Source organism: Nicotiana sylvestris, chromosome 5 (assembly GCF_000393655.2).
Source record: "Nicotiana sylvestris chromosome 5, ASM39365v2, whole genome shotgun sequence".
Taxonomy (NCBI): Eukaryota; Viridiplantae; Streptophyta; class Magnoliopsida; order Solanales; family Solanaceae; genus Nicotiana; species Nicotiana sylvestris.
The window spans coordinates 153,687,677-153,759,765 of record NC_091061.1 but is presented as its reverse complement, the minus strand read 5'-3'; the positions used below and the strand labels follow the sequence as shown (position 1 = coordinate 153,759,765).

Sequence of the window (72,089 nt, the reverse complement as noted above, 5' to 3'; positions counted from 1 at the left end):
TTGGAAAAGGATATCATCGAGCCGGATCGATATCACGCCGGTCATGTGTACTTCTACCTATCATAGTTAGAAGATAACATAGCAGGAATATTTGAGCCAAGGGTTGGTCAAGGAAATAGATTCATAGATGAAGCTGCTGAAGCACAAGTGAAATATAACAAACTGCGCAAAAGAGTTCACGAGTCCGAGGCCGAGCATCTGGAGCGACACAAGATTGATATGGAACTAATTAATGAATGGAGGGAGATGGCTGTTAGATCAAGCGAAAGGTTGGAACATCTGGAGTACAATCTGATGGAATTGGAGGGGAAAATGAGGTAGAGAGTCACCGATTACCAAAACGCCAAAGGAAGCGAAGGAGGACATTTATCAAGGGCATACTTATTGCTAAACCTGCGCGAACTGGGAAATTTGATCGACGAAGCCAAAAACATCAAGCTTGGAGAAGGTCCTTCTGGGACCAAGTAGATTAGGTTTATTTACTTTTTCAAATGTAATAAGGCCAAGTGCCATCAGTGACTTATCTTATTTAGTGTCGTTTTAGAATCATCTATTTTTACATTAATAAAATGAGGCAATTATTGACACTGAAATTCTCCAAATCAACGTGTTACTAGGCCTACCTCGGGCACAACGAGGCTCCCAAATTAGGACGTGAATTTACATTCCCGCAATATGTACTTAAATGCTGCAAACATTTTTAGAATCCTTACTGACCTATTTACCTTTTGTTTTTCTTTATTTTTATTACTCTCATCCCTTAAGGTTGGTTCGCACATACTGGCATCGTCAGTATATCACACCAAATCTAAAGGCCCTCCACCTCCTCCTCTTCCGAGTAATCCGAAAAGCAGAGGAAAATCTAAGATGGATGATTTGAGAAGTATCTGAAAAGAAAATGTTGAGAATATTGAAACTTCAGACGGTCGGAGTACTCCGGCCCAGAATGATTTGGTCCTACGATTGGAGCAGAAAATACTGGAGTTACAAGGAGAAATTGAGCAGGTCCGCAACTTGGCAAACCTCTCCCTCACCCTAACGTCCCAGACGTTAACCAACAAAATGCTCAAAACCCAGCACCTCCTCAAAATATGCCAAACCAACGTCCACAAAATCCTCCCGCACCTCATCAATATGCAACTCCTCCCCAAAATCCTAATCCTCCACCAGTACCCACTCCTCCTCAGCACCAACATATTCCTACCCAGACCCACAAACCACTACCTATCACGCTCCTCAGAACATACCACAACCTATTCCTGATCCTCAAAACTCGACCAACGACCACCATTATACCCAAATCCCTGGCACCCACCAAAACAACCCCATATACGTGGAAACCCTACCTCACTCCACTCAACTAATCTCCTATATACCAGAATTCACTGAGAAAGACCTACTCATCAAGAACATGGCCAAGGAGCTCAAGAAGTTGACAAGTCGAGTTCAGGGTGTTGAAGGAGGTAAAGGAATAGAAGGTCTGAACAATGAGGATTTATTTGACGAAATAAAGTGATCCCAAGGTTCATGGGGGTTTATTTGACGAATAGAAGGCCAGATGTTGAATTGCCGGAGGGTTACAAACCTCCCAAGTTCGAAATATTTGACGAAACAAGTGATCCCAAGGTTCATTTAAGAACTTATTGTGACAAACTCATGGGGGTCGGAAAAGATTAAAGGATTCGAATGAAGCTCTTCATAAGAAGTCTTATCGGAGATGCCTTGTCCTGGTATATAAGCCAGAATCCTAAGAAGTGGGCCAGTTGGGTGAGAATAGCATCGGATTTTATGGATCGGTTTAGCTTTAATATGGAGAATGCACCGGATGTCTCCTATATCCAGAACCTAAACAAGAAACCAACTCAGACTTTCCGCGAGTATGCTACTCAATAGAGGTCGGAAGCAGCCAAGGTCAAACCAGCATTAGATGAGGAACAGATGAACAAGTTCTTTGTCAGGGCACAGGACCCATAGTATTATGAAAGGCTAATGGTTATTGAGAATCATAAGTTTTCTGATATCATCAAACTTGGAGAAAGGATTGAAGAGGGTATTAAAAACGGGATGGTGACAAATTTTGAGGCATTGTAGGCAACGAAGAAAGCATTGTAATCATGCGGCATATCGAAGAAGAAAGAAGTAAGGGCAGTAATAGTGGACCAAGGCCCAAAATCTCCACTCATATACCAAACACCTCCACCTACATACCAACCCTCACCTTCCAGATATTCTCAACCCGCCACTACCTATCACGCTTATAACACCCAACCAGCCTATTACCATTCGCCACCAACCCGTTAAAACTATCAAAAACCCAAACCTAATTTTGATCGCAAACCACCCAAATAATACACCGCTTGCTAAACCCATCGACCAGCTGTACGAAAGATTGAAGGTTGTTGGTTATGTCACCCTTATTCCCGCTGTGGCAATGGAGAATTCATCTTAATGGGTCAACCCGAATAAAACATGTGCATATTATTCTGGTATGAAAGGGCACACTATTGACGAGTAACGGACATTGAAAGATAAGATCTAGACATTGATTGATAATAAGGTCATACAGGCGAAGGAATCTGCACCCAACGTCCGCAACAATCCTCTTCCAGATCATAGGGGTGAAGGGATCAATGTGATAGAAACTGATAAGGAGTGGGATCCTGAGGGATCAATTGGACTTATCAAAGAGGGTGACAATCCTAAGAAGCCCGCAGTCACGCTCAATCCTATTGTGGTCCAAGTACAGCCGCTAGTTAAGGTTGAGGTAACCGCATCGGTTCCATTTGAAGTAGAAGTAACACCACCTGCAGCCACACCTGTTCCATTTGAGGTAGAAATGGCTACACCTTTCACAGTGACAGTGGCAACCACGCCTCCTTTCAACTCCAACGCCATACCTTGGGATTACGTTGCCGAAGCTAGGAGAAAGGGAAAAACAAAGATGGAAGAATCTGGCGCCACACAAGGAATGACCAGAACTGGAAGGATCTATACACCCAAATATTTAGGAGGATCAAGCAAGGAGGCTGCTATCAAAAAACCTGGCATTGAAACTGGACCAGATGATCTTTAGAGGAAAGTACAGGTGAGAGAATACTCTATCGTCGATCATTTAAACAAGACTCCCGCCCAGATATCCAGCCTGTCGCTATTGCAAAATTCGAAGGCGCATAGGAGTGATCTAATAAAGATGTTGAATGAAGCTTATGTGTCCAACAATATAACCAGTGGAGAGATGGCCAATATGGTAGGGCAAGTACTAGAAAGTCACAAGATCACCTTCCACGAAGATGAACTACCACCTGAAGGATTAAGTCACAACAGGGCATTGCATATCACAGTACAGTTCGAGGACAAATTCATCACCATGGTCTTAATAGATGGGAGTTCAAGCCTCAACATTTGTCCATTGATTACTCTAAAAAGGTTGGGCAAAGATTTCCATGAGATACGAGCAGGGAGTATGAATGTGAAAGCATTTGATGGATCTCAAAGGGCTACGATTGGAGAGATTAACCTTTGTCTGCAGATAGGACCAACTTGGTTCGATGTTGAGTTCCAAGTACTAGGCATATCAGCTACATACAATCTTCTATTGGGACGACCTTGGATACATGCCGATGGGGTTATGGCTTCCACACTACACCAGACCATGAAATTCGAATGGAACCATCAGGAGTTAATCATTCATGGGGATGAAAGTAACCCCATTTACACCAGTCAAACTATTTCGGTTGTCGAGAATAGAAGAAGGCTGGGTGGAGATACTTATCACCACATTGAGCATGTCAATGCAATTGAGAATGACAAGTGGTGGAGTAACAAAATAGAAAGCATACTGGTATGGTCTGGGTATGAACCCGGCAAAGGGCTTGGGAAGAAACTCCAGGGCATTACCAAACTGATACAGTTGAAACGTCAGGGCACAACTTTCGAGATGGGATATCCATACACCTGGAAAGAATATAATGATTGGTCGCCACCATGGCGTGGTCCTTATTACCCTCTCGAGCAGCCAGTGCCACATCTGAGTTAGACTTTTCACCAGGCCGGTACAATATGAGGATCTGCAGAGGAAAAAGCTTCAGTTGGGTTGAGAAACTTGTTCCTAGAAGACGAGAATATGGATTGCAATGTGATAGTTGAGGAGGAGGAGGAAGAAGGCCTCATCATTCAGACTGTGGAGAAGGGAGCTGTTCTCAAGAATTAGATTACCACACCACCCCGGGCCCGCCGAGTTCCTGGGTAGCTTTGCAATTAGCCTGACTTGTTTTAATATCCATGCTAGGCATTTAAGATATTTTCAGTAATTTTGTTTTAAAGACGCATTTTGTTTCGAAATAATTGCTCGAGTCATCGAGCCGTACCTGTTTTGGATACTTTCAAATTTAATTAATGCATTGCTATTTAGTATTTATTATTATCTTTCACATTTTTTTCTACAGTGTTATTATTACTTTTCCTGATGAACCGATGACTGTGACACGTAATGAGACAACGCAATATAAGGATAGTGACTTAGAAGAAGAGGATGAAATACCTGAGGAAGTTGTCAGAGAAGTTGAGAACTTTGAGAACAAACCTAAGTCCAATCTGGATGAAACCGAAGCAATCAATTTGGGAGATTTCGAAACTGTCAAAGAAACTCGCAGAAGCATTCACCTATCACCGTTAGAGAAGGAAGAATACACTCATTTTCTGAAAGAATATGAGGATATTTTTGCATGGTCATATGATGACATGAACAGTCTGAGCACATCCATAGTGGCTCATAAGTTGCCCACCAATCCAATGTGTCCGCCGATGAAGCAGAAACTCAGAAAATTCAAACCAGATATGATCCTAAAAATCAAAGAGGAAGTTACTAAGAAGATCAAAGCTAAAGTCCTAAGGGTACTTGAGTACCCAACCTGGTTAGCCAATATTGTACCGGTTTCGAAGAAAGATGGGAAAGTTAGGGTGTGTGTTGACTATCGGGATTTAAACAGAGCAAGTCCCAAGGATGATTTCCCACTGCCAAATATACACATCCTAGATAATTATGCCAAGCATGAACTCCAATCCTTTGTAGATTGCTTCACGGGTTATCACTAGATCTGGATGGATGAAGAAGACGCAGAGAAAATAGCATTCATTACACCGTGGGGAGTATACTGCTACAAAATGGTTCCATTTGGTCTAAAGAATGCTCGGGCTACCTACATGAGAGCCATGACGACCATCTTCCATGATATGATATACAAGGAAATAGAGGTGTATGTTGACGATGTCATCATCAAATCCAAGAGGGCCGCAGATCACATAGCCGACTTGAGAAAGTTCTTTGACAGGCTAAGAAGGTACAATCTAAAATTGAACCCCGCAAAATGTGCATTTGGGGTTCCTACAGGAAAGCTATTGGGATTCATTGTCAGTCGCTGAGGAATCGAGTTGGACCTGTCCAAAGTTAAGGCTATCCAAGAGTTACCACCACCAAAGAGCAAAAAGGACGTGATGAGCTTCCAGGGATGCCTCAACTACATCAACCGCTTCATAGCACAGTCCACGGTAATATGTGAACCCATCTTTAAAATGTTGAGGAAAGATGTTGAAACCAGTTGGACCGAGGATTATCAGAAGGCTTTTGACAAAATCAAAGAATACATGTCTACACTGCCAGTCCTAGTCCCGCCAAAACTTGGGAAACCTTTACTATTTTATCTATCCATATTAGATGGGGCTTTCGGATGTGTTTTGGGACAACATGACGAGATGGGAAGAAAGAAGCAAGCCATATATTACTTGAGTAAGAAGTCCACACCTTACAAAGCACGGTATTCGTTGTTGGAATGCACCTGCTATGCTTTGACATGGACAGCTCAGAAATTGAGGCATTGCTTCTGTGCCTATACCACATACCTCATATACGAGATGGACCCTCTGAAGTACATCTTTCAAAAGCCCATGCCAGCCGGGAAGTTAGCCAAGTGGCAGATATTGTTAAGTGAGTTCGATATCATCTATGTAACTCAGAAGGCGGTCAAAGGACTAGCGTTGACAGACCATCTTGTTGAAAATACTGTAGGAGGAGAATACGAACCATTAAAAATGTATTTTCCTGATGAAGAAGTATCATTCATGGGAGGGGACATTGCTGAAGCCTAGGACGGTTGGAGAATGTTCTTCGATGGGGCTGCAAACTTTAAAGGAGTGGGCATTAGAGCAGTTTTGGTATCAGAAATAGGTCAACATTACCCGGTATCCACAAAGCTTAGGTTTTCGTGGACCAACAATATGGCAGAGTATGAGGCTTGCATCATGGGGCTCAATTTGGCCATCGATATGAATATACAAGAGTTGTTGGTAATTGGCAATTCAGATCTTCTGGTATATCAGGTTCAAGGAGAATGGGCTACGAAAAACACCAAGATACTACCATACTTGTATCATGTGCAAGAATTAATGAAGAGGTTCACAAAGATAGAATTCAAACATGTTCCAAGAGTCCAGAACGAGTTTGCAGATGCACGGGACACCTTGTCATCAATGATGCAATATTCAGACAAGAATTTCATCGATCCCATCCCGGTGAAAATCCATAACTAGCCGGCTTACTGTGCTTATGTTGAAGAAGAAACGGATGGAAAACATTGGTTTCACGACATCAAAGAATATTTGGAAAAAGAAGAATACCCGAACACGCAAACCATACTCAGAAACACACACTGCGGAGGCTGTCCAATCACTTCTTCCAAAGCGGAGGGACCCTATATAGAAGAACTCCTGATCTAGGATTGTTAAGGTGTGTTGACGCAAATGTGGCTTCCAGATTACTTGAGAAGATACATGCCGAAACATGAGGACCATATATGAACGGTTTTGTTCTAGCCAAAAAGATACTCAGAGCTGGATATTTTTGGATGACCATGGAAATGGAATGCATCAGGTACGTCTAGAAATGCCACCAATGCCAGGTACATGCGGACATAGTAAAGGTACCACCAAACAAGCTCAATGCAACAAGTGCACCTTGGCCTTTTGCTGCCTAGGGAATGGATGTCCTCGGTCCAATCGAGCCCACGGCTTCTAACGGGCATCGGTTTATTTTAGTAGTTATCGACTATTTCATAAAATTGATAGAGGCTACATCTTACAAAGATGTAACCAAGAAAGTCATCACAGATTTTGTCAAGGATCGTATTGTTTGTCGATTCGGGGTTCCTGAGTCCATTATCACTGATAATGCTACCAATCTCAATAGTGATCTGATGAAATCTATGTGTAAAACCTTTAAAATCAAGCACAAAAACTCTACAACATACATGCCTCAAATCAATAAAGTCATGGAAGCTGCCAACAAGAACATCAAGAAGATACTGAGGAAGATGGTAGAAAATCACAAACAATGCCATGAGAAGTTACCCTTTGCCCTATTGAGGTACCGCACTACGGTCCGCACATCAACTATGCAACTCCCTATTTACTGGTTAATGGTACCGAAGTTGTCATTCCAGCCGAGGTAGAAATTCCTTCTTTAAGGATCATACAAGAAGTAGAACTCAGTGATGCAGAATGGATAAGGAGTCACTATGAGCAACTAGCCATCACAGATAGAAAAAGAATGAATGCAGTATGTCACGGTCAGCTTTATCAGAATAGAATGTCCAGAGCTTTCAACAAAAGGGTCAGACCAAGACAATTCACACCAAGGCAGCTAGTGCTGAAGCGGATCTTCCCACATCAGGATGAAGTCAAAGGGAAATTTTCACCCAACTGGCAAGGTCCTTACATGGTTCACTGGGTGCTAACAAGAGGAGAACTCATACTTGCAGAAATGAACGGAGAAGTTTGGCCAAAACCTATCAATTCAGATGCAGTCAAAAGATACTATGTTTAGATTGTTTACATTCATTCATCTGATGTAACTGAACTACGCTTGACCTAATTCCTGTTTAAGAGGGGATACGTAGGCAGCCCTATGGGTTCGGTCACATCTTAATAAAATCTTCATTTTCCCAGAACCAGAAACTGAGGCAGAATTTTGAGAAGGACCATCAAAATTCTGGAACAAGTCCAACCGATGCCATCATATGCCAGACAGTCAGAAATTGGTTAAGTAACTGGGGCAGAATTTTGAGAAGGATTCTCAAAATTCCAAAGTAGATCTAACAAATTTCGTTGCATGCAGAACGGTCGAAGGATCACTTACCAAACTGGGGTAGAATTTTGAGGACCCTCAAAATTTTAACGCGAAGAAATTTCGCAATGTCTCTAAAGTGTCACAATCATTAGTTCATCTAATTTACTTAATATTATATACCACTATGTTTTCTAAAATAACCCTCTTTCATCAAATAAGTGCATATTTTTCAAAAAATTTATTTCTATGGCAGCCAGATTTTACCCAGGGCAACTTGAACGGGATCTCCAGAGCAAAGCAAAGCAAAAACAAGCAGACAAGGGCACGAACCAACCTTCTACTACAAAACTCATGATTTTTCTTTGGATGCAGGCACAGTGAACATAAAAGGAGTATTCACAAATGTACACATATCAAAATCACTATCGTCATAACAATCAGGCCACCACACGCAAATATATCTCCAACTAAGAAATATTCTACTCATATTTGCTACTTGTTCACTGCATAAGGCTAAACATTGCCTTCTTTTTGCATGAGACTAAGCCTTGTCTCAAATCTTGCATAAGGCTAAGCCTTGCCTCCACATTTGCATAAGGCTAAGTATTGCCTTCTCTTTGCATGAGACTAAACCCTGTCTCAAATCTTGCATGAGGCTAAGCTCTGCCTCCCTATTTACATAAGGCTAAGCATTGCCTTCTCTTTGCATGAGACTAAGATCTATCTCGATACTTGCATGAGACTAAGCCCTGTCTCAAATCTTGCATGAGGCTAAGCTCTGCCTCCATATTTGCATGAGGATAAGCATTGCCTTCTCTTTGCATGAGGCTAAGCCCTGCCTCTATATTTGCATAAGGCTAAGCATTGCCTTCTCTTTGCATGAGACTAAGCCCCATCTCAAATCTTGCATGAGGCTAAGTCATGCCTCCATATTTGCATAAGGCTAAGCTTTGCCTTCTCTTTGCATGAGGCTAAGCCATGCCTCCATATTTGCATAAGGTTAAGCATTGCCTTTTCTTTGCATGAGACCAAGCTCCGTCTCAACTCTTGCATGAGGCTAAGCCCTGCTCCCTATTTGCATAAGGCAAAGCACTGCCTTCTCGTGACTAAGCATTGTCTCCCTCTGTATAAGTGTTTCTCCATCTTCAATTTGCATTATCTTCTTTTCTCGGGGCTAAGATCTTCCCCAAACTCTGTACGAGGCTAACCGTTGCCTTGTTATTACCTTTGGTATCATGTCTCTACACTTCATGGGCTGAAGTATAGCCAACTTGTCCAAAGGAGTCATAGTCCGAAGACATCATCCTCATATCCTGAAGATACCATGTCATGGCCTGAGGTTCAGAGACATCCTTTTCATGGCCCGAGAACATCATTTCATGGCCTACGAATCTCTTATCTCATGATTCATTGCTCGGGACGTCATGGTCTAAGGACGTCATCTTCACTGTCTAAAGACAACCTTCATGGTCCAAAGGGAATTTGCATCATGTTTAAATTCTCGCAATAATCTATATACTTGCAAGCATCATGTTTTAGGTTTTGCAGGTAATCCAGGAAGTAACTGTTCTTCAAACAGGAGCAACCTTCGCTCCGATTTCCGCTCGTACCACTTATACTCTACCATTTAACCGATTCCCATCAATTACCCGCCTTTACTCTGTGACCGTTCAGATATCTGCCCTATGATACGTCCGTTACAATTCAGATTCGCCTTCATAACTACGCACAAACCCATTCGATACCACCCTTCACAAAAGAACCTTTTCCGAAACATACTACCATTTCTATAACAATTCCATCGGTTTCATTCACCGATGGGTCCAGAACTATACATGGCCTGATTCCTATAAAATCAGGGATATGTAGGCAGCTCAGAGACCAGGGTGCGGCCTATATTTTTCAAAATACCCATATTCGGTCAAAATCGGTCTCATATGTTTACCCGACAACTCTTTCATCCTTCCCAGGTAAAGAGGGGCAACTGTTGATACCAAATTTTTCCCTCATATATTTTTAATATGCATATATATTTTCAAAAATAGTTCACATGCATTTACCAACATGCACAAGTATTTCTATAATTTTAAAGGCTTTCAACCAATTTATTTTTGCATTTTTACTATACAAATATCCAATAATTATCCCTCATATTATTTGTTTATGATAATTTAATCATCTAAATTCATCATTTACTCCCAAATAGTGCTTAAATATTTTATTGTATTTTTTATAATTATATTTGCATTTTTCAAGCTAGAATTGCACATTTTGCAACAATAGACCATGCATATGTATAATTATATTATCTATACAGAAAATGACCTTTTATATTTTTATAATTTTAAGTAATTATTTTAAATCATTTTCATGCATAAATGGCATTTTTATCATTTATTAATTACTTTTGTAAATTATTTTAGTAATTTAAATAGGTATTTAAAAACTAGCCTAAATTTCTACCCAAGTTCGGACCTAAACTACCCAATACACCAGCCCAATAATCATCCCAATACCCATTCAACCCAGACCCATTTTTAAACACACTACCCAATCCCCTTGTAAAATCTCAGTCGTTGATCTCAAATATCAACGGCTCCCAATCACCCATGCCTTTTAATATATCAAACGCCCCTAACCCTAATTCATTATCCCATCTCCGCCGCCCTAGAACTCTCTCAACCTCTCCTCTTTCACTCTCAAACCCTAAGCGTCGTCACCCCAGATCCCCACCAAATCCCCTTTGATTCCAACCATATATGGAATCATCTAGTGATTTCTTACCTTATCTGGCTCTCCTTCTCTACTGGCTAACCAATTATGGTGTTACATAATCACTTACCTAACATGGCAAGTGGATCTCTCTTGTTTTGAATCAAATCTAGTTTGAATCTTTATCTCTTTCCATATATGTTCTTTCTCCGTCTCCTTATAGTTTGAATCTCTGAGATTTTTGCTTATTCCTTATTTTACCCTAAAAGCTAGGGTTCATATCCTTTGAAATCTGTTAAGGTTTAGTACTTATTTTCGTTAAAAAACATATCTATGTTTCTGCATGACTACCTGTATTTCTTTTCATGATTTCATTAAAATGTTTTTCGCCTCATTTTACTTACCCTAAAATTAGGGCCCAGATCTTTTCAAATCTGTCAAGGTTACTTAATTTTGTGTATTTTTCCTTTAATATTTTGTGTATCTGTGTGTATCTATGTTATTCTTATAGTTGTTTCTTTAAAATAGTTTATTCTTCCTAAAATTAGGGTTTTAGATTTTCTCTAGTTCGATTCCTTGTGCTTTTCAAATAAACCTCTTGTCTATGTTCAGTATGCACAGTGTGATTATTTTGCCCTTATTTCTCTGCTGGCTTTATGGTTTACCCAAAATTACGATTTTGAAATCCTTTACTGAGATTTTAATCTTTCCTTTTCTGTACGATACTAATACTTTCTTATTTTGTTCGATTTACTTGTTCTTACCTTATTTGGACCAATGTCTGATTAATAAGTTATGCTACTTCCCTTTGACTTAACCTTAATTTTCTGATTATTAAAGTCGACTTCTAATTAATTCTGAAATTATTCCTTACCTTATTTGACTACTGATTGATATAATTAATTGATGCTAGCTTGATTTATGCCTGTTAATTGATCTATGACAACCTTAACTGATTGTTAATTGATTGTCATACCTTATTTGCGTGCTATTGATTCTCCTACCTTATTTGGTTTTACTTTACTATATGCTATAAAACCCTTCATTGTTCTGATTTTCAAACACACACTGGGACACACAAGCTCACACATACACTTACACACTTACACTCACACAACTTGAGTTCTTTCTATCACTCTGATTTGTTGCATTGTCTAGCCGGCTGAAAGCCAAGGCTAGACTCTTGGAGTCCACTTGCCTTTACCTTCCTATTAGATATCTCCTTAACTGGTATCCCTCAATTTCTGTTATCATGTTCTATTCTACATGCTATGTGGTCAGTATACTATAGATATCAACATGCTTCTGTCTTAATATTTGTTTCCTGATCATCTCTTTCTCAACTACTATGCTGTAATTCTTATTCCTTGTGACTTGTATGACTAGCTTATTTTGAACCTCGATATGTTTTGTTCACTATATATTTCCAGTTTACTATCCACTAGTATGCTTTAGCCTTTGTTATCTCTTTGTTCTATATTTCTGTGTGGTTAAGTGTTTCAAATTCCAACATGCTTCTGCTGGACATACAGTTCATGTTCTGTTCTTGTTATCTTGCTCTGTTCATAGTAATTTTAGCATGTTTCTATGCATGATACATGTCTCTATGATTCCACCTAGTAATAATTAGTAAGCTAAGTAATCTTCAATAATGTGAGACTTTGTTTGATTCAGTTTGGGTACTGCAAATATGTGTAGGCAGTTCTGTCTTTAATTCAAGTGTCCTTGCTCTTGTTGTGATTGTTTAATTACTGGTATCTATGCCTAAACCAATCTGCTAAATGAGGTTTCTATTCTATTTGCAGTCTTTGAATCTGTTTGCCCCCAAAAATCAAACTACTTTTCTAAAACTATCCCCTGACCCCCTTATACACTATTTTTAAACAGAGGCGGATGTAGTTAACAATGAACGGGTTCAACTGAACCCATAACTTTCGATGCGGTGTAAACATTTATATGTAAATTTCATTAAAATTACAAAAATAGTGGATATGAACACATAACTTTAAAAGTATAATGGGTTCAATGCAAAAAACCTTAAGAGTTGAACCCATATGATTTAAATCCTGAATCCGTTTCTGTTTTTAAATTTCTACTCTTAGTTATCTAGGGTCCTACCACCTCCAGTGTGAGCACTGCCTAGGGTCCATGAGACTTCTCTGAACTCTGACACATTGGGGCTCTTCTTCCAACTTGTGATCAAACTATTTTCTTTAAAAGATTCTGGTGTGAGCATTGCCCGGGGTACCTGAGGCCCTTGGGAACTTTGACACATCAGAAGCCCATCTGTGTATTATGGATGGACTACCTGTATACATCAGACTTGCTTGCTTGAAGGCCTGGTTTTCAGGTTGATGTTGGGCCTGCTAAAGCTCCCTATTGTGTAATAAATAGATTTGTGTAATTCATTCATATTGGTCTGTAATAATGTAATAATCCTTATAAAACAGATATGGGGTTATTAGTAAAAACTGGGGAGGGATTTTTATATATCCTTGTCAGGTTCGGGTAGAAACCATGTTTGTAGGTTGTTATTCTTTATGTGCATACCATTAGAAATCATGCCTATAGGATATTATCCCACTGTTTGAAATCTGGAGTTTCTTACTTGGCATCCTAGAAATCCTGTTTACATGGTGTTTTATCAATTCTGCATCAAGAATCCATGTTCTACGCATATTATCAATCTCAATGTGCATTAGATATCATGTATATAGGATTTTCTTTATGTGAATTACTGAACTTGTCTGGCAAATTTGTTAACGTCTCTACCCACATAGATTTCATGCCTATAGGAGATATATAAAGAAAATCAGTTTCTGCAATTTAGATATCATGCCTATAGGGGATATAAAAATCAGTTTCTGCAATTTAGATATCATGCCTATAGGGAATTTAAAATCGATTTCTGCAATTTAGGTATCATGACTATAGCAAATAAGTAAATCAGTCCTAACACCTAGAAATCATGTTTATAAGAGCTAACTGATTATGTAAATTAGAAAGCATGTCTATAGGATCTAAAAAGATAAAAACTTGTTTGTTAAAATCAGTAACTGGTTTATAAACTATAGTCATTAATTAACAGTTTTAGATACGATGCATATAGGATTATGCTCTAGTCCTCACTTAGGCAAGCCTGTAGGGTAATTAAGAATTCTGGGTCTAAAAGAACTGTAATTTTTTGCTACTTGAAACACGCTTAGATTCTGAATATTAACAAAAATCAGTAGGCAAACTGATAGGTACTGCTGCTCACTTTAATAAAGTTGTATATTCTATTCATGCTCATCTAGATATCTTGTTTATAGGATCCTAAACTATAAAACTTTGTTTGTTCAAATTGCGTGCATTGGTTGGCTATTTGTGGAGGTTAACATGAGCCCATTTATTTGCTCCTTACATGATAGTTCTATCTGAATTTTGTTTGTTGCTCAATTTTCTCATTTTTAGTAACATAGGTGAGTCTAGATCCATCCTAAATAGAAATCCTAAACACCTCCAGGACTATAGGTAAGGGACGGGCAGTGCACGCATAAGGTACGTATTAGAAGCTACTATAACGCTTAGGTAACAACTGAAAGATAGTAATTGGGTAGTAAAGGAGATGATGACTTGTGCGCTAATGCTATGTGTAACACCCCTATTTGGGGAAAGTTACCAAGTATTGCATGGAAATGATCCTATAGGCTAAAAAATTTAGTACCCTTTTAATTCTTGTTTTAAAGTAATTATCGATTTGTTTAACTTTCCTTTAAGACTAATTCGCTTGATTGAGTTTGGCTGGGACCTACCGTTGTGGACCTCGAGGGGTGCCTAACACCTTCCCCTCAAGGTAATTTCGAGCCCTTACTCGATCGTTGGTGATGTAAACTAGTTTCATGAGTTATTTGTTCTAAGTGCCCTAACGCACCTTAATCCGTTAGGTGGCGATAAGAGTTGTCCCAAATGTCGAAACCCGGACTCCGCGAGGAAAAAGGTAGTGCGACACCTGGTCTATTCCATGGAACTGTATAATGGATTTATCTTGTCGATATCCGTGTTTTTATCATGTAATAAAGTAATTGAGCTGCCAATCATGCTAGAAATCATATTTAGGCTATATGCCGCTACTATTGGGACCCATAGTGATCGTTTCTTGTTGTTGACTTATTGATTACATTGAAATTTCGTACTCAATCATATTTATTCATTGCATATCATATCTCAGTCTCTGTTGCTATTTATTGATATATCATATCATCATTTTTTGGCTATTTTCACGATATTGTGAGCCCGAGAGAGAGAAACTAGAGATATTGATGACTAAGTGAGGTCGATGGCCTGATTAAGAGTGATAATTATGGGATCGGGATGCACGTTACAGCATGTTTTATTATGTCTGGATATGGCTTATGTAGCGCTTGGGCTGAAGGAGTCTCTCCGGAGTCTGTACACACCCCCAATGAGCGCAGTTGAGTATATTGAGGGATGTATCTTCCCTGGACATGGATCTTGTCCGGATCACTTATATTTGGGGATGGCTCTTCCCTTGGGATGGATTGGCCTTATACAGTATTGAGTGACTAACCAGAGGCGGATCCAGGATTTAAACCTTATGGGTTCAACTTTTAAGGTTTTTAGCATTGAACCCATTATAATTTTTAAAGGTATGGGTTCATATCTATTATTTTTGTAATTTTAATGAATTTTTACATACAAAAGAATGCAAAAACAGTTGAAGTACAAAAGATTTATTTGATCAACTTCAGGGTGCCCAGTGTTATTCCAAGATTGACCTCAGATCGAGATACCATCAGTTGAAGGTTAAGGAAGTTGATATTCCAAAAACAGCTTTTAGGACTCGATATGGGCATTTCGAATTTTTGGTAATGTCATTCGGTTTAACGAATTCACCAGCAGCTTTCATGGACCTTATGAATAGGGTATTGATTTGTTTGTTATCGTGTTTATTGATGACATCTTGGTTTAGATTGGCCATATACAGTACTGAGTGATTGAGTATTCTGAGAGTGTGAGTACACGAGGCTTTCAGCATGGTGCATCACATACGGCATGTGCATTGGCATGTAGATGTAGAGAGGTCATACTCCTTATATCACTCAGAATTGATCTATTCTACTTGAATTGAGTTTAACTGTTGAACTTGAAAGCATGCCTACATTTATGCACTGTTATTTCTATATTGAACTGTACCTGCTAGGTTCGTAACTATCTTTCAGTCCAAAGATAAGATTTGTTACTTATTGAGTTGGTTGTACTCACGCTCGTATGCATATCCAGGTGCTTCCGTCCATGGCGGTTGTTGAGTTGTGGAGACCGAATTTTTGGAGACTATCGAGGTAGCTGCTTGGCGTTCACAGACCTTGACTCTCTCTCCCCATCTTTCATTTTATGTTTTAATTTTAATTACCTAGACGGTGTATGAGACTATGTCATTATATAGATGCTCATGTACTCGGTGACGCCCTGATTTTAGGAGAGATTTTGTATTGAGTTATGATTTCTTACTCTATTTTTAAAAGGTTTTTCCTTAATTTTAACTACCTCCGTATCTTTCAAAGATTTAAAGTGTTGGAAACATCTGTATAGTCGGCTTGCCTAGTACCATGATAGGCGTCATCACGACATGTTGGTTTTGGGTTGTGACATTTTTAAACTCCAGTACATTATGTTGGAGCTTCCTTTGAAGAATGTTTGAAATCCAGCACCGATTGTTGTAGTTCTTCCGTATTTTAGACATGAGTATTTTTGAGTGGCTACTTTACCAATATAATTAAAAAAAAGGTGGCCAACTCTAATACCCGACTCAAAATATAACTATTTATCAATTTTACTCCCGAAAAAAAAGTAACATTTGTCATGGACAACCACCAATCTATTATTTGATATCGTGACATAATTTTTGGTGGCTCAATTTATTAACAGTTTAAGGGGTGGCTCGAGGGGAAGACTAGTAAAGCCTTTGGTTTGAGCCCCAAAATTTTAAGACCTCGAGAATTGTTAATAATAAATTTCATAATTCTTTTCGCTTAGATAATATTAAAATTTGTAGAAAAAAATATGAAATCGTTATTGAAGAAAAGCAAAAAAAGAAAGATTGTCTTCTTGTTAATAGTAAAATATTTTATAATTTTAAATTAGACTACTCAAATTTTTATATTAGTAAATAATATCTTTTACGATAATATCTAAGGTAATATTGTAAATACATGGCTAGTATCTTATTAACATAAATTAACCTTTACTAATATAATAATAATATTACTATGTGAAGTTAAAGGCTTAATATCTTTTGATTAAGACAGCTATCCTATACACAAAAAATGAAAAGGGCGTCATTAATCTTTTTGTATATTTGTATTTAATTAAAAAGTTTAAGCCCTCTTAGTAAATTTAGTTTTAGGTCTTCAAGCAAACTGATTCTGACACACACATATATGCCCGTTGTCGCTGAACACTCATCTTTCTTATACTTTGCCTAGTGTTCCGAATACAATCTACTCCAGAATGGATGAATTTGATAACCTTACAGTACATGAAGCAAATGTACTTTGCACTTTCACAATCACAGAGAAAGTGAATCACTATACCTTTGACGGCAAACTCACCTATAACAGTAAGAATACAGATGTGTCTATACATTAATTTAATACCTTCGAAATAGTTTTAGAATTCATAAGGGATTTAAAAAATTTGGAAAAGAAAAGATGTCCAGGATACACAGCCTTACCATGTAATGTTGGTAAAATAGAAGTAGGTCTGACACTATTAGAGGGTATGGCTGATTTTAAAATACCTCACGGTAACTTGCTGACTGATGGAGTTATGCTTGGGAGGGATGGAAGTATTTGGTTTTTTAATTTCTCTTATAAAGCCATAGTTAGGACGTCGATGGGAGCTCTCGTCGACGACTTCTATGCGTTCAGATCTCATGCAAGAAGCCATTAATCTCCATGAACGGATATATAATTTCACTCCTGGAGTGCCTACCGACTGGGATAATTTTATATCTTGTTACCAACATATTCCAAATCGGTATAAGAGGGCTTTCTACCGGTTTGGATCTACATGTCATTTCTTGTCTGGAACCCCATGAAAGTTGGGGTTTTCGCAAAAATTCTGAATGAGCTTCTATTCAATGAAGAATCCTTGTTTTCTGAATGGTTCTCGGAGAATTTGAATATTGGAGAGCTACGATTCAGACATATGGGGTTCCTCAAATGATTTCTTGTTTAGCCTATGGTTACAGGGGTATTAAGGAGTATGATCCTAATCAGAGCTTGACAATTTAAGACTTTTGGTATGGAGTTGTTCGTTTTCTGAAAAATTTCATGTATCACCATGAATCTGAGAAGACTTGTTAAAAGATACTTAAGATGTACTAATAATTTTTCCTTACCTTGTTGGGATATCATATGTTATACTATGCTCTGATAGGGATCGTCCGTTCCACTTACAAGCACAAGAAGTCAACTGTCATGACCCTATTTCTCATGTGTCGTGATGGAGCCTATCACGATACTAGGCAAGATGGCAAATCACAAAATAATAGGAATCTTTAATTTAAACATACTACAATAGGCTTAAGTAAATAAAATCTCAAAATAACTAGAAGAAAACACCATAACTCATTACAGAATTTTCCAAAATTCGAGTATCACTGAGTACATGAGCATTTATACAATAACATGGTCTGACTGTTGAAACACTATATAGGAAGGTGGAACAGTATAAATAAAACTAAAAGAAAAGAAGGAGAATCAAGGTCTGCGGACGCCAAGGAAGCTACCTCGATAGTCTCCAAACTAAATAAGCTCCACCACTAGCAGCCTCTATGCCCGGAAGTACCTGGATCTGCAAACAAAGTGTAGAGTTTAGTATGAGTACAACCAACCCAATGTACTCAATAAGTAACAAGACTAACCTTGAGTTGAAAGCAATGACGAGCCCAACCAATACAGTCCAAATGCAGAATTTAACAGTACAGAGACAGAAAATATGACAAGAATATCTCAGAGAAACTCATAATCTGTTGGTACACAACACACGGATGTAGACATGCTTTAGGGTTTAACAATTAAGCTCAATACAGATAAAATATGCCAAGTATGACTGATTTGAAGAATATTACATCTCTATATCTGCATGTCAATATGTATATCATATGTGATGCAACACAATGAAAACCTCTTGTACTCACACTCTCAGAGTATTCAATCTGGTTGCCTCAATTCTCGCTCATCACACTCAGTCACTCAGCATTGTACGGTACCTGCGGCCACTGCTGGCATGTCAGACTTCAGAGGGGCGGATCCTGCCCAAGCATTAATAATAAGCCAATCTGGCCTGCTGCGGCGTGCAGCCTGATCCTATAATAATAAAGCCTAAAAGGCATGCTGCGACGTGCAGTCTGATCTATATAATAATAATAATATATAAAGACATAAGACGTGCTGCGACATACAACCTGATCTACAAATCTCCCTCACAACACGACTCCCAGGCCCCAAACTTAGTCATCAATCTCTTCAGTCTCTCGGGCTCACCAATCTTATGTTAATTAGCCCAAACAATGATAAATAACACAACAATAAATAATAACAGAGACTGAGATATGATATGTAATGATGGATGTGACTAAGTACAAAATTGCCATCTAAAAAATAATTTAACAGCAGAAATGACCCCAGTGGGTCTCCATAGGATAAGCATACAGCCTAAACATGATTTCTAACATGGATTGCAGCTCAAATACTCTAACACATAGAGATCCCATGAATAGTAACAAGGTTTGATGACTACACAGTACCACATAATCGACCGGATCACAGTTGCTATGGTTCACGCCCACATGCCCGTCACCTAGCATGTTCGTCACCTCAATACTAACCCCATAACACGTAATTCATGGGTTCATACCCTTAGAACCAAGTTTAGAAGTGTTACTTATCTTAAATCGTACAAATCTTTACTCCAAAAAGTCCTTGCCTCGCGAATCGGTCTCTGAATGCCTCAAATCTAGCCACAAACAACTCGATACAATCAACGCGAGTTATAGGAATCAATTCCATATAAAAAAGCTAAGTCCCTTAACAAAAGTCAAAAAGTTAACTCAAAAAGTCAACCACCTGCCCACGTATCCGAATACCACAAAATTAATAAAATCCGAACACCATTCAACCACGAGTGCAACCATACCAAAATTACTCAAATCTGATCACAACTTGACCTTCAAATCCTCAAATTTAAGCCGATGAAGTTTCTACAATTTTCCCCAAAATTTTCAACCCAAAACACTAATTAAATGATGAAAAAATGATATATTCATGTATATTATCCAAATTCGAGTTAGAATCATATACCCCAATCAATTCCTTAAAAATCCCTCCAAGAATCGCCTCAATCCGATTACCCAAAGTCCAATTATGAAATTTTACTCTAACCCTCGTTTTTGAATCTTATATTCTGCCCAAACGTCCTCATTCATGGACGTGGAAAAGGCCTCGCATTCGTGAAGCACAAAACTCAGCTACCCAAAAGTCCTCTTACGCGAACGCAGAGGCTCCCTCGCGAACGCGATGTTTCACAGAACTTTGCTTATGAAAACGCAAAGGATTAAGGCCTAGTGCCCAAGCTACCTCTACCTTCTACGCGAACACGAGCTCCCCATAATGATCGCAATGCACAATTTCCCCAGACCTTCACAAACGCAAAGAACAAATCCTCACCTGCCTCCTAGATACTCTTTGTGAACACAAGACCTCTCTCGCGAACGCGTATAAGTAAACCAGCACCAGCAAAAGTCGGCAGTCTTCAAGTTCATAAATGCACCGAATATGGTCTGAATCATACCCGAATCCCCCAGGACCTCAACCAAACATACCAACCAGTCATGAAACATCATACGAACTCGCTCAAAGCGTCAAATCATATCAAACATCACTAAAATCACAAACCCACATCGATTCAAGCCTAATGAACTTATGAATTTCTAACTTCTACATTTAATGCCGAACTTTTCGTGTCTCCAAACTTCCATTTTTCCAACTTTTGCCAATTCAAGCTAAAATTATCTGCAGACCTCCAAATCAATATCCGGATAGATTCCTAAGTCCAAAATTACCCAAGGGAGCTATCGGAATCGTTAAAACTCTATTCCGGAGCCATTTACTCAATAGTCAATATCTGGTCAACTCTTTCAACCTAGGCTCCCAACCTTGGGGCTAAGTGTCCCAATTTATTCTGAAATATTTCGGAACGGGGCTATAACACTCAAAACGACCGGCCGGGTCATTACATCCTCCCCCTCTTAAACAAGTTTTCATCTTCAAACAAGTCTAGAATCATACCTAGAGTTCCAAATAAGCGTGGATATCTGCTCTGCATCTCCCACTCGGTGTCCCAAGTAGCCTCATCAACTGGCTGACGTCTCCACTACACCTTCACTAAATCTATGTACTTTGACCTCAACTTTTGAACCTGCCAATCCAAAATGGCCACCGGTTCCACATCATAAGTCAAATCACCATCCAACTGAACCGTGCTAAAGTCTAAAACATGAGACGGATTGCTGACATACTTCCTGAGCATAGAAACATGAAACACTGGATGAACACTAGACAGACTAGGCGGCAATGCAAGCTTGAAAGCCACCTCTCAATCCTCTTAAGCACCTCAAAAGGACCAATATACCGAGGGCTCAACTTGCCCTTTTTTCCGAACCTCATAACACCCTTTATGGGTGAAAATCTGAGTAGTACTTTCTCCCCCACCATGTAAGCAACATCATGAACCTTCCGATCAGTGTAACTCTTCTGTTTAGACTGCACTGTGTGAAGCCCATCCTGAATCAACTTAACCTTGTCAAAAGCATCCTGAACCAAGTCAATACCCAATAGCCTAGCCTCACCCGGCTCAAACCAACCCACCAAAAATCGACACCATCTCCCATACAAAGCCTCATACAGATCCATCTGAATGCTCGATTGGTAGCTGTTGTTGTAGGAAAACTCTACAAGTGGGAGAAACTGATCCCAAGAACACCCAAAATCTATGACACAAACGCGCAACATATCCTCCAATATTTGAATAGTGCGCTCGGACTGTCCATCCGTTTGAGGGTGGAATGTTGTACTCAACTCAACCCGTGTGCGTAACTCTCGCTGCACTTTTCTCCAAAGCTACAATGTAAACTGTGTGCCCTGATCTGAATGATTGACATCGACACACCATGAAGCCGAATAATCTCGTGGATATAGATCTTAGCAAACCGCTCCGAAGAATAGGTAGTCCCGATTGGGATGAAATGCGCAAATTTGGTCAACCGATCCACAATCATCCAAATAGCATCAAACTTTCTCGAAGTCCATGGGAGCCCAACTACAAAATCCATGGTGATACGCTCCCATTTCCACTATGGAATCTCAAGCCTCTGAATCAATCCGTCCAATCTATGATGTTCATACTTCACCTGCTAACAATTTAGGCACCGAGCTACAAACCCCACTATAGCTTTCTTCATCCTCCTCCATTAATAGTGTTGCCTCAAGTCCTGATACATCTTTGTGGCACCTAGATGAATGAAATACCACAAATTGTGGACCTCCTCAAGAATCAACTCACGTAGCCCATCCACATTGGGCACACAAATCTGACCCTGCATCCTCAACACCCCAGCATCCCCAATAGTAACTTCCTAGGCATCACCGTGCTGAACCGTGTCCTTAAAGACAAGCAAATGGGGATCATCATACTGACGCTCTTTGATGCGATCATATAAAGAATACCAAGAAACCACACAAGCTAGAATCTGACTAGGCTACAAAACTTCTAATCTCACGAACTGATTAGCCAAGGCCTGAACATCTGATGCAAGCGGTCTCTCACCAACAGGAATAAATGCAAGGCTACCTATACTCACTGCCTTTCTACTCAAGGCATCAACCACCACATTGGCCTTCCCAGGATAATACAAAATGGTAATATCATAGTCCTTTAGCAACTCCAACCATTTAGTCCTTTAGCAGCTCCAACCATCTCTTCTGCCTCAAATTTAGATCCTTTTGTTTGAACAAGTGCTGGAGACTTAGATGATCCGTAAATACCTCACAAGACATACTGTAGAGATAATGCCTCCAAATATTCAATGCATGAACGATGGTTGCCAGCTCCAAATCATGAACATGTTAGTTCTTCTCATGGGGCTTTAATTGGCGCGAAGCATAAGCAATCACTCTATACTTATGCATAAAGATACACCAAATACCAATCTGATAAGCATCACAATACACAGTATAAGAACCCGATGCTGAAGACAAAACTAAAACTGGAGATGTGGTCAAGGCAGTCTTGAACTTCTAAAAGTTCTCCCCACACTCGTCTAACTACCTGAATGGAGCACCCTTCTGGGTCAACTTGGTTAAAGGCGCTGCAATGGACAAGAAACCCTCCATGAAGCAACGATAATATCCGGCCAAGCCGAGGAAGCTCCGAATCTCAATAGCTGAAGACGATCTGGGCTAACTCTGAACCGCCACTATCTTCTTCAGATCCATCTTAATCTCCTCATTGGACACCACGTGCCCCAAGAACGCCACCAAACTAAGCCAAAACTCACACTTAGAAAACTTGGAATAATGTTTCTCCTCCCTCAACCTCTGTAGTACAATTTTCAAATGTTGGGCAGGCTCCTCCTGGCTATGTGAGTATACCAAGATATCATCAATAAATACTATGACAAACGAATCAAGATATGGCTGGAATACATTGTTCATCAGATACAAAAATGTTGTTGGGGCGTTGCTCAGCCCAAAAGACATCACGAGGAACTCATAGTAACCACAGTGGGTCCTGAATGTCGTCTTCAGAATATTCGAGTCCCGAATCTTCAACTGGTAATACCCAGACCTCAAATCAATCTTAGAAAACACCCCCGCTCCCTGAAGCTGGTCAAATAGATCATCAATGCACGATTAAGGACACTTGTTCTTGATTGTAACTTTGTTCAACTGCCTATAGTCGATGCACATCCGCATAGTACCATCCTTCTTTTTTACAAACAGAACCGGTGCACCCCAAGGAGACACACTAGACCTAATGAACCCCTTATCAAGAAGCTCCTGAAGTTGCTCTTTCAATTCTTTCAACTCCGTTGGTGCTATACGATATAGAGAAATAGAAATGGGCTGAGTACCCAGTACCAAGCCAATACCAAAATCAATATCCCTGTCGGGTGGCATGCCCGGCAGGTCTGTAGGAAACACATCTGGAAATTCTCACACTACTGGAATAGAATCAATAGAAGGTGTGTCAATACCAACGTCCCTCACAAAAGCCAAATATGAACGACACCCCTTCCCAACCATCCGTTAGGCCTTCAGATATTAAATCACCCTACTGGAAACATAATCTAAAGACCTCTCCACTTGATCATTGGCAACTCTAACATCGCCAATGTCACGATCTTAATGTGACAATCTAGAATAGCATGACATAGAGACAACTAATCCATACCCAAAATCACGTTGAAATCAACCATACTAAGTAATAAGAGATCAACTCTAGTCTCCAATCCCCTAATAGTCACCACACTCGACCAGTATACACAGTTCACAATAATAGTATCACCTACCGACGTAGATACATGAACAGGTGAAACTAAGGGCTCACGGGCATATCCAAATAATGAGCAAAATATGATGATACATATGAATAAGTGGAACCAGGGTCAAATAATATAGAAGCATCCATATGGCATACTGAGAAAATACCTATGATCACTGTGTTTGAAGCAACAGCCTCTGGCCTAGTAGGAATAGCATAGAATCGAGGCTGACCACCGCCTGATCAGCCTCCTCCTCTAGGATGACCTCTAGCTTCCAGAGCTCCACCCTAGCTAGCTAAGTGGGTTGTGAAGTAATTGGTGCAGAAGTCATGACCTGACCCCTCTGCTGAACTGGACCTCCCAAAAGACGGGGACAATACCTCCTCACATGTTCGAACTCCCCATACTCATAGTAACTCCGATCTATTAATGGTGGTGGGGACTTAATCGGACCCCGAGAACCAAAATAGCTGCTAGAAGAACCCGGTACAGATGGAGCATGAGATAAGCTCTAAGCTGGGATGGCATTGAGAGATAACTGACCCGAACGGGAACTATATGAACCATGGCTAGCTGATACACCATGATGAACCGGATGATCCATCTAAGCGGGCCTATAAGGATGGCCCTTACTATGGTGGGACTGGCCCCCAGAAGAAACACTGCTGAAACCACCCGAACCAAGAGGCCTCTTGGCTTCCCTCTCCTCACGCTCCTGACTACGGATCAGCTCTAGCCATCGATCAATATCAACCACCTCGTCTAACATAGCACCTGATACATTCTGTCGAGTCATAACAAAGCACAGTCCATAGTTGAGGCCATCAATGAACCTCATAATCCTCTCCCTCTCTGTGGGGACCAACCAGACCGCATGACGAGCAAACTCCAAAAATCTCATCTCTTACTAGGTCACAGACATACCCTCCTGGCGTAGCTGCTCAAACTGCCTACGCAACTCTTCCTTGCGGATCAGTGGCACAAACTTCTCCAAAAAAAGAATGGAGAACTCGTTTTATGAAAGTGGTGCAGCGCCGGATGGCCTGCTCCGCTCATAGGTCTCTTACCATCTAAAAGCTGCCCCCATCAGCTAAAAAGTAGTAAATGAGACCCCACTAGTCTCCAGAATACCCGTCGTGCGAAGAATCTACTGGCACATATCCAAGAAGTCCTGGGCATCCTCTAACTTAGCCCCACTGAATGATGGAGGCTTGATCCTCCCGAACCTCTCTAGTCTTTTCTGCTCCTCATCACTCATAATGGGCCTACCTAGGCCTGAGCAACTACAACCGACTGGGATAGTAGTACCCCTATGTCTGAAGTTCCAGTACCGCCTGCTCTGGAGTACGGACGGCGGGAGTCTGAGCACCTTCCCCGGCCTTAGAAGTGGCTGGTGTGACCTGAATTGAAATCGCCTGAGGAGGGCTAGTGAAAACAATCAATATCTGGGCAAAGGCCTCCTAAAGGCATAGGATCATAATGGACAGAACTGGTGCTTGAGCTGGTCCCATCGGCTCAACCACATCTGGAATTTGCTCCTAAGAAGGAGCAACTGGTAGGTCTATAGGTGCGGCTCTAGCAACTATACTAGCTGCACTTTGTCCTCTACCGCGACCCCGGCCTCTCGTGGCCCTAACAAGCGGTACTGGTAGCCGTCCACTCGGTCCAGTGGTACGTGTCCTCACATCTGTAAGAGAATAGAGTAACAGAAGTTTAGTCTCCAGAATCAACAAATTCGCACGACAAGAATACAAGAAAATGAAGTTTTCGCAAGGGTTCGATAGCCTCTCGAAGATAAGTACAGATGTCTCTATATCGATTCACAAGACTCTACTAAACCTGCTCATGACTCGTGAGACCTATATAACCTAGGCTTTGATACCAACTTTTCATGACTCTAAATCTCATGTGTCGTGATGGCACCTATCGTGATACTAGGCAAGCCAACAACTCACAAAATAACATGCATCTTTAATTTAAACATACTGAAAAAGGCTTAAGTAAATAAAATCTCAAAATAAATAGAAGAAAACACACAACTCATTATAGAATTTCCTAAAATCCGGGTGTCACTGAGTACATGAGCATCTATACAATAACATGGTCTGACTGTTGAAACACTGTCTAGGAAGGTAGAACAATATTAATAAAACTAAAAGAAAAAGGAGGAGAGTCAAGGTCTGCGGACGCCAAGGCAGCTACCTCGATAGTCTCCAAATTGAATAAGCTCCATTACTAGTAACCTCCGTGCCCAGAAGTACCTGGATCTGCACACAAAGTACAGAGTATAGTATGAATACAATCGAACCAATGGACTCAATAAGCAACAAAATTAACCTTGAGCCAAAAGTAATGACGAGCCCAACTAATACAATCCAAATGCCGAATTTAACAATACAGAAATTGACAAGAAATATGACAAGAATATCTCAGAGAAACTCATAATCTGTACATAGTACATGAATGTAGACATGCTTCAAGGTTAACAATTAAGCTTAATAGAGATAAAATATACCAAGTATGACTGATATGAGGAATATTACATCGCTATATCTACATGCCAATGTGCATATCATATTTGATGCAACACAATAAAAATCTCGCGTACTCACACTCTCAGATTACTCAATCTGATTGTATCAATTCTCGCTCAACACACTCAGTCACTCAGCATTGTATGGTACATGTGCTCACTACTGGTTTGTTAGACTCCGGAATCCTGCCCAAGCATTAATAATAAGCCAATCTGGCCTGCCGCGGCGTGCAGCCCGATCCATATAATAATAATATATATAAAGTCATAAGGCATGATGCGGCATGCAACCCAATCTACAAATCTCACTCACAACACGAAGGCCTACTGTGGTGTGCAACCCGATCCATAACACAATAATAATATATGTAAATCCATAAGGCCTGCTGCGGCGTGCAGCCCGATCCAAAAATCTCACTCACAACACGGCTCTTAGGCCTTAAACTCAGTCACCAATCTCTCCAGTCTCTCAGGATCACAAATCTCATGCTAATCAGCCCAAATAATGATATATAACACAACAATAAATAGTAACAAAGACTGAGATATGATATGCAATGATAGATGTGACTGAGTACAAAATTGCTATCTAAGAAAATAACTCAACAACAGAAATGACCCTAATGGGTCTCCACGGGATAAACATATGGACACATGATTTCTAACATGGATTGCAGCTCAAATACTCTAACACATAGAGATCCCATGAATAGTAACAAGGTTTGATGACTACACAATACCACCGAATCGATCGGATCACAGTTACTGCGGTGCACGCCCATTCGCCTGTCACCTAGCATGTGCATCACCTCAACACTAACCACATAACACATAATTAGGGGTTCATACCCTCAGAACCAAGTTTAAAAGTGTTACTTACCTCAAACCGTGTAACTCTCTACTCCAACAAGCCCTAGCCTCGCGAATTGGTCTCCGAAAACCTCGAATATAGCCACAAACAACTCGATACAATAAACACGAGGTATAGGAATCAGTTCCATATAACAAAGCTAAGTTCTTTAACAAAAGTCAAAAAGTCAACTCAAAAAAGTCACCCCCCGGCCCACATCTCGAAATCTAACAAAATTAACAAAATCCAAACATCAATTCAACCACGAGTCCAACCATACCAAAATTACTCAAATCCGATCACAACTCGACCTCCAAATCCTCAAATTTAAGCCTTTGAAGTTTCTACAATTTTCCCCAAAATTTTCATCCCAAAATACTAATTAAATGATTAAAACAATAATATATTCATGTATATTATCCAAATTCGAGTTGGAATTACTTACCAATCAATTCCTTGAAAATCTCTCCAAGAATTGCCTCAATACGAGCTCCCAAAGTCCAACTATGAAATTTTACTCTAACCCTCATTTTGGAAATCTTATATTCTGCCCAAAGGCGGAAAAGGCCTCGCGTTCGCGAAACACAAAACTCAGCTTCCCAGAAGTCCTCTTACGCGAACGTGAAGTATCCCTCGCAAACTCGATGCTTTACATATCTTTGCCTACGCGAATGCGTCCCCCTGACCGCGAACGCGAAGGCTTAAGGCCTGGTGCCCAAGCCTACCTCTACATTCTACGCGAACGCCAGCTCCTCATCGCGATCGCGATGCACAATTTCCCCAGACCTTTACAAACGTGTTGCTCTCTTTGCGAGTGCAAAAAACACATCCTCACCCACCTCCCAGATTCTCTTTGCGAACGCGAGACCTCTCTCGGCATATAAGGAAACCAGCACCAGCAAAAATCAGCAGTCTTAAAATTTCGAAATGCATCGAACATGGTCCAAATCACACTCGAGGCCCCCGAGACCTCAAACAAACATACCAACCAGTCCTAAAACATCATACAAACTCGTTCGAAGCATAAAATCACATCAAACGTCACTAAAACCACAAATCGCGTATCGATTCAAGCCTAATGAACTTATGAACTTCTAACTTCTACATTCGATGCTGAAACCTATCAAATCAACTTCGATTGACCTCAAATTTTGCACACAGGTCATAAATGACACAACGGACCTATTTTAACTTTCGGAACCAAAATCCAAGCCCGGTAACTACAAAGTCAACTCTCGGTCAAACTTCTCAACTCTCCAAACTTCTTTTTTTCCCCAACTTTCGCCAATTCAAGTCAAAATCATCTATGGACCTCCAAATTAATATTCGAACACACTCCTATGTCCAAAATCACTCTACGAAGCTATTGGAACCATTAAAACTCTATTCCAGAGCCATTTACTCAATAGTTAACATCTGATCAACTTTTTCAACTTAGGCTTCCAACCTTGGGACTAAGTGTCCAAATTCATTCCAAAACATCCCCGGAACCAAACCAACTACCTCGAAAAGTCACATAACAATAATTGAGAACAAAATAAGTAGTAAATAGAGGAATGGGGCTACAACACTCAAAACGACCGGCCGGGTCGTTACATCTACGGATGTGAGACAACCGGGGACTACTTTTGGACACACCCCAACCTATAAAAGTTGGATGCACCTGGCTGATGGGAGGGCTATCAAGAATTTCTTTTAAGGTAAGGATATGGTAACCGATGATGGAGACCGCTAGGGTTAGGAAATGTCAGCATTTATTCAAAGCATTATGTATTATGTTCTTTCTCTTTTCTGTTGTCATGTAAGACACTAGCAATAATATTTTAGACATATCAACATTTGGAGACCAGTGGGGTCGAGAAATGCAAGCAATACTATTAACATTTATTCTATTATTTTCTCATTTTTATTGTCATGTAAGACAGTAAGTGTAGAATTTTAGACTGTGAAAGGACAACATCTTGTGTATTTGATGTCTTGGAGTATTTTATACGTGTTAAAACCCGCTATGTTTTGAATTGCTATTTGGAAGTTCCTTAGTATAATGCTTCAAAAAAGAAAATTTAGTTTTAGGTCACTAATATTATTGAACCGCCCTTAATCGATTTAAAATAAATGTTTGAACTTAATGTGTCATACTTAACATGTCATTAGGTACCTAATTACTCAAAATCCTTAAAAGAAAATTTATCTTAAATCAATTAGAAATTTAAAATGTCATACTAAAAAAAAATCACTTTGTAGAAAAAAATAATAGAATAAAGGAATTCACTTTTGAGTAATTATGACTCTTCAAATCCCTTTCATGTTGTTTTATTTTATTTTATTTTTGCAAAAAATAAAAATAAAAATAAAAAAACTTTCTCTAAAGAGTAAAAGAAAATTACATGAAGGTGGAATAAATTCTCAGAAGTTGTATTTGGTTGATTGTGATGCTTTGAATAGTGAATTTGAAGTTGCTAAGACGTATGTTGATACCTTAAGGGTTATATTGACTGAATAAAAAAAGAGTATGGATGCCCACAAGAAGTCGATGGAGAGTTTGATGCAATAATCAAAGGGGAAATTCAGGTTGCAATGACAAAGCTCGGTACAACGGAGGAACAGGTTGAGGCAATAGAGGCAAATCTTGCCTATGCAGTAGAACTTGCCAATTTTGCTAAAAATGGCTATATTGTTAAGCTTTTGGATGAAAAGACTTCTTTTATTTGCAGTTTTTAGTGGATTAGTTAATTTATGTTCCTTGAGTTGAGATGCTTATTAGTCATTTCTTATTAGCCAATATTTTCATAAGGATTATATATAAAAAAAACTAGACGAAAGAGTGGGGATGATATGCATTAACTCTTGTGAGAAAGGAGCCTTAACTCTTGCTTGTCATTTTCTCGATTTTTTTTTAGTTTCAATATAATTGTCAATTGACGTGGAAAAAAATAGTATGGGCACACTCGAGAAACCCTAGCCCACTCTCTAACAACACCTCCTTCTAATGACTTCAACTGCTTGAAAAATACTAGACTATCTTTAAAAAAAAGACTTTTGTTTCAAACTGTTATGAAACAACAAAAAATATCTTTAGGTCAAAGTTATGATAACAAAAAACGACAGTGAAGGAGGGGTTTATTGCAAGGAAAGAGCTTCTAAGTGCAGGCTATGACGAAATTGAGCAATGAACTGAAAATAGTATTAAGGATGCCTTCAAGAAAGTTGCTTACATTTTTGCCTTGGTCTTTGCTTTGGTGCATTTTTTGATTCCTCAAACTTTCAAGCGAAAATAGTTGGAAATTTGAGTTTCATTTACAAAGTTATTGTTCTGGAGGAGAGCCCACCTGATGTAGCTGAGTCAGACCGAAAAAAGAAGCAGGCAGCCATGGCCTTTACTGTGGCAACGGTAGCAGTAGCTAAAGTTGCCGCTAACCAGTATTTCTAGTAGGGGGTAGGAGATGCGGGTGGGTAGTCACTTTTTGGATGTTAATACGCAGATAATTTTTTTTAGTTGGGATGTATTAATGATATTTTTTTAATGAGAATATGTTCTGTTATTAACAAAAATGGCATGAGCTGGTTAGCATTTAGACCATTAATTAATGTTTACCTATTGTTCAAAATGTAGTTAAAAAGTAACTAGTTTTTCACTAAAATTTCTTTGTCATATTCTCCTCAACTCCTTCATAAGATCTTAAATATATTTGCGAAAGAGGTGGTTGGTTTCAAACGCTTATATGTTATAAAGTTTAAATATAACATTTTTTACTTAATTATTTTTATTGGCCGAAGAAGTATAGGAAATACCATATTATTTCAAGAGCCACATGAAATTACCTATAATTATACAAAAAATAATACATTTCGAACTATGGTATTGTACATACCGCTCATGAATTGGTGGAAAATATCATATACAATGATACTTCTTTCAGTAACTCATCTTAATGGGGTATATTCTCAGTAAAAAGACACCCCAACGAACTTGAAAAATAACAACAAATCAATATTAGAATATTCCCAACATCATTATGACTCCAAAATACTGCCCTGGAGTTTTGAGTTGCAAAAACTAAACTCCAAACAAGTATTTAGAGTTTTACTTGTAAAAATTAAAATCGAACTTCTACAAGTGAACTCTAGGACAATGTTTTGGAGTTCGAAAAGAGAAGGAGAAAGATATTGGTTAATAAAGACAACATGAAAGGGGGAAGCTGATCATCTACCTCCAAGACACCGAACTATACTGTTACAAGAAAAACTTCATTATTGGATTGAATTTTTGTTTTAAGAATTAGGTTGAAATTCCAGCATAATAAGCTGGAGTTTACACTAATAAAGTTATGAACTTCAACATACGGTGTTGTAATTTCACATGTAGTTGATTTTTCAACTCTAGCATAATATATTTGGTTTTGACGTATCAAAGCTTCGAACTCCAGCATCGATTGCTGGAGTTGTTCTGTGTTTTAGTATTGAAGTTATTTTGTCCAAATATTTTGTTGTGTGAAATTTTTTCTAAATGCTAATAGCTTCTTAAATACTGGCTAAACTCTAATAGCTTAGTCTAAAAGTGGCCATTTTCCCCACACAAAAAATAATAATTTTTACGACTAAAACCTTCTTTGGCCCAATACATATTTTTGAGGGCGATGTGCACAAATAGCCACTAACAGCACCTGTCTTTATTTTAAAGTTAGTGTTTTAAATGTCTTTAGTCTTTAGCCACTGGTTTAATAAACTTATACCCGACTGGACGAAAATACCCTTCTGCTATAACTTATACCTACGCGATTAGCGGCAGCAGCAGTAGCAGCGCTAAACTATAGAAGATTTCTACGCGATCGTCAGAATTATAGAAGATTCTCTTCCGATTTCAAACTATAGAATTCAACATTCTCATCTAAAAATCGACATAGATTTACAGTAAGTTATACTTTTATGTGTTTCTATTGATTTTTATTTCGACATAGTTATACTTTTTCGATTTCTATTGATTTTTATACAGTAAGTAGAAATTTGATTTTTTTTTTTGAATTTCTGGATTGATAAAGTTAAGGACATCGCGTCCTGTGATAATTCTATAAAAATTGAGCATATAATATTAAGGACATAGCGTCCTGATTTTGCAAATTGAATTGAAAAAGTTAAGGACACAATGTCCTTAACTTTGTTGTTGTTCTTCTGTATATTAAGGACATATTGTCATAGTTTTGCAAATTGTTTTGAAAAAGTTAAGGACACTAGGTCCTGAAGTTTGAGTTTCAAGTTGAAAAGTACAGGACACTAGGTCCTGAAGTTTGAGTTTCAAGTTGAAAAGTACAGGACACTTGGTCCTGAACTTTCAATATTTAAGGAGAGTCGGTCCTTAACTTATAGTTATAAGTTAAAAAGTTAAGGACATGTAGTCCTTAACTTTGGATTTCAAGTTCAAAAGTTAAGTACAGGAGTCCTTAAGTTTGACTTGTAGGTTCAAAAGCTAAGGACAGGCAGTCCTTAACTTTGAATTCCAAGTTCAAATGTTAAGGACACTTGGTCCTTAACTTGGTCTTGAACTTACATTACCTGCTCTTAATTATACAAGGATTGCATTATAAAAGATGTCCTGAGTTTCCCATTCTCTTGACTTGCATGATGGAAACAATATGCATTATAGTTGCTTTTAATGGTAGATGGACTGAAGACTATAAATATCTTGATCATCAAATAAAGTTTGTTCTAGTACCTGAGGCAATTCGGTTTGAAGATTTCATTAAACAGATCTTTAAAGTTATTGAATTGGATAGACACAAGTTTGAAGCAGTGATATGGTTTGATATCAATCTTGGAACAAGCAAGGGAATGCTTGTATCCAAAGATTTAGATCTTCACACATGTATAGAGTTACTAAAAACTCATTCACTCTTCAAGGGCTGTCGTTTCATTGTTGATATTTTGGAAAGAGTTTTTGGATCAACAAGCAACGAACATATCAACACGGAAACTCAACATGTCAATCAAAACAAATGCCAACAAATAATGGAAATATATATGGTTAAAGCTCAAGCAATAACTGAAGAGGTGCTTCAAACACATGTCAACAAAGAAACTCAACATGACAATCAAAACAAATGCCAACAGATAATGGAAATAGATATGGTTGAAGCTCAACCAATAACTGAAGAGGTGCTTCAAACATTTGATTCTATTCAAGTAGAAGGACAAAGCATTATAGAGATTGACAACGAACAAGCTTTAGGTATTCAAGTCTTGGAGAGTGCACCAGTAATCGAAGAAGTTGCTGAAAAAACCTCTACTCAACTAACTAGACGAAGATCAAATTTGAAACAAAAAGAATCCCCAACTACGATATTAAGAGAAAATGCTTCGTTGGATGAAATAAAAGTGGGATCAGTATTTGACAAAAAGAAGAGTATAATTAACTGTTTTTCGAACATAACAATTAAAGGACAGTTTGAATTCAAGGTTGTTAGATAAAGCTCAACAAGATATTCGTTGAAATGCAATGATGATAGGTGTGGTTGGTGTGTGCGTGCTTTCAGAATTAAAGATTCAACACTGTTCAAGATAGTAAAGATTGAGAAAAAGCATGAATGCTCTGTTAACACTATGAAAGCTGATCAAAGGCATGCAACTTCAAAGTTGATTAGTGGTTACATTATTGACAATCTTCGAGACCCAAGGTTTGAAGTTACACCAGATTTTGTCATGGCAGAGATGCAAAAATTGAATGGACTAGACATTGGATATCACAAGGCGTGGCGTGCTATTCAACTTGCTTCCGCTTTAATAAGAGGAACTCCCGAAGAGAATTATGAATTATTGTCTTCATACTTGTATATGATGAGAAGTAAAAACCCGGGAACATATACTAACATAAAGATAGACGACAACAACAGGTAAATAATCAAAAAAAAAGTTTTTTAGTCCATTTTATAAAATTTAGGACATGCTACCTTTAACCAGTTAACTTTTCAGCTTGTAACCAGAAGTTCAGGACTGGTTGTCCTTAACTTTTGAACTTGTAAGTCAAAGTTAAGGACTGCCTGTCCTTAAGTTTTGAACTTTGAACTCAAAGTTAAGGACTGCATGTCCTTAACTTTATAACTTGAAACACTAAGTTAAGGACTGACTGTCCTTAACTTTTAACCTTATAATCTGAAGTCCAGGACTACCTGTCCTTAACTTCTGTTAACCTTGTTTTATATTGTATTTTCAGGGTTTTTTATATGTTTTTTGCATATGGATCATCAATATCTGGTTGGAATCATTGTAGACCAGCCATTGTTGTTGATGCAACTTTTTAGAAGTCAAAATTTCGTGGTGTTTTAATGATTTCAATTTCAAAGGATGCAAATAACTAAATTTTCCCACTAGCCTTTGGAATAGCAGAATCTGAAAATAACAATTCCTATGAGTGGTACTTTAGTCAGCATCGCAATGCAATTGGGAGCAGTGAGAATTTAATTTTTTTTATCAGACAGGCATCAAGTTATTGCATATGGCATTGCAAAGGTATATCCTGAAAGCCATCATGGGATTTGCATTTATCATTTGGAGCAGAACCTAAAACGAAGGAAGGTGAAAAGTGAGGTCATAAAACTTTTTCAAAGTGTTGCAAGAGTATACAGGCGCAAAGAATTTGACCTATACATGTCAGATATAGCAAAAGTAGATAAGAAGACTTATGACTACTTAATAGAAGAACCACCAGAAAGGTGGGCACGTTCTTGTAGTCCACGACGAAGATATGACATGCTCACAACAAACATAGTTGAGTCAATGAATTCTGCCCTATTAGAAGCAAGAGAGCTGCCTATATTAAGAATGATGGATTTCATTCAAGTGAAGCTGCAACGTTGGTTTTATGAAAGAAGAAATGAAGCAGAAGGAACTTTTTATGATGTTTCTTGTTGGGTAGAGGAGAAATTGAAGAAAAAAATAGATTTAGCATTTACTTTGAATGTAAGTATTATATTATATGTTTAGCTTATGATTTTAATATAATTTAACATAATGTACTAACTTATAATTTTTTAACATTGAAGGTCTTCCATGTTGATTCATGGCGTTCTAGAGTTGAAGAAGAAGGAATAACTTTCTTGGTGGACTTAAACAAAAGAACATGTGATTGTTTTCAGTTTCAATTTGATGAATTACCATGCATACATGCAATTGCAGCTATTGAGAAGAGAAACATCAAGAATTCTAACTTTTGTTCACACTGGTACTTAAAGGAATCTTGGCTGAAACATATGAAAGACAAATATATCCTGTATGACATACTGATTCTTGGATTGTACCAGAGAGTGTTAAGCCACAAATTGTTAAACCTCCAGATTTCAAAGTGCCACCAGGTAGAAGGCAGAAGAAAAGACATATTCCAGCTACCGAGTCATCAAAAATAACATTCAAATGTGGTCATTGCAGAAGAATTGGTCATAATAGAACATCTTGTATATATAATCCTACAGTCCATCCATTTTCAAGAAAGCATAGAGAATAGTAGATATATCCACTTTTGTTTATCGATTCTTTTAAGTTTTTGCTATAAATTAGATTCATTTAGATTATTCTTATTTGAGTAGATGTCTGAATTTTCAAAATTTCTTTCTGCTTACCTTCCTTTTGTTTCTTTTGAGTTCAAAGATTAAAAGTTAAGGACAAGAGTCCTTAAGTTTGACTTGCAGGTTCAAAAGTTAAGGACATGCAGTCTTTAACTCTGAGTTACAAGTTCAAAAGTTAAGGACATACAGTCCTTAACTCTGAGTTACAAGTTCAAAAGTTAAGGACAGGCAGTCCTTAACTTATAGTTCAAAGTTCAAACCTTAACTTATAGTTCAAAGTTCAAAACTTAAGGACTGTTTGTCCTTAACTTTGAGTTTCAAGTTCAAAAGTTAAGGATAGGAGTCCTTAAGTTTGACTTGCAGGTTAAAAAGTTATGGACAGACAGTCCTTAAGTTTGAATTACACGTTCAAAAGTTAAGGACATGCAATCTTTAACTTTGAGTTCAAAGTTCAAAGGTTAAGGACAGGCAGTCCTTGTTTGAATTACACGTTCAAAAGTTCAGGACAGGAAGTCCTTAACTTTGTGTTGAAAGTTCAAAAGTTAAGGACATGTAGTCCTTTACTTATAGTTCAAAGTTCAAAACTCAAGGACTGTATGTCCTTAAATTTAAGTTTCAAGTTCAAAAGTTAAGGACATGCAGTCATTAACTTATAGTTCAAAGTTTAAAACTTAAGGACTGTATGTCCTTAACTTTAAGTTTCAAGTTCAAAAGTTAAGGACAGGCAGTCCTTAACTTATAGTTCAAAGTTCAAAACTTAAGGATTGTCTGTCATTAACTTTGAGTTTCAAGTTCAAAAGTTAAGGACTGTCTGTCCTTAACTTTGAGTTTCAAGTTCAAAAGTTAAGGACATGAGTCCTTAAGTTTAACTTGCAGGTTAAAAAGTTATGGACAGACAGTCCTTAAGTTTTAATTACACGTTCAAAAGTTAAGGACAGGAGTCCTTAAGTTTGACATGCTGGTTCAAAAGTTAAGGACAGACAGTCCTTAAGTTTGAATTACACGTTTAGAAGTTCAGAACAGCCAGTCCTTAACTTTGTGTTCAAAGTTCAAAAGTTAAGGACACTTGGTCCTTACTTTGAATTTGAAGTTCAATTACACTTAGTCATGAACTAATACTAACAAACTCAATGGACAAATCAACACTTGAGAGAAACAAAGAAATTAATAACATGATGCCTTGATATTACTTCTGAAATTGTAATTCTGAATAGCTGTGACAAAAAATTATGCTACGCAAACAAAATATAAGTGCCTTTTGAGGAATTTACAGAATATTTCAGAAGTTTTCTGAACTTGCAGAATTCATATGGATTATTTACAACAATTTTATACAAAAGATCAACCACAACTAACTTTCTTTACAACTAAACTACAACTCATTTGGACAGCAAGTTTTATTTTTACTCTCATAATCATCGCCAACATTTTTTGGTGATATATTATAACCAGAATTTCTTTTTCACTCACCATGTGCCCAAAGTTTTGCGGCAAGTTCTTTTCTAAAGTCTTTAATGTCTTCAGGTTGGAATTTCTCCACATCCTTTTCAATCATCAACAACTCCACATATTTGATCAGGAATGCACCACAATCAGTCCTGAGAAAAATGTAAGATATGCAGTGAATTAAACAATAAATCTAAAGTACATATAAATAATATAACAAATAACAACACGTACGATCCAGTCTGGTATGGTGATCTTTGCCGCTGAATATCAAATTTGTTGAAGGTATTTCCAAAAGACTTGTGATGTTTGTCAAACTGTGAGAACTTTAGCAAGTGAGGGATCATGCGTGCATACATTTCCATGTGATTCATTCCTGCCTCATATGGCTCACTATATATGGAATCATATACATCAATCTTTTTCTGATTCAAGTCCAATAACACCAAAAGAAAGTGTGTCACAGCATTATCATCTTCTGAAGGGAGCCGACATGGAAAAAAGATTTTGTCAACCTCTGTCCAAGCAATTCCACATCTACGACTGTCCCCACACACATATGGTGTCACAAACAACTGATTACCACCAGCACACCAAAAGTCATCAGTAGAATCTTCACTGAAATCCTTATACACAAGCACCATATAGTTATCAAAAAGAATATCAGTAGTTGTGCAATGAAAAGGATGGTCGCGAGGGTGGTAGCATTCCTTCTTTCTCAGATAATATAGGGCAATATCAATATGCTTCATAAAAAGGCAAAAAATAAAACAAATCCATCAGTCATAAAATAATTAAAAATGATAAATTAAGAATAAAGAAAATAAATGCCTTGCGAATTATCTAACCTTATCATCAAGTACAAAGCTGCTATCTAAAAGCTCAAGGAAGAACATTTTGCTACTAATTTTTTGATGATACAATTTGTATGGATTATTTTTCACACCATTATCATCAGCATATATATCAGTTTGTCCCCTGAAAATTTTGAAAATATCAAAGTTAGAAGTTAGTCCTGAACTTAGCCTTTCAAGTTGAAATATTAAGGACAGGCAGTCCTTAAATTTGAATTACAGGTTCAAAAGCTAAGGACACTTCGTCCTGAAGTTTGAGTTTCAAGTTCAAAAGCTAAGGACACATGGTCCTGAACTTAGACTTACAAGTTTAAAAGTTCAGGACACTTTGTCCTTAACTTTGAGTTCAAAGTTCAAAACTTAAGGTCTATTTGCCCTTAACTTTGAGTATCAAGTTGAAAAGTTAAGGACTCTTGTCCTTAACTTTGAGTTCAAAGTTCAAAACTAAAGGACTGTTTGTCCTTAACTTTGAGTATCAAGTTCAAAAGTTAAGGACATGAGTCCTTAAGTTTGACTTGCAGGTTCAAAAGTTAAGGACATGCAATCCTTAACTTTGAATTACAGGTTCGAAAGTTAAGGACACATGGTCCTGAACTTTGACTTACAAGTTCAAAAGATAAGAACACTTGCTCCTTAACTTTGATTTTCAAATTCAAAAGTTAAGGATACTTGGTCCTAAACTTAGACTTACAATGACAGAAGTTAAGGACACTTAACTTTAGCAATTTCAATATCAATACTGAAATACATTAAGGGACTTACTCTTTTTTGCGACCTCTCCTTTTCTCCTTGTGCAACCACACAATGAATTTCTTCAATAATTTTGCATCATCTGTGCCATATTGAAAAATACACCTACGAGAATATGTTGATTTTATCCAGCCTGAACTCTTGGGAGTATTTTGATTGTCTGCCATCGATGTTCCTATTTTTCTTTCCTGATCAAAAGGAGATTTCAACTGCCAACTAAGCTTCTTGTTCCTTTTACCTCGACCAAGCTCTTCTTCAACATTTCCTTCAACCTCCATAGACAAACCCCCATCAATGCTCATTCGTGTACTTGGAGGAGTGGGAGTAAGAATAGAAAATGACAGACCATCATAACCAATACTATCTCTCTTTCTTTTCCTCGTATATAGATTAAGATCTTCATCATTGTTTTCCTCTGCAGGCAACACCACACACACACACACACACACACACACACATATATATATATATATATATATTAGTTTGTTGTAAGTTATCAAATGAAGAGACAAAATTTCAATTATGAATATAATATTTAGGACACAATCAATACCTGTCTTGCTCACACTACCTTCTTGTGTTTTTTCAACAGACAATTCAGCTAACATATTGCTTGCATCATTTTCTTTATCTTCCAACTGCACATTTTCTTTATCTTGCAATTGTTCTCCATGTTCTTCAGTTTTAAGTTCAGAAGATTCTTCAAAATATTTACAAGAGTTAACACAATTAGTACTTATTACTAATTTTTGATTAAAACAAACATGTATAAAATAAAATAAAAACACTGTCTAACCATTTTTAATAGTCAAGATCATCCCAATTAAATCATTATCTTCACTAGCATTTTCTTGGGTTCCAATATTATCGGTAAGAGAGGGAGGTGTAGAGAGATCACATGTTCCATCTATGCATTTGGAAACAATTTCACTTCTGCTTGTTCCTAGTATTTTCTACGTCTTGAGATTGTACTCCACTCCAGCTTCTTCCCTTGCAGCTTCAAAAGATTCTGTAACATTTGCAATTAATACACATTCTAATAATTCACTAAAACTAACATTCAATATATAATGAAAATTTTATCTAACCTTGATTGGCACAAGTTTGAACTCCAAATTTCTCTTTATATGATAGATGTATAGACAGATCATATGTTCCTTCTAAGCATTTGCATACAATCTCACTAACACTTGTTCCCAATGGACTTTCTAAATCTTCCTGAGATTGCAATCCACATTTATAAATTTTTTCTGTTACTCCTGTCTCTTTTGGATTTTCCTGGTCTTGACATTCTCCAACATCTTGAACTTCCACTTCACCAATAGATTCTACAAATATTTGTAATCACAAAAAAGTTTATATGTATTACGCTATTGAATATAAATTTCAATGAAAAAAATCAAAATCTATATCTAACCTTTCCCAATATCAGTGACATTCCCAGTTTCATCATCTAGATGTGCATCTCTAAAATCGCTTTCATACTGAACTTCTGCATGCACATCCATATCATCACGTTCATCACCACCTGCATCTTTGTTAATTGTAACAGTAGGCTCTGTACCACGACAATGATCATCAACTCCATCTTTAGTAATTGGAACACTAGATTCTCTCTCTATGTTCCTTTCATCAGGTTTCACATAAATCTTCAACAAAGTATCAAGCTTTGATCCTAGATTTTTCTTTAAATCCTGAGAAAGAAACTAAGTTAGAAAGTTAAGGACAGCTAGTCCTAAACTTCAAGTTACAAGTAAAGAAGTTAAGGACAATGTCACGACCCAATCCCCGAACCCGGTCGTGATGGCGCCTCTCGTGGAGACAAGGCCAGCCAGACCAAAACGAAATACCTCTTTTAAACAGTTAATCATCATAAACATTAATAACATATAATATAATGCTCATAAATTGGGAAATTTAATGATAATAACAGCAGGAACCATCCATACACAGCCCAAACCGGGGTGTCACAAGTCATGAGCTACTACAGAATCTGCTATAGGTCTACAAAGTACAGAATCCGATACAACAGTCTGAGGAAAACATAAATGATAGAGGATAAGAGAGACAAGGGGCTGCGGACGTCAACAGCTACCTCGTAACTCCAAATCACTGCCTAGCCTGGAAGGAATCAACGCTCAGGTGCGGACTCTACTATACCTGAATCTGCACACATGGTGCAGGGAGTAATGTGAGTACTCCGACTCAGTAAGTAATAACAATAAATAATGGTTGACAGTAAGAAATCACGTAAAGGCACTAAGCAGTTCTATATCAAAACAGTAAAATCATTTAAACATCAGTGAATAAGGAAATCATGTGAAATTCTTATAACCAGGTAAAACAGATGTAATCAGTATAAATCCGCTCCTCAAGCATTTTAGTTCATCTATTCGTTCTTATCCTCAGTTCTCAATTCATATACTTCTCACGATAATCGAGTCAATAAACATATATACCGTTGCGACGTGCAGCCCGATCCGTATATCGCTGTGGCGTACAGCCCAATCCATAATAATAATAGTCGACTGCGCTCACTGGGGGTGTGCAGACTCCGGAGGGGCTCCTTCAGCCCAAGCATTATATAATTGTTGCGGTGTGCAGATCGATCCATAATATGTATAATATATATGCTGCGGCGCGCAACCCGATCCATATCATATAAAATATCCTCACTAGTGGGTCCTCGACCCCTCTCAGTCATTTAAAATCACAGCCTCTCGGGCATAATGTACGGTCGGGATCTCCGCCCTCATATCTCTTTCTATTTATGTTTAACATTTCAAAAATCTAGTTCATATCATTCTTAAGCAGTTGGAAACATGACTGAGGATATAAATTCTTTAACAATGTAAGTGAGGAAAACCAGTCAAAAATCCCCTAAGGTATCTACAGGTCGGCACAAGGCCCCAAGCATGACAACAAGCCCAATTCACAACAATAAAGTATATGTCAATCAAAAAGGTAGTAAAATATCAATCGGGATGGACCAAGTCCCAATCCCCATAGCATTGAACCTCACGCTCGTCACACAGCGTGTATCTCAACTTAGTATAGCACTACGTTGTGCAAATCCGGGGTTTCAAACCCTCAGGACATCATTTAAAATCATTACTCACCTCAAACTGGCCAAAACTCTAGCTCGCTATGCCCTTGCCTCTCAAATTGGCCTCACGAGTCTAACCATACCAAAATTATCCAATTCCGATACTATTTGGTCCTTCAAATCATCATTTTACATTTTTGAAAGGTTCCACAATTTTATTCCCAAATTCCATCTCAAATCACAAATTAAATGATGAATTCAGTGATAGATTCATGTATTCTAGCCAAATCTGAGTTAAAATCACTTACCCCGACCAATTTCTTGAAAAACCTTCGAAAAATCGCCAAAATCCGAGCTCTCTAGATCCAAATATCAAATAAAACCCAAAACCTCGTATTTATAGGTACCCCTCAGGGTTCCAGCTCACGCGGCCGCACCAAAATGTACGCGGTCCGGGCAAGCCAGTGCGGTCTGCGCAAAGGCAACGCGCGGCCACACAGGCCTCCTTCTGCAGTGACAGGCTTTAGTATTGTGGCCATAACTTTTGCTACAGATGTCCAAATTGCGATATCTTTACCTTTCTGGAAACTAGACACGAAGGGCTACAACTTTCGTTTTTGAATCACCTCAAATTCCTTGTGGATCAAAAGATATGAGTTTCCGAAGTAGGACCAGCAACCTGCAGTCTTCAGTGACCGCGGCCGCGGCCACTTTGACGCGGTCAGCGCTAGGCCAGCGCGCCCAGCGCGAAAAGGAGCACGGTCCGCGCCACAATTGCTGCCCCCTCCATTTTCTAAGTTCTGGGGTGTCTGTACTCGCTCAAAACTCACCCGGAACACGCCCGAGGCCCCCGGGACCTCAACCAAAAGCACAAACGCATCCTAAACATTATTCAACCTCGTTCCAATCATCAAAACACCTCGACTAACACCAAAAATCATCAAATCACATCGAATTCAAGCCTATGAATCTCAAGAACTTCCAAATTCCATTTTTGATCAAAAACCCAACCAAACCACGTCCGAATGACCTCAAATTTTGCAGACAAGTCCAAAATGACATAACGAAGTTACAGAAACCCTCGGAATTCCATTCCGACCCTCGAATCAAAATCTCACCTATCAACCGGAATTCGCCAAAATACTAACTTTCGCCAATTCAAGCCTAATTCTACACCGTACCTCCAAAACCACTTCTGATCACTCTCCTAAGTCACAAATCACCTCCCGAAGCTAATCAAACCATTGGAACTCACATCCGAACCCTCTAACACATAAGTCAACATCCGGTTGACTTTTCTAACTTAAGCCTTCTTAAAAGAGACTAAGTGTCTTATTTCTTATTAAAACCACTTCAAATCAACTCGATTACACAAGATATGGATAATTAAGCATAAGGAAGCTGAAAATGGGGAAAACGGAGTGGTAACTCATGAGACGACTGGCCGGGTCGTCACATCCTCCCCAACTTAAACAAACGTTCGTCCTCGAACGAGTCAAGAGACATACCTGACGCCTCAAACATATGAGGATATTTGTTCCGTATCTCCCGCTCGGTCTCCCAGGTAGCCTCCTCCACGGGTTGACCTCTCCACTACACCTTCACTGAAGCTATATCCCTTGATCTCAACTTCTGAACCTAGCGACCCAAAATAGCTACTGGCTCCACCTCAAAGGTCAAATCGTCATCCAACTGAACCGTGCCGAAGTCCAAAACATGAGACGGATCCCCAATATACTTCCAGAGCATAGAAACATGACATACCGGATGCACACTCGACAGGCTGGGTGGCAAAGCAAGCTCATAAGCCACCTCCCCAATCCTCTGAAGCACCTCAAAAGGCCCAATGAACCGAGGACTCAACTTTCCTTTCTTCCCAAATCTCATAACACCCTTCATGGGCGAAACCTTCAGCAAGACCTTCTCACCGACCATGTAGGACACATCTCGAACCTTCCGGTCCGCATAACTCTTCTGACGTGACTGCGTTGTACGAAGCCTCTCCTGAATCACCTTCACCTTCTCTAAGGCATCCTGAACCAAATCTGTCCCCAATAGTCTAGCCTCGCCGGGCTCGAACCAACCAACCGGAGATCTACATCGCCTCCCGTACAAAGCCTCATATGGAGCCATCTGAATACTCGACTGGTAGCTGTTGTTGTAAACAAACTCTGCAAGTGGTAGAAACTTATCCTATGAACCTCTAAAGTCAATAACACACGCATGCAACATGTCTTCCAATATTTGAATAGTACGTTCGGACTGTCCGTCTGTATGAGGATGAAACGTTGTGCTCAACTCTACTTGAGTACCCAACTCTCTCTGCACGGCTCTCCAAAACTGCAAAGTAAACTGAGTACCTCTATCTGAGATGATGGAAACAGGAATGCCATGCAACCGAACAATCTCCCGGATATAAATCCCTGCCAACCGCTCTGAAGAATAGGTAGTACACACAGGAATGAAGTGTGCAGACTTGGTCAGCCGATCCACAATCACCCAAATAACATCAAACTTCTTCAAAGTCCGAGGAAGTCCAACCACAAAGTCCATAGTGATTCTCTCCCACTTCCACTCGGGAATAACCATCTGCTGAAACAAGCCACCCGATCTCTGATGCTCATACTTCACCTGCTGACAGTTGAGACACCGAGCTACAAATCCCACAATATCTTTCTTCATTCTTCTCCACCAGTAGTGTTGCCTCAAATCCTGATACATCTTCGCGGCACCCGGATGAATGGAATACCGCGAGCTATGGGCCTCCTCCAGAATCAGCTCTCTAAGCCCATCCACATTGGGCACACAAATCCGGCCCTGCATAATCAACACACCATCATCACCGACGGTCACATCTCTGGCATCATCATGCTGGACTCTGTCCTTAAGGACAACAAATGTGGATCATCATACTGGCGCTCTCTGATGCGATCATATAAAGAAGACTGAGAAACCACACAAGCCAACACCCGACTAGGCTCCGAAATATCCAACCTCGCGAACTGATTGGCCAAGGCCTGAACATCAACTGCAAGAGGTCTCTCCCTAACTGGAATATATGCCAAACTCCCCATACTCACTGCTTTTCGGCTCAAAGCATCGGCCACCACATTGGCCTTTCCCGGATGGTACAATATAGTGATATCATAATCCTTAAGCAACTCCAACCATCTCCGCTGCCTCAAATTAAGATCTTTTTGCTTGAACAAATGCTGAAGAATGCGATGATCAGTGAACACCTCACAAGATACGCCATACAAGTAATGCCTCCAAATCTTCAATGCGTGAACTATGGCAGCCAACTCCAAATCATGAACGGGGTAGTTCTTCTCATGGGGCTTCAACTGCCGAGAAGCATAAGCAATAACTCTACCCTCCTGCATCAACACACAAACAATCCCAACTTTTGAAGCATCACAATACATAGTATATGAACCTGAAGCTGATGGCAAAACTAACACTGGAGCTGTGGTCAAGGCTGTCTTGAGCTTCTGAAAGCTCTCCTCACACTCCTCCGACCATACGAATGGAGCACCCTTCTAAGTCAACTTGGTCAAGGGCGATGCAATGGAGGAAAATCCCTGAACAAACCGGCGATAATAACCTGCTAACCCAAGAAAGCTACGAATCTCTGTGGCTGAGGACGGTCTGGGCCAACTCTGAACCGCCTCTATCTTCTTCGGATCAACCTGTATACCCTCGCTGGACACCACGTGCCCCAAGAAAGCCACTGAACTGAGCCAAAACTCACACTTGGAGAATTTTGCATAAAGCTTCTCCTCCCTCAATCTCTGCAACACAACTCTCAAATGCTCCGCGTGCTCCTCCTGACTACGCGAGTACACCAGAATATCATCAATGAATACAATAACGAACGAATCCAGATAACGCCGAAATACACTATTCATCAGATGCATGAATGCTGCTGGGGCATTGGTTAGCCCGAAAGACATAACAAGAAACTCATAATGACCATATCTGGTCCTGAAAGCAATCTTAAGAATATCTGAATCCCTGATCTTCAACTAGTGATAACCCGAACGGAGATCAATCTTGGAGAACACCCTCGCTCCCTGAAGCTGATCAAGTAAATCATCAATGCGAGGCAAAGGATACTTGTTCTTAATTGTTACCTTGTTCAATTGCCTATAATCAATACACATTCTCATCGCGCCATCCTTCTTCTTCACAAACAAAACCGGTGCACCCCAAGGGGACACACTAGGCCGAATGAACCCCTTATCTAGGAGTTCCTGAAGTTGTTCTTTCAATTCCTTCAACTCTGCTGGTTCCATACGATATGGCGGAATAGAAATGGGCTGAGTGCCCGGCACCAGGTCAATACCAAAATCAATATCCCTGTCCGGTGGCATGCCCGGCAGGTCTGCAAGAAAAACATCGGGAAATCCCTTACAACTGGGACAGAATCAATACTAGGAGTCTCAGCTCCAACATCCCTCACAAATGCTAGATATGAAACGCAACCCTTCCCAACCATACGATGGGCCTTCAAGAAAGAGATCACTCTACTAGGGATATAATCAGTCACACAACGCCACTCGATCCGTGGTACACCCGGCATAGCCAAAGTGACTATCTTAGCATGGCAGTCTAGAATAGCACGACACGGAGATAGCCAATCCATGCCCAAAATGACATCAATATCCACCATGCTCAATAGCAATAGATCCACTCGTGTCTCCAGACCCCCAATAGTCACCACACATGACCGGTACACACGGTCTACAACAACAGTATCGCCCACTGGGGTAGATACATGAACAGGTAAAGCAAGGAACTCACGGGGCGTACCCAAATAACGAGCAAAGTATGATGACACATAAGAAAAGGTGGAACCGGGATCAAATAATACAGAGGCATCTCTGTGGCAGACTGAAACAATACCTGTAATGACAGCATATGAAGCAATAGCATCTGGCCTGCCAAGAAGTGCATAGAAACGGGCCTGACCGCCCCCTGATCGACCTCCCCCTCTAGGGCGACCCCTGGCTGCCTAACCTCCACCCCTAGCTGGCTGGGCGGGAGGTGAAGTAACTGGAGCAGAAGTCGAGGGCTGACCCCTTTGCTGATACTGACCATTGCGAAGTCGAGGACACTGCCTCCTCATATGCCCAAACTCTCCGCACTCGTAACAACTACCCGGTGCTGGAGATGGGGACTGAAGGGAACCCCTGGCACCAGAATGGCCAGAAGAAGGACCTGCCACGGAAGAACCCTGGACTGATGGGGCACGAGATGAACTCTGAGCTGGAAGGGCGCTAAGTGATGACTGGCCCTGCTGTGACCCATGATAACCACGACCTGAGGATGCCCCACGATACTCTGGATGGGCCGACTGAGCAGGCCTAAAAGAACGACCTCTACCATGTTGGAACTGGCCCCTCGAATGAGCACCACTGAAACTGCCAGAGCCTCGAGGCCTCCCTCTCCTCTCTATCCTGACGGCGAACCATCTCAATCTCCCGAGCGATATCAATCACCTCCTCGAATGTAGCACCCAATACCCTCTCCCTAGTCATCAAGATACAGAGATAGTAGTTAAGGCCATCCACAAATCTCCTGATCCTCTCCCAATCAGTTGGAACCATCCAAACGGCATGACGAGCCAACTCAGAATACCTCGCCTCATACTGTGACATAGTCATATCTCCCTACTTTAGCCACTCAAACTGTCTACGCAGCTCCTCCCTGCGAGATTGCGGTACATACTTCTCCAAGAAGAGAGTGGAGAACTCCTGCCAAGTTAGGGGTGCTGCACCAACCGGCCTACGCCTCTCATACGCCTCCCACCAAGTGAAGGCAGCCTCAGTAAACTGAAAGGTGGTAAATGCCACACCACTAGTCTCAAGAATCCCTGCTGTACGGAGCATCCTCTGACACTTATCAAGAAAACCCTGGGCATCCTCGCCCTCGGCACTACTGAATGACGGAGGCTAGAGTCTACCAAACCTCTCAAGATGACGCTGCTTATCATCCGGCATAACTGGCACAATAAACTTCTGAGCTGGTGCAACCGGCTGAGCTGGAGGTGCCCCCGGTGTCTGTAGTCCCTGCACTACCTGCTCAGGTGTGCGAGTAGCGGGGGTCTGATTACCTCCCCCGGCCTGTGAAGTAGTTGCTGCTGTAGTGGCTTAAACTGCCTGAGCCAGGCCAGTGCAAACTGATAAGATCTGTGCCAAGGCCTCCTGAAGACCCGGAACCACGATAGGCATAGCTGGTGCCTGAACTGGTGCTGCTGGAGCATCCATAGTGGGAGCCTGATCTGGAGCCGGGGCAGCCGATGCATCAACAGGTGCTACCCTCGTTGCTCTGCCTCTGCCACGTCCACGACCGCGTCCACAGCCTCTGGTGGCCTCAGTGGGTGGCACTGGTGGTCGTCCACCTCGTCCGGTAGCTCGCATCCTCACCATCTATGAGAGAATGGAATATCAGAAGTTTAGTACTCGGACCAACAAGTTCGCACGACAAGAGTTTCAAGAATATGAAATTTTTCCTAGAGGTTCTGCAACCTCTCGAGGATAAATACAGACGTCTCCGTATCGATCCACGAGACTATACTAAACCTGCTCATGACTCGTGAGACCTAAGTAACCTAGGCTCTGATACCAACTTGTCACGACCCAATCCCCAAACCCGGTCATGATGGCGCCTCTCGTGGAGACAAGGCCAGCTAGACCAAAACGAAATACCTCTTTTAAACAGTTAATCATCATAAAAAGTAATAACATATAATATAATGCTCATAATTGTGGAATTTAATGATAATAATAGCAGGAACCATCCCGACACAGCCCAAACCGGGATGTCACAAGTCATGAGCTACTACAGAATCTGTTATAGGTCTACAAAGTACGGAATCCGATATAACAGTCTGAGGAAATCATAAATGATAGAGGATAAGAGAGACAAGGGGCTACGGACGTCAACAACTACCTCGTAACTCCAAATCACTGCCTAGCCTGGAAGGAATCAGCGCTCAGGTGCGGACTCTACTATACCTGAATCTGCACACATAGTGCAGGGAGTAATGTGAGTACTCCGACTTAGTGAGTAATAACAATAAATAATGGCTGACAGTAAGAAATCACGTAAAGGTACTAAGCAGTTCTATATCAAAACAGTAAAATCATTTAAACATCAGTGAATAAGGAAATCATGTGAAATTCTTTTAACCAGGTAAAACAGATGTAAGCAGTATAAATTCGCTCCTCAAGCATTTTAGTTCATCTATTCGTTCTTATCCTCAGTTCTCAATTCATATACTTCTCACGATAACCGAGTCAATAAACATATATACCGCTGCGGCGTGCAGCCCGATCCGTATATCGCTGTGGCGTACAGCCTAATCCATAATAATAATAGTCGACTGCACTCACTGGGGGTGTGCAGATTCCGGAGGGGCTCCTTCAGCCCAAGCGCTATATAATTGTTGCGGCGTGCAGCTCGATCCATAATATGTATAATATATATATCTGCTGCGGCGCGCAGCCCGATCCATATCATATAAAATATAAGGGTCATCGACCCCTCTCAGTCATTTAAAATCACAGCCTCTCGGGCATAATGTACGGTCAGGATCTCCGCCCTCATATCTCTTTCTATTTATGTTTAACATTTCAAAAATCTGGTTCATATCATTCTTAAGCAGTTGGAAACATGACTGAGGATATAAATTCTTTAACAATGTAAGTGAGGAAAACCAGTCAAAAATCCCCTAAGGTATCTACAGGTCGGCACAAGGCCCCAAGCATGGCAACAAGCCCAATTCATAACAATAAAGTATATGTCAATCAAAAAGGTAGTAAAATATCATTCGGGATGGACCAAGTCCCAATCCCCAGAGCATTGAATCTCACGCTCGTCACACAGCGTGTATCTCAACTTAGTATGGCACTACGTTGTGCAAATCCGGGGTTTCAAATCCTCAAGACATCATTTAAAATCATTACTCACCTCAAACTGGCCAAAACTCTAGCTCGTTATGCCCTTGCCTCTCAAATTGGCCTCCACGCGCGTCGAATCTATCCAAAATCAGAACGAATAGGTCACAATATGCTAAGGGAACAAAGCCCAAGCGAAAACATTCGAAAAATATCGAAAATCTTGAAATTAGCAAAACTCGAGCCCCGGGACCACGTCTCGGAATCGGGTAAAATTTACATTTTCAGAATCCTCATACCCTCACGAGTCTAACCATACCAAAATTATCCAATTCCGATACTATTTGGTCCTTCAAATCATCATTTTACATTTTTGAAAGGTTCCACAATTTTCTTCCCAAATTCCATCTCAAATCACGAATTAAATGATGAATTCAGTTATAGATTCATGTATTCTAGCCAAATCTGAGTTAAAATCACTTACCCCGACCAATTTCTTGAAAAATCTTCAAAAAATCGCCAAAATCCGAGCTCTCTAGGTCAAAATATCAAATAAAACCCAAAACCTCGTATTTATAGGTACCCCTCAGGTTTCCAGCTCACGCGGCCGCACCAAAATGCACGCGGTCCGCGCAAGCCAGTGCGGTCCGCGCAAAGGCAACGCGCGGCCGCACAGGCCTCCTTCTGCAGTGACAGGCTTTAGTATTGTGGCCATAACTTTACAGATGTCCAAATTGCGATATCTTTACCTTTCTGGAAACTAGACACGAAGGGCTACAACTTTCGTTTTTGAATCACCTCAAATTCCTTGTGGATCAAAAGATATGAGTTTCCGAAGTAGGACCAGCAACCTGCAGTCTTCAGTGACCGTGGCCGCGGCCACTTTGACACGGTCAGCGCTAGGCCAGCGCGCCCAGCGTGAAAAGGAGCGCGGTCCGCGCCACAATTGCTGCCCCCTCCATTTTCTAAGTTCCGGGGTGTCCGTACTCGCTCAAAACTCACCCGGAACACGCCCGAGGCCCCCGGGACCTCAACCAAAAGCACCAACGCATCCTAAACATTATTCAACCTCGTTCCAATCATCAAAACACCTCGACTAACACCAAAAATCATCAAATCACATCGAATTCAAGCCTATGAATCTCAAGAACTTCCAAATTCCATTTTTGATCAAAAACCCAACCAAACCACGTCCGAATGACCTCAAATTTTGCAGACAAGTCCAAAATGACATAACGAAGTTACATAAACTCTAGGAATTCCATTCCGACCCTCGGATCAAAATCTCACCTATCAACCAGAATTCGCCAAAATACTAACTTTCGCCAATTCAAGCCTACTTCTACATCGTACCTCCAAAACCACTTCTGATCACTCTTCTAAGTCACAAATCACCTCCCGAAGCTAACCGAACCATCGGAACTCACATCCGAACCCTCTAACACATAAGTCAACATCCAGTTGACTTTTCCAACTTAAACCTTCTTAAAAGAGACTAAGTGTCTTATTTCTTATTAAAACCACTTCAAATCAACTCGATTACACAAGATATGGATAATGAAGCATAAGGAAGCTGAAAATGGGGAAAACGGAGCGGTAACTCATGAGACGACTGGCCGGGTCGTCACAAATAGGTAGTCCTTAGCTTAGAGTAACAAGTTCAAAAGTTAAGGACATGCAGTCCTTAACTTTGAATTCCAAGTTAAAAAGTTAAGGACACTTGGTCGTGCACTTCAAGTTTCAAGTTCAAAAGTCCAGGACACTTGGTCCTAAACTTCAAGTTGTAAGTTCAAAAGTTAAGGACACTTGGTCCTAAACTTCAAGTTTTAAGTTCAAAAGTTAAGGACATGCAGTCCTTAACTTATAGTTTTAAGTTCAAAAGTTAAGGACACTTGGTCCTAAACTTCAAGTATTAAGTTCAAAAGTTAAGGACAGACGGTCCTTAACTTATAGTTTTAAGTTCAAAAATTAAGGACACAAAATCCTAAACTTAGACTAACTGAAATTAATAATATTACCATGATTTCATTCTCAATTTTTTTTCCTGATACAGCTATTTTCCGATTTATTCTAGTAGCTTCAGCTTGCAGATCCTTCTTAAAACTCTCTAATAATCTCTGAATCAAAAAACATAAAAACAAAAAAGTCTCGTAAGCAAAAAATAATCAAATAAAAAACTAATGCTATTCAAAGGCAGAAAACCTACTTTAACAATTTCCTTAAGCATGACTTCATCAAATTGTATGGAAGAAGGCATTGAGCTTTGATCTTGAGAAATTGGCTCTTCCACACTAATAGGCTATGTATCTTCTTCAACAGGAATAAATGGTGACACCTCGATCAACTTATACAACTATAATATAACAAAAAATAAACATAAGTTTTCAGAACTAAAACAAATAAACAAAAAAAATAGCTAGTAATTAGATTAACTTACATTTTTATTATGGAAGTATTTTTTACACAGAGAATCATACTGTGGAGATTTTATTTCCGAATAACATAACATTCGAGGATAACCAGATTCTTGGAAGTTCACAAATTGTTTTTCCTGGAAAATAGGAATTACTTCCATAATCCAAACACAAAAGGCAAAAGGAAAGCCAAGTATAGTGTAGCTATCCTTGTCTTTATCTTTGTCTTTTTCTTTCTCATTCTCATTCTCATTCTCATTCTCATTCGGCTTCAAACAACTCTTCAATGATTTTAATAAAGTTTCATAAGAAAGAGAGCCCCAGTTGAAAGACGAGCAGAGTTCATCATCGTCTACAATTCATTATCTGCTCGGACACATTCTTATTCTTCCGCTTGCCCATCAAAACAGATTCAACAAATTAAATTGTTGCCAACTTCATAGCATCATCATCGCTGCCTACAAATAATGCAGTTGTACCATGTGGGTGACTAGTAATAAAATTAAACAAATCACCCAACTCAACTCTATCCTTTCCGGGGAAATATACTTTCGAAAGCCTATTCTCTTTTTCATGTAAACCTTTGATGTCCGATGAGGAATAGCACTTCAAATCAGTAATTATATAAAATGCATCACGTGTAAACTTAATTTCACAGTCAAAAACCTTGAATGTCATCGAATCAGGGTCATTATTTAAAGTTTCTGAAAGCAATACACAGTGAATAAGTTTACCACAGAACTTCACACTTTGTAATCGGAAAAAGTTTCCGAAAATACCATCCGTCAACTTCTTCCACTGCCTGTTTGACAAAAAACTTTTGATTTTTTCCTTATACTATAAGTCTCCTTTCCAAAAGATCATAAAATTATGTCAAACATCAAACTCGAACACACGATCTCCTTCCATTATCACACTACAAAGAAGGAAAAAAAAAAATAAAGATTAGGACTTACAGTTAATTGGAGGGACTTGGTCCTTAACTTCAAGTTTCAAGTAAAAAAGTTAAGGACAAGCAGTCATTAACTTAAAGTTACAAGTTGAAAAGTTAAGGACAATAGGCCCGGAACTTCAAATTTGGAGTTCAAAAGTTAAGTACACTTGGTCCTTAACTTCAAGTTTCAAGTTAAAAAGTTAAGGACAGACAATCCTTAACTTATAGTTTCATGTTGAAAAGTTAAGGACACTTGGTCTTGAACTTCAAGTTTCAAGTTCAAAGCTAAAGGACACATGGTCCCTAACTTTGAATTTCAAGTTCAAAAGTTAAGGACACTTAATCCTGAACTTTGACTTACAAGTTAAAGAGGTAAGAATAGGCAGTCCTTAACTTAGAGTTACAAGTTAAAGAGGTAAGAATAGGCAGTCCTTAACTTATAGTTTCAAGTTCAAAAGTTAAGGACACTTGGTCCTTAACTTAGAGTTACAAGTTAAAAAAGTAAAAACAGGCAGTCCTTAATTTATAGCTTCAAGTTGGAAAGTTAAGGACACTTGGTCCTGAACTTCAACTTTCAAGTTCCAAAGTTAAGGACACTTGATCCTTAACTTCAAGTTTCAAGTTCAAAAGTTAAGGACACTCAGTCCTTAACTTTGAGTTCCAAGTTCAAAAGTTAATGTCGTTTGGTCCTTATCTTTTATGAACACGGTTAACTAAAAATTCATAAACACAGTTAGCTTATGAATTCCTACATTATTTTTATGAAATGTCCTTACAAAATCAAATATATTGACCCAAACATATTTCACATTTCAATACCAAAAAGTTCTGAATAACAGCATCACAAAAATACGATACTTCTCCGATACTGAATCAACTTATAATGATCATTTTTGAAATTTCACACATACTTGACACATCATTGATCGCGATTACACATATACAAAAACAAAAAATGCATAAAAGAAAAAAAAATACCAGTTCAATCATTCGATGCATAGAATATGACAGAGAAGATTAAGAAGGAGAAAGATTAACTACAACTCGTTTGCATGCGAGGATGATACAGATGCTGAGAACACACGAAAACCCTGAAATATTCGCTCTCAAATTTTCCCTCTTCTGAATGAATAAAACAAGGGTTTGGGAATATAAGAATTGAAGAAAAGATACAACTGTCTTTTTTCTATAAGTAGTGGCTATTTTTACTGAGCATTATAATTACTGGATAAAAATTAAAGACTGCCACAACACATGGCTACTATACGCCATTTTTACTATTTTTGAGGGACAAGCCCAAAACCTAGCTATTGGTCCTAGTTTGACTTTTCATTCAGAGGCCCAAAAGTTAGCTGAGTCTGCGGTTCTCCATTCAAACTACCAAAACCCTCTACGCCATTGCCAAATCGTGGCCTTTCTTCCTCCAACACAACCTCACATACATGGCATCATTGCCACCATTTCTATTTCCATCTCCATCTCCATCTAAACCCTATTTCAGAAAGGACTATTTTTCTTCTCACACATGAATACAGATTCTTATACAAATTTTATACATATAGAATAGTAGTATAGATGGACGTAAGAAGATTGAAAATTCCCAAAACGATTGCTATATTTTCACATATTAAACGTCCTTTGACCTGTGTGATTTATACTGCTTCTTCAGATCAAATTAGTGAGACATTACATCAAACACCTTCTAAGCAGCCTAACCCCAGCTCAGAAAGTAAACAGCAAAAGGTATTTGATTTGAATTTGCGCAAATGGGTTACTTCAGTTCTCTCAAACCCACATGTAGATTCGTTAAAGATTAAAGATTTGCTGACCCATTTGACTCCACTTCAGTTTGATGCTATTTTCTTGGAAATTCATTCATCTTTAAAACCATTGAATGCTTTGAAATTTTTCCATCTAGCGTCCGGTTCATATGCTTTTAGTTTCAGTGTTCGATCTTATTGTACTCTGCTTCGTTTGCTCGTTGCCTCGAATCATGATGATGCAGCTAGGGTACTTTTGATAAGGTTAATTGATGGGAAACTACCTGCATTGTTTGATTGTTCCCAACAGAAGCATTTAGAGGTTGCTGTTTCTTTAGCGGAGTTAAGTCGAGTGTCTGATTTTGCTGTTGCTGTTAGGACATTTGATCTTTTGGTTCATTTATGTTGTACCCAATTCAAGAATGTTGGGTTTGATGCTGCATTGGATGTATTCAGGACATTGGCGAGTAGGGGGTTGTATCCTTCTTTGAAAACTTGTAACTTTTTGTTGAGTTCTCTTGTGAAAGAGAATGAGCTTTGGAAGAGTTATGAGGTTTTCGGAGTTTTGAAGGATGGTGTTGAACCTGATGTTTACTTGTTTAGCACTGCAATCAATGCTTTTTGTAAAGGAGGGAGAGCGGACGAGGCGAAAGAGTTGTTTCGTGAGATGGAAAACATGGGTGTCGTGCCAAATGTTGTCACTTATAATAACCTCATTAACGGGATTTGCAGGAATGGTAATTTAGAAGATGCCTTCTGTCTGAAGGAAAAAATGATATTAAATGGTGTAAAGCCAAGTATTATCACTTATAGCATGCTTATTAATTGTTTGATGAAACTTGAGAAATATGATGAAGCTGATTGTCTATTGAAAGAGATGTCAAACAAGGGGCTTGTTCCAAATGAAGTGATGTACAATACCATTATTAATGGCCATTGCTCTGCAGGAAATATCCAGAAAGCTCTAAAGGTAAGGGATGAAATGTTAAGAAAAGGAATTCTCCCCAACTCGGTTACTTGCAATTCACTGATCAAAGGCTTCTGTAAGGTAAATCAAGCTAGTCAAGCTGAAGAACTCTTAGAGGAGATGTTGTTACATGGATTGAGCGTAAATCCTGGTTCATTTAGTAATGTTATCCTTGTACTGTGTACAAATTCTAGGTTTGTTTCTGCACTACAGTTTACTAAGGAAATGATATTAAGGAGCTTGAAACCAAATGATGGGTTGCTGACCACATTAATTGGTGGGCTTTGCAAGGAAGGGAAGCATTCAGAAGCAGTTGAGCTTTGGCATATGCTGCTGATGAAAGGGCTCACGGCCAATACAGTGACCTCAAATGCTCTAATTCATGGGCTTTGTGAAGCTGGTAACATACAAGAGGCTGTTCGGATGCTGAAAGTGCTGCTAGATAGTGGTGTTCAAATAGATAGCATGACATATAATACTCTTATGTGCGCGTTTTGCAAAGACGGAAACTTAGATGGTGCCTTTATGTTGAGAGAAGAAATGGTAAAGCAACGAATCGCACCTGACATTTCAACTTACAATGTTCTGCTACATGGGCTTGGCGAGAAAGGTAAAATAGATGAAGCTCTGTTGCTATGGGATGAATGTCGAAGCAAGGGACTTGTCTGCGATTTTTATACCTATGGGGCCTTAATAAATGGTTTGTGCAAAGCTGATAAACTTGGAAAGGGCAGAGACCTTTTCCATGAGATGCTCAGACAAGGCTTAGTCCCAAATATAATTGTTTATAACACCCTTATTGGAGCTTATTGTAGAAACGGGAATGTGACAGAAGCCCTTAAACTTCGCGATGACATGAGAAGTAGGGGTATTCTACCAAATGTTGTCACTTATTCCACTCTCATACATGGCATGAGTAATATCGGGCTTATGGAGGATGCGATGAACCTTACTGATGCAATGCGTACGGAGGGAGTTCCACCTGATGTTGTTTGTTATACTGCATTGATTGGAGGTTATTGTAAATTGGGTCAGATGGATAAAGTGAGGAGCATTTTGCAGGAAATGTCATCACACAATATACAACCTAATAAGATAACTTATACAATCATTATTGATGGGTATTGCCAAGCTGGTAAAGTTAAAGTAGCTAAGGAGTTTTTTGCCGAGATGTTACAGAAGGGAATCACTCCTGATTCTGTCACCTATAACGTTTTGACAAAGGGGTTTCTGAAGGAAGGGGAAGTAGAAGAAGCCTTTTCACTTTTAGATCGTATTTCCCTTACAGGAGTTGGTTTAGATGAAGTTGCATATACTTCCTTAGTTAATTTGCTTCCCCGGAGATCAGCAAGCGCTAACCAAGAATGAAATGAACTGACACAAGGTTCGGACACTCATCTGGTCAGAATAGTCCCAACCTCACGTTTCTAAAGACATAACGGAGTCATGGCAATGGCACACTTCTGCACACTGGGTTAGACTGTCATCTTTGAAACTTAAATGATTTGTTCTTCTCAATTATATCCTATTTCACCTATTCCTTCCTTTTAGGGGAAATGGGATTGTGTCAACATGTTAATACCCTTATATGTGGTTTCTAAGAGGTAGGGGAGCTGTCCCAGACAATAGTATTGGAGATTTGAATATTAGGTGGATGCATTAACATCTTCGACCGGTTTCAGCATGTTGCCACCTTAACCATCCTTCGTTCCTTTTTTGAACTTCTTGTGTCATCTAGTTGCATGGCATCTCATCTAGTTGCATGGCATCTCATCTAGTTGCATGGCATCTCATCTAGTTGCATGGCATTCAGTATTCATCTTTTATCATATGATTTTGCGTTTTCAATCTGCATGAGAAAGCCATGCATTTTTATCTTTTCCCTGTTTGCTTTCTGATCCGTTAATCGGGATAGTAACTTAGTGCTCTTGCATTGTCCTCAACATTAAGCAGTTATCTCAAAACTTCAGTGCTGAAAGATTTGTTTCACATTTTCAGTCCTTAAACCTCCAATAATTTTCGTCTCGTTGTGAGAATACAGAAGTCCCCTCATGAACTTACATTCTGTATTACTTTCTGTGGGAACTTATGTGAATGTTTTCATTGTTTTTATCAATTTCATTTCCTCTTCTAACATGTATTGCTAAATTCTCTTTTTTGCCTCTTTTTTTGTTTAATTCCTAGGAACTGACTCATCATCGTGGGTCCAGATTTCTTCCATGTGCTTTGAGTTAGTTTCTAATGCTGTGAAGATAAAGGATCCTGGCAGCTGGTGGATGGTTCTACGGTAATCTTTTTGTAAGCCTTTCTGATACATGTAGTATACTCCCTTTTTCTGTGCCGCCTCCTAAATTTTGTGTCTGTTTTTGCTCACATTTTAGATCTTTTCTAATTTTAGCTCATTTCTTTACTGATATAGGAAACAATTGATTTTCCAACTGGTGCTGTGAATACCCAAGCTGATATTAAGGTTTCATGAGGCCCCTGTTCCAAATACTATGACACCTTTTTAAAATTAGCACACCATCTTGGTGAATTATCAATGAATTCTCTATATTTTTTTTTGGTAATTAGAGATTTTATATACCAGGGAAAAATAAGTATTTGCAACCAGTTCTAAAAACCCTCAAGGTAGGCAGGAATGTGCCACTCCACAATCTACCCTACTACAAAACTTCAAAATTTATAACAATCATAACTACTACATTCATAACTAGCAGAACTAAGGATAGTAATTCATTCTTCTCAATTGGCCTGCTATTCTTCTACTGCCTGCACCTCGAACATGTACGTCTTGAACAATCTGTCTCACCAGAGTAGCATCTTTTCTCCTTCTATCCTGAAATATCCGTTGGTTCCTTTCTTGCCAGATATAGTATGCACATCCAGCCAAACTCATTCTATAGATCTCTGGTTTGACATTTTTACCATTCATGAACTAGATTGCCCATGCTTGCTCATCCATCCACCCCATTGCCTGTCTATCAACACCCTGCCATCTAAGCAATTAATTCCATATTGAAGCAGCAAAAGAACACTTGAAGAACAAGTGGATTACAGATTCAACTTCTACATCACATAAAGAACATACAATTTTACCCGTTACTCCCCATTCACCGGTCTATCTCTGGTGTACAGCCTTCCACGGGCCACCATTCTCAGCAAAAAGATCCATTTTGGGTATCCCGTGTTATTACAAACTAGTTTCTTCCATGGTAACTTTTGAAACTCCCCCCTTAGCTTTATATACAACTTCCTGATAGAGAACGGTTGTATCTCCATTAGCTCATCAAAAGAAATGTCTGCTTGCTCCAAGAACTCCTTGGCTTTAAGGATTTTGTTTACCATCCACGATGCTTGTTTAGCACATATTCCCCAAAGAGGTTTTCCTTTTATATAATAAGTGTGAACCCATTGAATCCATAGGCTATCTTTCTTCTTACAGAGATTCCAGTAATGCTTACAATTTGCTGCTTTATTCCACAATGCTTTATTTGACACATTTAGTCGACCAACAGACTTAGGTAAACACACTTTGTCCCAAGACAATAAAGCTTTCTTGCTTAAGTCATTTCCACCCGTCCACAACAACTTCATGCATACAATCTCAACCAATGTAACAATCTTTTTTGGCAATACAAAAATTTGTGACCAGAAAGTCTGTATATAGAACAAAATACTTTTAATGAGCTGACTTCTCCCTGCTTAGGGCAAGTACATTGTTGTCCATAAGGTAACCCTTTCAACCATCTTGTCAAACAAAGGCTGACATTGCATTACTGTCAATCTTTTGAAACTTAATGGCACCCCTAAGTATCTGACCGGAAGTGCTCCTTTAGGAAACCCAACAAGCTAAGAATCTCTATTTGAATATCCTCGGGCGGCACCCCTCCAAAGAAGATTGAGCTTTTGGCCTTCTTAACTATCAATCCTGAAGCCAATGAAAACTGTTGGAAACAATCATACATCAGTTTGACTAATATCACATCACCACTGTGGCCCGGCAAAACATCAGAAGGTCATCAGCAAAGCCCAATTGCACTATCTGCATTTTACTACATCTAGGGTGGAAGTTAAAATCTGGCTTTTGTCTTAGGGTCTTCTATACTATTTGTAAATATTCCATTGCTAGTACAAACAAGAAGGGGGATAATGGAACCCCTTGCCTCAGGCCTTTCTTGGCATCAAATGGTGTAATTGGCCCCCCATTAATAAGAATAGAGTAAGACACTGTCTTCAAGCAACTCATGATCCATTTAACGAAAAGCCAACCCAATAAGTATTTGTTCTATGAACACCCACTCCAAGGAATCATACGCCTTTTGCATGTCTAGCTTCATCATACATCTAGGTGATAAACCCTTTCTTCCATACCCTTCAACTAGTTCATGCCCCATAATAATGCTGTCTGTAATGACTCTCCCTGGGACAAAAGCCGTCTGGCAGTTATCAACAAGATCATCCACAACTCCCTGTAGTCTTCTGGTTAGGATTTTAGAGATGATTTTATATGTTGTTGTGCAACAGGATATAGGTCTAAAGTCCTTGACAGTTGAAGGGTTCTTGACCTTGAGAATTAATGTCACTGATGTGCAGTTATGGGCTTAAACATCTCATTTGTATCAAGAAAATGTAGAACAGCCTGTGTAACTTCATCACCTGTAATTGGCCAGGCTTTTTTGAAGAAATATGCATTAAGCTCGTCACACTGGGGGGCCTTAGTATATATCATCAATACTGTTTAAGTGCTTGAACTACTTCCTCACTACTATCCTTTTCAAAACTACTTCCTCACTACTAATCGGACTGATTAACTGCTTCTGCTGATTTCTGTTAAGTACAGCCCATCTTGAATAACTGAGGATTAATTGTGGGTAAAGCCACCACTTCTTCCTTTATATCAGCTTCAGTATGTAGCAATCCCCCTTGAAGTGACTGTAAATTCCTAATGGAGTTCTGCCCACGCCTGTTCTTCATGTTAGCAAAGAAATAAGCAGAGTTAGAATCTCCTAACGCAAGCCATTTGATTCTACATTTCTGCTTGTATATACTCTCCTCAATTGCTCCCATTTCTCTAACTGTGATCTCAACTCCTCCTCTTCTATTAAATTAGCGTGTAACAGTTGAGTTCCCATTTGTTGTACCACCCGGAGATTTTTTCTTATTTCTTCTAGCTTCCTGTCTACCCTCGTAAATTGTCTTGTGTTCAACTTCTTCATATCTTGCTTCACCTCCTTGAGCTTATACCATATCTGCCTCATACACGCATTTGTACCAATACTATCCCAGCAATCCTTGATCAATGGTAAGAAGTCTTGATGCTCTGCTAGGAATTGAAAAATCTGAATGGCCTAGCACCCTTCCCCTGCCACCCATCAGGAGTAAGTTTTAAAGGGGAATGATCTGAAAAGAAAGGCTCCATCACTATCATTTTCCAAGTTGGCCATACATTCATCCATTCTGCATTCACTATAGTCCTATCGATCCAGCTATACACATTGTTGTTTGTCCAGGTATGGTCCCTACCATTGTATTGTAACTCAGTCAGTGTCAAACAAAAATTCTCTAAAATCTCTAACTCTGCTTCTTGTACAGGAGCCCCCAAATTGTCTATCCTCAGCATACAATATAGTGTTGAAATCACCCATTACCAGTCATGGGCCCTGTTGCTATGTTGCACGGACTCTCCAAAATGATGCCGCATCCGTGTCGGATCCTCCAAAAATGCACTACTTTTGGAGGATCTGACACGCATCCGACGATATTTTCGGAGAGTCCAAGTAACATACCCTGTTGTACTCCTGCTAGCTCCCCGAGTCTCTCCCATAAACCGCTTCTATCTTGTATTGTGTGGTATCCATATACAGCAGTGAAGTTAAACAACAAGTTGGTGCATAAATTCTCACCATTCCATGGATGCATTGAGCACTTATGTCTATTACATTAAAGTCAAAAACATTTGGATCCCAGAAGACCCAAATTCTTTCCTTGCTGGTACTTGTAGCAATAGAAATCCAACTCCATCCTCCTGCAATCTTAGCAATTATTTTAGCCTCCTTCATCGTTTTAACTCTATGCTCTAATACTGCTATCAACCCCATTTTATTCTCCCTTAAAAACCCATTTAGCTCCTTTTACTTATAGGACTTATTCATTCCTCTTACATTCCAAGTAATCAGACTCATACTGAAACGAATAGAGAAAGTGTGATATCCCCAGCTCCTATCTGGCTACTTTGTCCCCTTTCAAATGATTGACGACCCTGCAAAGTATGATTGACTGTTGGCTTAACTAATGGACTAAATCCATTCTTTGTGCCAATGTTTCCACCCTCATTACTCGGTACTTTATTTGATTTAGCAGCTGATTTCCCTGTAATAGCTTTCCACCCTTCGTTTGAGGTTGTTCATTGTTATTCTCTGGCTGAATAGGAAACCCTGTTTCCTTGGCTACCTTCTCCGGTTGTTTCTGTTGCTTTTGTATACCCTGTTGCTGAACATGTGTCACCTTTCGAATATCTGCTACTGATTCACTCCTTTGCCAAACCTGATTGGTGATGACATTCCTTCCTTTAGCTAGCTCAGGTTGAGGCTTCCTTTCTATCACTCTCTTACAATCATGCCCAATGGGTAGACATGATGAGCAATATTCTGGTTCCCAATCATAAACTATCTCCTACTCAAATATCTTTCCTCTAGAGTCCTTCACCTTTTTTGGCAGGGGTCTTGTAATGTCGACCTCAATTAACATTCGAGCAACGAGATATGAGCGACTGAAGTAGTACACTCATCTGCAAAATTGCCTAGGCCACTACCAATACGACTAAGAGTCCATATTCCCCAACAGTTAAGCAGCAAATTGGGAAATTTGACCCATAATTGCACAGTTCGTAGCACTTCATCATAGAAATTAAATTCAGAACTCAATGGCTTCATTATCACAGACCTATTGTTAATAGTTTGTGGACCAGAGAATAATACCTCATTCCTTTCCTCATAGCTGCTGAACCGGATCACAAAATAGTCTTCATTGTGATAATTGATTGTGGTTTTTGAGCGAACCTCCATTGAGCGGTAAGGAATCTCTCAACAGCTCCAATTGTTGGTGAGTTGCCAATGACATACAAGATAATAGCATGCTCCCACTTCTTATTTTCTTCTTCAATCTCCTCTTGGTTCAATTCCACAATTATCTCCCCTTCTTGTATCAGCAGAGCTATGAAGTCCAGTTTCATTCCCCTTGAGGTCAGCTTATTCCCGGTGACAATATTGGCTCAGGTAGGAACACATTTGGTAGCATCAGTCTGATCAATCTTCATTATCTCTTCAGTAGGGGTCTCCTGCTGAAACTTATCAGGAATAGCTCTTCCAGACTCAGACCTAGGGCTTTGAGTTTCCTTCAATTGCATTACAATTCCACTGCCTCCGCTATTCGCAACCCTTGTTGTTGAGATAAGCTTAGTTATCCCCGATACAGAAGTTACTGTCCCTGTAGTGTCCTCATTCCCTGGTACATCACTTATAGCCTCCTTGCCCCTTATCGGCGGAGTGTGCTTGCCCTCATTGTTGTGGTTTGAAACCCCAGTTGGTGATTGAATATACCCTGTTCCAGATCGATTTTCCAATAGCTCAGGCTTCTCAATTGCTCTACGATTCACCTTTTCTATCTTCACTTCTGATAATTGAATTTTGTTCGCAGCTTTTTTCGTCTTGCCCCTAGCCATTTCCGGCCTAGGCGTACGGTAAGTTTCACCACTAACGTGCGCCGAGAGGAGAATTAGCTAGAAAAAATAAAGCTATTTATTTATTGTTTTCTTTTTTCGAATTCTCTAATTATCATTTTAAAAAAGGAACAATGATATGCTTTTGAGTGAAAGACAATTCTGTGTATCCACTTTGTATGAAAGTGACATTTTTTAAATTTTGATTTGTAGACTAATAAAACTTTATCAGTAGTGCCACCATAATCTAATGTCTGAAGTAAAGCTAGGTCTTGCAAATTGAAATTCAATTTAGATATGCAATCAAAAGTTTGCTGAAAAATGTTAAAAACCCATAAAAGATTCTTGATAATTTTTTTTATTGACAGTGTCATCTTCACATCTTTGTTGACTGGCATTGGACGAAAGTTTAGAAAAAATGGCAGCCCGGTCACTAAGCTCTTGCTATGCGCGGGATCCGGGGAAGGGCTGGACCACATTGGATGAAAGATAATGAGTTTTATTCCTTCTAGAGGTTTGTATATTCGTCAACCAGTGCTTATGTCAATACTTTTTGTTTTAGTGCAAGTTAGTATTACAAATAATTCTTCTTACATAGACAAGAAACTACCTATTTCTTTAGATAACCTGTTGTCACAGGTTGAAAATACATTGTCGGGATCTGATTCTAATGCCTCAAACTTCTCCCGCCACAGTATAGCAGATAAGTCGAAGATTGCCCTGGCCCCTGAGCACTTTGCTTTTTGTTGCTGTAACCAACTCCATGCCCTTGTATGATGGAGCAGACTGTGCCTAGAACTGCACTCGAAAAGCCAAGACCTACTTCAGCTACGGGGAATCTTCATGCAGATATGATAAAAATGGCAGGGCCACCTTACCCTAGGACCATCTCGGAGAGCATCGAATGTCACTACGTATCCATTCAATTAAATTAATTCTGCTGCATTTGTCACCTAAGAGATTGTGCCGTGTATGTTCTGCGCTTCATCTGCTATAGATGTCTTGCTTCATCAACACTTGCTTCTCCCACAGCTAATAGGTAATGCATTTTCTATGTAGTTAGCCATCAGTTCCTCGTGCTTGCATATACTTGTTCTTCATTGAGTAACCTTCCCATCTTGCAGCTCTTGTGGTCCTCCCAAATTACATTAAGGATAGTCTTCTTGATATAAGCTCAGAAACGTCTCTGTTTTTGTTGATACCATGTGAGGACGTTGCTTTTGTAGGCTCTCAATGCGTGATGCATCAATATATAGCAGTCGAGCAATATATTTGGGATTGGCATGTTAGCGGAGCACGAAACAGTTCCATTGATGATCTTGCAAGTAAGAGAGGCTTTTCAATTGTATCATACCGCATTAACAAAAACTTACTGAAGGAACTGGCATCACCCAAGGCAAAATGTTTAACGTTGCGGATACAACCCCGCATGCATAAGTGCGAGTTTGATTAAATTGGTAAGTCTTAATGGTTGGATTTCTTCCAGAGAGGACTGCTCTTTTTGCTACCACAACCAGGGCATCAGCATTGCCGTCTATGATTTGAGGCTGTATTGCTTGTGGATTTGTCATATTCGATCATCAAACAGATTAACTGTGAGAGACATTTGCAAGGAAACACTTCCGAGTCCTCAGTGGTTGATTAGATGTGGTTGTGGTTCCATAAGTGGTACATGTAAAAATTATGTAACCTAGAGCTCATAGAAAGGAGGCGAGGTGGCATCTACCACAGAGCTTATGATAGGACTCACTCACCATTTTCTGTATTTTCGATTACCATCTCAATGACTACCAATTGTTCTTAGTTTAGCAACTGACCTTTGGCTGCACCAGTGATATATACTGGTCTAAAGTCATCACATTTTTATATTCAGTTTGTATTGAGAAAAATGTAATAAGAGAAACATGCTGTGACAATGATATTCTGTTAGATGAAAATAGACGAGCCGGAGCTCAAAAGGCTACATTAAAAATGTTGAGGAAGTATGTCTTTAATTTAGACCAATTGGTGCTCATACTGAATGTTCAATGTCTATGCCTCACAGACTGCCCTTTTACTGGACCATAATGGTAACACATAGTCCCAATATAAACGTAATGCTTTGTTGATCGATCCAAATAGTGAAATTATAGCCTTTCGAATTGACTTAAACAGTAATCAAGCATGCTTTGACACGCTTAATTTTATGCGTGGTGTCATTGTGATGCAAGAAGAGAAGGAGAGCATCTATTTTGACCAGAGGAAGAGTTGCAAAATCAGTTAAGCAGCACACTGAAAGTTGATTAAAGAAATCACATAAGGGCTATTTGGTTATAGAGATTAGATAAAATCGATATCATTTTTATACTGAAATCTTGATATAAATTATCCCATATAGATTAACATATGTAACTTACATCTATAGCCTGCAAACAAGTGAAAAGTCCCGTTGGCCAAAAGGAAATGAAAAAACTACTATTCCCTCCGTTTCAAAAAAATTGGCTTGATTCGAAGTAGAAGTACGAAGGTCAAAGTACTTAAACTTTAACGGTAAATTTGAACATAAATTCTTCAAGTTTTTGTTTTATTTTCAAAAACTGCATAAAAGTATTGTAAGTCATAGTAATTCATAATTCAAAATATTAAAAAAATGTTCGTAAGCTTTCCAAATAATAATAGTGCAAATCTTTTTAAAATGGAGGAAACACAAATTAGTGAATTTTGAATAGAATTTATATACGCCGTAATATGGATGAGGTGACAGCCATGTTCCATGAGCAAACTATAAAAGGAATAGGGACAACTAAACATGTTTTATTTCAAGCGCTGTGTATATACTTTGTACAGAGAAAACAAAAAGTAAAAAGAATATAAGAACTACAAGAGCCTCGGGCGAAAAAGCCACTCATTTTTGTGATATAGTAATCACTAAGAGAAGCTAAATTTACATTAAAAAGGAGCAGTAGCAATGTCTCTAATTAAAGGATGTGACGAACTCTCTAATTCCTCATCTATCATAGTTTCCTCGTCCTTGTCATGTACACAATGCACAACTGGTTCCAATCCCTGTGAAGGCAAACGTATATTCAATCACTTCAATAAATTGAAATTTACAAACTAGCAACGTAAATAAAAGTATAAAACAAAATGCATAAAAAATTCTTTAGCCTAAAGCAAAGTGTTGTGGACCACGTATCTTTTTATTTATTGGCAAACTCGTCTAAGGTGGTTAACAACTAACAACCACGCAATCCAGTTGCGCCATGCAATTACACTACGTAAATAAACAAGAACAAAGACCCTTATTTTATCAGCTACCACTAAGGAAAAATAATAGTAGTACACGTAAACCTAGTCCTGTAGTATTCAGCAATATTGTATTTTCTCTCGCACTTTTTTTGTGTGGGTGGTATTCGAATTCTCCTTTCAATTAGTACCTAACCTTTACTACTACCATTTTGGCTCCTCTTAACACACACCCCCTTTCAACCCCCACACCCCCTCGATCATTTTTTGATATTCCCTCTATCTCAAATTATTTATCATCGTATTTATTTTTATAAACTCTTTAAAAAATTATTAATTTGAAGAAATTTCTAATTATTTTATCCTTATTTATATTTTAAGATATAACATGTCTTTATTGATGAATATTACTTTATTTATGTGCTATCTCCATCGACAATTACTACTAAGAATAAATGAAAAAAATACGTAATTTTGTCTTGAACTTCTAAAATGACAAATAAGTTGAGACAATTATTTTTAGAAATCACGACAAATAATTCGAGAAAATAGAGTAATATGCAACAGCAACTATTGATTTGTCGTTCAAAGTAATCTTAAGCTAAATGGTTTTCAACAATCATTGGTTATTCCAGTATAAAACAATATTCAGGAAGCAATAGTAAAACAAATACCAAACATAAAAAAAGTTTTTGATTATCTCTACATATATAAGGCTTGAGAATTGAGAAATTACCTCTGTGAAAATTCTCATAGCTTCTTCTAAACCTCTTGTATTTATAACGTAAAGTGCTGCATCCTGCTTCAAAAATCAAGAACCATTAACACTTTGTTTGAAGTTCAATATTATAAAAAAGAACTACTTCTAGTAAATCAATTTTGTTAGCAAAATGAGTGCTTCGATCGAGTTCCCATATGTGTAAGAAATCCGTTTATGGTGGAAAATAGGGGAAAGCAATGAGTTAAGTTATTTTTCAGATGCAGCAAAGAATAACTAGAAAAAAAAAGAGAGGAAAAGAATAAATGAATAAGGGAAGAGGAATTACCCTAGCAAACTGAATTTGATGAAGATTGAGAGTTCTAGGTTCATTCTCTATTGATGATTTCCTATCTAATGGAACCACTGATGTCTCTGCCATTTTTGCTCTCTATAGAACAAACTGATATTTGGTCGAATATTATGTTTCTGTTTTGTCGTCAAATATTCCAAAGTTCTGAAAGAATACTATTTGGTGTTATGATTGCTTTTCATGATCCCCTAGAGGCTTATATAGCTCCCACCCGAGCCGCCATACCCCCCCCCCCTTCCCCCCCCCAACCACACAAAGGAAAGGAAAAGAAAAAAACTCATATTTTATTTGGTGAAATTTTTATTTTGTTTATTCGCGTATATATATTTGAATTTACCGAACAAAAAACTCATATTTCTAATCTTAGTAAGAAAGGGAGGGAAACATATATTCCCTTCACAAAAGCAAAGGAATATATTATCCGCTTTTAGTTACAAAAAGTTGAAGGAAAAATCTTTCAGCAACTTTATTCTTCTTTCTTTTTTCCTTTTCCTTCCAATGGTCAATGTAGCCCTAACATGCACATGATCCTTTGCTAAGGTGTTTTATTCAACATTACTCCGCTAATAATTTTCTTATATATGTATGTAAATTATCTCTAAAAATAATACGAATATATACAATTGAATGACATCATTCTAAATAATACAAAGTGAATGAGTAATAGTTTGGGACATGTAGTAAAATGCTAATGCTATCATATGCTATACCTAAATCCAAAATTCACGCTAATATTCCAATTCCTAATATGTTACACATGGGATGTTAGCACAATTTTTGGAACTAGAAGGGGAAATTTGAAGTTTCAACAAATAAGGAGGTGTCACGTGATTCAAAATAATTATATAAAACAAAAACAAATAAAGAAGAGTATAAAAACATGAGGTTAGGATAAGCTAGAACACCACAAACTGTAACGTGGCAAAATAATAATGTCCACATTTTCGGCAACGTGGAATTAAGGACGGCTATAATAGACACGTGTTCGTTGATGGAATTACCATATTCAGTTATAGAAAGTTTACAAGTGAATCTAATCTGGTAATATATTTTTTTTTCTAAAAGAAGAAAGTGAGAAGCTCTTACGTGTTGTTTCCTATTTACATTTGTACACGAATGTCCAAGGTTCATTGGATAGTTTGGACGGACAAGATCTGATAGTGGACACGTGTAATAGAGTATATTGTTCGAGAATATTTTATTTTAGTACAAGGTTAAAGTTTGGTGGAATTGGAAGAAATTTTCTTGGTCTATTTGTTGGTAGACTTTTACTTTGACCCGACGTGATAAGCAATTATTTCTTGTCCAAAAGTGGACTTTAAGAGCCAAGAAGGAAGAAGGAATGATTCCACTGGAGGTTGTACATGGATCGGGTTGATTCGTTTTTTATCAAAATAAAAATCAAACTAACTATATTGATTTGGATTGATTCGATTTTGTCGGATTTTTTGAGTTTTTTGCTACGTAAATATTATTTCAATCTTACTTTGTTAAATATTTGATAAGCAAATATTTATTTAGTAAAAATATAAAAAATTGACAAACATATTATTAATTAAAATATTCTTATGGGAGAATTCTATTAGTAACACATAATAGTTATTTTTTTAGTCGCCTGACAATAATTTTTCGTTGATATACACTTTCAGGTTAACCGAATTTAGTAATTAAACATAAAAATCAATATGATACCTAAATATTAACAACCACTTCACATTCGAAAAAGATATAAGAATTTAATAGATCTTAACATATGATATGAATATGGAAGAACAAAGAGATAGACGCATTTCAGTAACACTTGATAAGAAAGTGATCATACAACCCATTATTTAAGGTCAATAAATATGGAGCACTGCATATTCTATTAAAATTTATATCCCGCAATAGAATTCCAAATATTTCTAGACATTTTTTAAAGAAAATTCTATATAAAATGTTAAAAATATATATATAAATTATATATTTATATGTCGGGTTGGTTCAGATTTTTTTATTCAATACCAAATCAAATCAAACTAAACCAAGCCGAGTTTTTTAATCGATTTGGTTTGACTTTTCGATTTGATGCGATTTTTCGGTTCGGTTTATACACCCCTAATTCCCATAATAGAGCAACAAGGAAGACCAAGGGGCGGATGTGCTTAACAAATTGAACTCATCAACTTAATTTAATTTTATAAGGTAGTAATATATAAACATTTTGAGTAACACTTTCAAAAGGTTCGATAAAAAATTATAAATTTATTAAATTTATTAGATTTTAACGTATGAATTTTCAGACCCAATATGTGTACGAGACTTTTTTTTTTACCCCTTTTTTTCTTCATAATCAATAAGGAAAGAGATAAGAGGCAACTCGACAACCAGTGGACATAAGTGTTAGGATATACTATTAATTATACGGTTTAGTTATAGTATTATGCATTATTTTTTATAAAATAATTTTTTATTTATTTATCCAATTTAATAAAGTAAGTATTATTTTAACTGGATCATTTGTTATATGTGTTCCTTTAATTATGTAGTAGACGATTTAGTGTATGAAGTCTTAGCTTATGCACAGAGGATTAACAAATTATTGGTTCTCATAAAAAATAAAATAATGATCACAATCAAAAGATATTATTGGGCAAAGTATCTTGATTATTGTAGCACAAGAATAAAATATAGTTTATCTTGATTATGGGAGTGGTTTTACTCCAACTTCTTGTGCTAGTATACTTAACGCATATTGAAGGACCAAGTAGAGAAAAGATATTTTGTACTGAATATATAAAGTAATTTCTACAATTCAATAATTAAATGAGCTTATACTCCTAATCTTGATATAGTTATTATGATCAATATGATTTGTTTATTGTTTTGATTTATCAAAAGGTAAAACTCTATTTTGAGTTAGTGTATGGCTAGCAGATAGGGATGACAATGGGGCGGTGCGGGTGCGGGACGGTGCGAATTTAAATATATGCGGTTGCGGGGCGGGTCAAAATAAAAACATTTAAAATTTATGCGGGTACGAGTTTAAAAAGGGTATGGGCGTTTAAGTACACAGCTATATTTGCTGATATTTGTTCTTTGATTTTAATCTAGTTCTTTGGTTGATTTTGGATGTTGATTTACCTAGCAGGTTAAAGTTGCCATAAAGTTGTAAATAGCTAGTTCTGTCGGCCTGCCTTTGTTATGATATATTGTAAAGATTTGAGTTTTAAAAATAAAGATACTAGTCATATGTACAAAAGAAAATGCTTTCAAGACCCCCAAAAAAAAAAAACTAAAAAAGAAAATAACAGAAAGAGAAAGTGCAACCATGAAGACGTCAAATTTAACATAAAGCTCCACTAATATTGCAACCAAATGATGATCCAAATCCTTCTCAATCGAACCTTTTTCCCACCTTGTTTTCTGAACCTGCATTTGTGTTTTACTCTTTTCTGTCTGTATAAATTTATACATAACCAACGCCTAGTGAAACACACCGTGCATGAAAAAGAAGAAGTCTAAAGAGAATATAAAAATAACACATAAAATAAACCCATAACTCCATAAAAAAACCCAGCCAAAAGATTTAAAAAAATTAAAACTAACAAAATTAAAAAAAATCACTTATGCGGGGCGGGCGGGTGAATG

At 38.7% G+C, this 72,089-nt stretch overlaps 1 protein-coding gene across 6 annotated transcripts; it reads left to right on the top strand.

Annotated features, from left to right (window-relative positions):
- The first annotated feature begins 55,063 nt into the window (after positions 1-55,063).
- Positions 55,064-66,142, top strand: LOC104214102 (pentatricopeptide repeat-containing protein At4g19440, chloroplastic). Of its 6 annotated transcripts, XM_009763724.2 has the most exons (6): positions 55,064-57,918; positions 58,629-58,731; positions 58,864-58,914; positions 64,533-64,678; positions 64,860-65,203; positions 65,391-66,142. In XM_009763724.2, the coding sequence occupies exon 1, from the start codon at positions 55,293-55,295 to the stop codon at positions 57,810-57,812; it is 2,520 nt and encodes an 839-aa protein (XP_009762026.1). In that variant the 5' UTR covers positions 55,064-55,292; the 3' UTR covers positions 57,813-57,918; positions 58,629-58,731; positions 58,864-58,914; positions 64,533-64,678; positions 64,860-65,203; positions 65,391-66,142. The 6 variants fall into 6 exon arrangements, with proteins under 6 accessions (XP_009762026.1, XP_009762023.1, XP_009762025.1 ...); XM_009763721.2 differs by lacking the exon at positions 58,864-58,914; XM_009763723.2 differs by lacking the exon at positions 58,864-58,914 and having other exon boundaries at positions 65,289-66,142.
- The last annotated feature ends 5,947 nt before the right edge of the window (positions 66,143-72,089 follow it).

What these genes read in the sequence shown, in the direction of transcription:
- LOC104214102 (XM_009763721.2), top strand. Translation starts at nt 55,293, where the DNA reads ATGGACGTAAGAAGATTGAAAATTCCCAAAACGATTGCTATATTTTCA.